This window comes from Phyllostomus discolor, chromosome 6, assembly GCF_004126475.2.
Source record: "Phyllostomus discolor isolate MPI-MPIP mPhyDis1 chromosome 6, mPhyDis1.pri.v3, whole genome shotgun sequence".
In the NCBI taxonomy this organism is placed as follows: Eukaryota; Metazoa; Chordata; class Mammalia; order Chiroptera; family Phyllostomidae; genus Phyllostomus; species Phyllostomus discolor.
The window spans coordinates 46,147,154-46,214,709 of record NC_040908.2 but is presented as its reverse complement, the minus strand read 5'-3'; the positions used below and the strand labels follow the sequence as shown (position 1 = coordinate 46,214,709).

Here is a 67,556-nt window from a genome sequence, read left to right as displayed (position 1 = left end):
CACCACAGTCTTCAGAGTCTTTGCCTGTCTTTCCTGCCTGTTACGTTATCTTGATCTAGGCCAAGTTCTACAATGTCAGCATAATTGAATTGATTCAGTTTGAGGCAAACATTTAAACAGAGAAAAGACAAACATATGTACTCAATGTTCAATTATACTGTTCATTCATTGATTGATTTACATTAAGGGCTTAAAGTAAATACCACCTACTCAGAAAGCTTGCTTTATCTTAAACAGTGTGGCCGCAGCTGCAGTTGCCTCTCCCAAGTTTATTTTTGAGACCTCTGAAACTATAATAGCCGTGAGCCCTGTAAATAAACCAATGGTACATTTTTTTATTGAAATAGCTTCCTTTTTTGGAGTAAAAATTTCTGAAGGCAGATTTCTTTTCCACTTATTGATTTTTATGTATTTATTTTCACTCATTAATTTATTTTTTCACCCATTGATTTTAAATGGATACTTTATTTATTCTAAAATTTTCTAATGAAAGAGCCAAAACTATATCTGCCTTGTGTTTTTTCTCTGTATTTCTTAAGTTCAACATAGTATAAAATTTTCACAGACTGGGGAATAGAATAAAAAGTTCATTCAAATGTCATTACCTTATAGAACTACATATTTTTTTCTGAAGCTCTATACACTTGACATTTAGATGTACTCATTGAACAGAACATATTCTTTTTCTTCGTGATATAGATGCACCTTGTCCTGCTAACAACCCTATTAGTATAACATTTCCACTATATTTTTGTTCATGGTGAGAAAAATGATGCCAGATTTTTTTTGTTTTTGTTCTTTTACTAGCCAGTTTATACTTCTTAGTCTTTTCTTTGTATAATAGGCTGAAAGGATGAATTTAATGATCAACTAACCAATCAACAACTAGATGGGATTATAGTAATGCATCAGGTTCTGCTAAAGAAATTAGAGAGCAAGAAAGAGGTCACTGTCCTTAAGAACCTGAAATCTAGTTGAAGAGTTTTCAAAAGAAGTGCCAGACCTGAAGGCAGATTGAATTCCCTACTGCATTTATCTGTGCATTACACTTTTATGCCACCTCTGAATTGCTATTAGATTATGGCAGGGATGGCCAGAGACACCTCGGAAAGTGAGAGTGAAAAGGAAGCACTGGAGGAGGCAGCCTGGGGAGGGGCCCCCGGGGCCACTGGTGTGTGGGCTGCCACAGCAGAGTCAGTGCCACTTGACCTTGGCAAGATTTTTGCTCCTGAAATGAATAGACATTTGACGGAATGCAGTAAAAATAATACTGATCAAGTAGTAAGAGATCATTTATTACTTGATATGAAAGGAGCAAATACACTGTTGACATACGGCATAAAAACAGATACTTTGCTCCCATTTAGAATTAAAGAAACACGAAATGGTTGCTAATGAAAATGAGAGCTTTCCACTGCTCACCCTGTAAACAAAGTAAAACAGGCGGATGGAACCACACAACACCCTGCCCTTCGTTCAGATTTAATACTTTGTTTCTGAAGATGGAAAATCATCTTGTTAATAAGATTAAGCCAGTATGGGTAATTAGAATTTTCAAACCCATTATGTCTGGTATCCAGATGCAATTATTTTACTTTATGGACAGGGATTTTAAAGATTTTATTTATTTGTTTTTAGAGAGGGGGGAAAGGAGGGAGAGAGAGAGGGAGAGAAACATTGATGTGAGAGAGAAACATCAATTGGTTGCCTCTGGTATGCAGCCTGGCCTGATCTTGGATGGGGAATTGAACCAGAAACCTTTCCTTCACTTTGCAGAACGACACCCAACCAACTGAGCCACACCAGTCAGGACTGTGGGCAAGGATTTTATAGAAGATCTATCAAAGAATGAGCCATCTTCATGGACAGCTATTTATTTTCCAATTATCAGAAGTCATGACTTAGGGCAAGTCCAAAATAGTACAAATTACTACAAGTGCCTCTAATTAGACATTTCCAGTCTTTTTGTTATCAGGATAATCATTTCCACATTTTAATTTGTTTTAGCATAAACAGGTTTAATGTTTATCTGGATACTTTTTTCAACTTCAAAGTTCCTTTGCTTGTAAGGTCCCAGCCCTTCTTTGGGAAAGGGCGTGACTCAGCACCTCTTCAAACATTCATTGTAATTTATGATCCTAGAAATGAATTTGTTTGATAAGCGCTATTGGGGATTGGCTTTCCAGCATGGGCACCCCAAATTCCCAGTAACTGAAGACACTTGTGTGGATCTGCAGTTTTCACCTGGTTATTCTCCAAGCCCAAGTATTGGGGGGTGTGAGATTTGCCTCTCTAGAGGTTTTATGTTGAATTTATCCTTTTTGTGGAAGATGTCAGGTAACCCAGCCTGCTCTTCTTTATGAGCCCAATTACTGAACTATAGTCATAATTAGCAGCATACCCACTTTTCCACTTACTTTGGGAACCAGAAGTACTTTGTAATGATGAATTACTAAGTCAGACCAGGTCCTGATCTTGTTGTTGTATTGCTGTTGCTAGAAGTAGCTATACTAAGTCAACTAAGGAGAGTGCTTTATGTATATTGGCCTCTTATATGAGGTATTGTTTGCAGATATCTTCTCCCAAACATTTACATGTAAAGATATACGTACCCCTATGTTTGTTATGGTATGTCCAGAAAGTATACAGCCATGTACTATGAAAAAGAGACACTTATTGAAGAAGACACAAGATGCAAGAAACGTTGTACATAGGACAATAATGCTTCAGTCCCCTTCAAAGTAGTCACCTCAGGACCTCACACAATTCTCCCAATTGCCATCAGCTGCCCTGTTGTAGTTTCCTGAATCTCATCAAAACTCTGAAATCTCTTCCCTTTCAAAGGTGATTTTAGTTTTGAGAAAAGCCAGAAGTTGCAGGGTGCCAAATCTGGGTTGTAGGGGGACTAAGTTACATGGATGATTTGATGTTTCACCAAAAAACACTACATGAGATGAGATGCATGATCAGGTATGTTGTCGTGATGAAGCTGCCAGTCACCAGTTGCCCACAGCTGTGGCCTTCTGAATCATCTGAATAGTTTCCACAGAGGAATGTTCAAGCTTAATGCAAAATTTGATGCAGATTCGTTGCTCTACTTGCTCAGTCATTTTGAATGCAACGGGCCACACAGGGCACATGCTCACTCAATGACGTCTACCACCCCCACTGACTAGTATAGTAAAGTTGTCATTGTTCATGCATGCACATTTCTGTCCACTCAACTTGGCTGCCAGGCTACATCGATGTCACACAAACCACTCTTATTATATTAACAATGGTTGGACTTTTTTTCTGGACAGGGTCTCGTATATATATCCTACGTAACCAGAAAAAGATGAAATACTGCCATTTGCAACACATGGATGGATCTTGAGGGTATCATGCTAAGTTAAATAAGTCCGATAGAAAAGGACAACCATACGCTTTTACTCATATGTGGGATATAAAAAAAACAGAACAAGCACATAGATACAAACAACAGAATGGGAGTTACCAGAGGGGAAGAGAAGTGGGGGTAAGATGAAGAGGGTAAAGGGGATCAAGTACATGGTGATGGAAGGAGACCAGACTTTGGGTGGTGAGCACACAGTGGAGTGTACTGATGTCATATTATGAAGTCGTACACCTGAAATGTATATAATGTTATTAACCAAAGTGACCTGAAATAAGTTCTTAAAAAATGGTCCTGTTTCTTTGTGGTACTGGAATCAAGGCCACAGGCTGCAGTGAAACTTTTTCAAGACACCCCTCCCCCTACCGGAGAGATGAGTCAACAGAGTATGTTTGGAAATAGAGCTGTGGAATTTCTTCAGCCTCAGAGGGCCTACTCTGGCACAAAATCCCCAAACAAAACTATTACCTAACACCCACTCCTGGAACAAGAAGAAACTGTACTTTAAGGAATGTTTAATTGAGCCGTTAACACATAGCAAGGAGCAGAGGAACTGCATTTCAACCTCTGGGCTCACTCACAGGGCGTACTCAGCACGGCAAGTCATAACAGGCCCTGTCAAACACACCCAGTGGTCTTTATTCCTTAATTAACGTCTTGAAAATTGACAATGTGATTGTGATTGAATCAAACCAGAAACGACTTGGCACTTTTATCAGCCAACACCATAGCTTCTTCATGGGAACTAAAGAAACAGTGTGGATAGGAAAAGAGCTGCTGAGTACAGTACATAAGGAAAAAGCAAAAATAGTGTTACCAGGAGCTCTTTTAAACCTTTAAGGAAGAAAATAACAAAGTAAATGTGAGTGAATGCTGCCCAGTGGGGAGGGACCTTAGTTAGCCCTGCGATTCTTTCATCAACTTCGCCCCCTAGAATAGACTGGCTGGGTATGGAGCAGTAAGGAGGAGTGGGTAGCACCAAAGGCACAATTTTTCCTTCTTTTCTTGGTTGTCACTTTTAACCCTGCCAATAACCTATGAGGAAGATGCCATTTCCATCCCCCTTTACAGAGGAGGAAACCAAAACACAGAGAGGGAAAGTAACTTGCGGAGAAAAGTCACATAGCTATTAAGTTCTGCGCTGGGTTACAAGCCAGGAATTCTGGTTTTATATTTTGCCTTTTCCTTTGCTATACTCTTAAAGCAACGTTTCTCAGCTGGGCGTCCAAAGACAAACTTTCAGGGATCCTAGAATTCTATGGGAATTAACATTTTTTTAAATGATTTTACCTTTTGGGATAATCTGAAAAGTACAAACACAAGCCCATTTGGGGCATCGCATTATAACTGGGTATGGGTCTATGTTGCATTTCTTTTGTTTTCATTTTTCAAAAAATTTATTGATTGATTTTTTTAAAGAAAGAGGAATTGGGGGTGGAAGAGAGAGAGAGAGAGAGAGAGGTGTCGATTTGTTGTTCCATGTACCCATGCATTCACTGGTTGGTTCCCATCCGTGCTCTTACCAGGGTTCTGACCACACCCTTAGCATATGGGGAAGACACACCAATCAAAGGCCTGGGTCTTGAATTTCTATTTGTCTATGTGAACCTTCCTTCTATGGAGCCATTCTTCCTTCTATGGCCTCGGGAAGACAGGGATTTGGTTATTGTCATTAGCTTCTGAGAATCTTATGCTCTTCATAGACTAAAGGCAATCTCTGAATATAGTTGGTGCCCCTTGCTTAGGTCTCTTCTGGGCTTTTCCCCTTTTTTTTCATTGGCTGCCAATTCTTATGGGCTGCTTTATTTCCTCAGTGTTAATGAATTTAAAGTGTAGGAAAATTGGAGGCACAGGGTTTCCTGTCTTCCCAACATCATCTGTGTTCCTATAGTCACGAGGTTGTATAGGTCATTTGATAAAAAAACTGGTCACATATAAAATCAAATATCTCTCACTTCATTTTTAAAAAAATTCTCATCAAGGACATGCTTATTGATTTTTAGAGAGAGGAGAAGGAGAGGCCAGAGAAACATTAATTGGTTGCCTCAACCAACAATCTACACCCTAGGCATGTGCCCTGACCGGAAATTGAACCCGTGACTCCACTACCTTTCGGTTTACTGGGTGATGCCCCAACCAACTGAGCCACCCCAGCCAGGGCATCCTTTCCTTCTTAACTCTCAAGTCCATCACCTTTCTTCCCAACATCCGGGGGAAAAACATAGCTTGACTGCAAAGTGCAATAACAATTGTTACAAAAGATGCTGTATTTTATTTAGTTGAGCAAAGTGACGGGGAAACTGAAAAGTCATGGATGAATGGGGATATAGCAGAGGTAAATGAGTTACTATTAAAGAGAAGGAAGTCCACATGGATTAGGATAAGACAGTGCTTCAAAAGAGAGATTTGTTGTCTCTAGGGACTAAGAGAGGCTCCTGGGAAAATTGGTACAGCTTTCACATATTTCTGCAAAATAAATCTCTTTGTGGTTGTCTTATTAAAGTAAATGAAGACTGTCACCTAATAATTTTGAAATAAACTTTTATTTTTTAAATTATATTTTACTGATTTTGCCATTATAGTTGTTCTGGTTTTTCCTCCTTTGGCCCCCTCCACCAAGCACCCCCCACTCGCTCACACAATCCCCGCACCATTGTTCATGTCCGTGGGTCATGGGTATAAGTTCTTTGGCTACTCTATTTCCTATACTGTACTTATCATCCCCGTGGCTGTTCTTTAAGCACTAATTTGTACATCTTAATCCTCCACTTCTTCACCCATTCCCCCATATCCCCCTCCCATCTGGCAACCATCAAAACGCTTGCTGTATCCATGACTCTCTCTTTTCTTCTTGTTTACTTAGTTTGTTTTTAGATTCAATTGTTGATAGATATGTATTTTTGCTGTTTTATAGTTCATAGTTTTGATCTTCTTCTTTTCTTAAAAAAGTCCCTTTAACATTTTATATAATATTGGTTTGGTGATGAGGAACTTGAGTTTTTTCTTGTCTGGGAAACTCTTTATCTGCCCTTCCATTCTAAATGATAGCTTTGCTGGGTAGAGCAATCTTATATGTAGGTCTCTGCTTTCATGACTTTGAATATGTCTTGCCAATCCCTTCTAGCCTGCAAAATTTCTTTTTAGAAATCAGCTGACTTCTAATAAGATTTGTGAGAACTCTTTTATAGGTGATTATCTGCTTTGTTTGTGCTGCTTTTAAGATTCTCTCTTTATCTTTAACCTTTGGCACTTTAATTATGATGTGTCTTGGAGTGGACCTCTTTGCATCTATCTTGTTTGGGACTCTCTGTGCTTCCTGGACTTGCATGTCTACTTCCTTCACCAAATTAGGGAAGTTTTTTTTTTCATTACTTTTTCAAATAGATTTCCAATTTCTTGCTGTTTCTTTTCTCCTTCTGGCACCCCTATGATACAAATGTTGGACTTCTTGAAGTTGTCCCAGAGTCTGCTTATACTATCCTCTTTTTTTTGGATTTTTTTTTCTTCTTGTTGTTCTGATTGGTTGTTTTTTGCTTCCTGATGTTCCAAATCATTGATTTCATTTTCAGTTTCATCCACTGTATTGTTGTTTCCCTGTAAATTGTTCTTTATTTCAATTAGTGTATCCTTCATTTCTGACTGGATCTTTTTATGCTGTTGAGGTCCTCACTAAGTTCCTTAAAAATCCTTATAACTGGTGTTTTGAACTCTGCATCTGATAGACTGCTCATCTTTATTTAGTTTAGTTCTTTTTCTGTAGTTTTGACCTGTTCTTTCATTTGGGCCATGTTTTTTAATCTCCTCATTCTGTCAGCCTTCCTGTGTTTGTTTCTATGTGTTAGGTAGAGCTGCTTTGACTCTGTGTCTTGGTAGTGTGGCCTAATGTAGTAGGTGTTCTGTAGGGTCCGGTGGCACAGCCTCACCTATCACCCAAGCTGGGCACTCAAGATATGCCCTTCCTGTGGGCTGAGTACACCCTCCTCTTGCTTGGTTACTGTAGGTGAGGGTTGGTTACTGTTGGCTGATCAATGGGAGCAATTTACCCAGGCCATTCAGCTGCAAGGACTGTTTTGACCACTTGTCCCAACCTCCACTTTTTGTGGAGGATCAGTTGTGTAGGGGCAGGTTGGTGGTACTCCAATGTGGTCTGTTGCTGTCTACTGGGTGCAGTGGCCCTGGGATTTCCTAGGTGGTACAGGCCAACATCAGCCCCCACCTGTGTTTTACCTAGGGCCACTTTGCCTGAGCTATAAAACAATCTGATATGGCTGCTATTTGTGCTGAGCTTGGAGGTTCCCAGGAGAAGCCAAGCTATGAATCTGGGCTGGCTGCTGCTAGTGCTGGGCCCGGGGCTCTCTGAGGCCAGCCATTGCTTGTTTGAGAAGATTTAGGAAGATATGCAGCATGAACCAAGACCAGCCATTCATATGGAAAAGCAGGTCCAAAGTTGGTAGGTAGAGCCTCATGGGATCTCCAAGATGGGGCAAACAGTGTTAGCCAGGCTAACGGAGCCTCAGATATGGTGCCAGCTTGCCATCTCTGTGGCTTTGTGTGCAGGGGACCCAGAAACAGGACAATGGCCTCTGCTTGCCTTGATGTCAGACTCCTTAGTCTCTCCCAGTATGCCACTGGTGCCTTACAAGCTGCTACCCCCACACCGGAGCTTAGAGAGTCTGAGTAGGTGAGTCGATGTGTGGGTTCTTTAAGAGGAACTGTTTGGGGTTCCAGAAGTTTCTTCCATGGACTCAATTCCCTGGTTGGTTTTTGCAGCCAGAAGTTGTGGGGACTTATCTTCCTGGCACAGGAACCCTGGGCTGGGGTGTCTTGTGTGGGGCTGGGACTCCTCACTTCTGAGATATCTATCCCAAATTTTATTCACCACATGTAGATATGGGACCAGCCTGTTCCAGGTCTGTGCACCCCCTTACCTGTCTAAATGGGTATGGTTTCTTTGATTCCATAGTTGTCAAACTTCCATTCGACTCAATTTCTGATGGTTCTGAATAATGGTTATTCTATACTTTAGCTGTAATTTTCATGTGGTTGTGCAAAGAGGTGAGCCCTGTCTGCCTATGCTGCCATCTTGACCAGAAGTCAGTACTTCATTTCCAAAGTAAACTTTTAATTTTGGAATAATGTTAGCTTTATAGAAATGTCCCAAGTATAGTACAGAGAATTCTTGTCTACTCCTCACCAGTTTTCCTAATGTCAGTATCTTAAATTAACATGGAACATTTGTCAAAAATAAGAAATTTACATTTGTTTATTGCTATTAACTAAACTCCAAATTTTATCCAGATTTCATCATTTTTTTCCTGCTAATGTACTTTTTATGTCCTGGATCCTGTTTAGGATACCACACTGCACTTAAAAAACATCTAATGATTTTGTCAGGAAAAATTTTTAACAAAAATCCCAACCAAAATTTGATTCTGTCCAGATTCATTCTAAGAATTAGTATATTGCAGTTATTATCAGAATTTTGTTAACATAGAATAAAATAAAATTTTAATAATATTATATCCTTTCAATTTTCAAATTGGAGGACCAATCAAACAATTTCTTACAGAATTTACTATCAAATTTCCTTCTGCCCTGATGTTGTAGTTCAGCTGGGCATCATCCAGCAAAGCAAAGGTCTCCAGTTTGATTCCTGATCAGGGCACATGCCTGGGTTTCTGGTGCGGTCCCCAGTTGGGGTGTGTGTTTCTCTTGCACATCAATTTTTCTCTTTCTCTCTTTCTTCCTCCCTTGTCCTCCCTCTAAAAGTAAATAAATAAAATCTTTTAAAAATTTACATCCCATTTGTAGAAATTTAACTTTAACCAGTCTTTTTTATGTTTCTAACTGTGCTTAGATATCTACAATAGATGGTTAGCAAGGCTTCCTTAAAATATGCAAACAAACAGGTTTTTAGGATCTGTGGATAAGAAATAAGTCAGTCTGATGTCTGTATAATCAGTGGAACTGTGTGTAATATGCATGTAGATTCTTTGAGCTACAAATTAAATGTGTTAATAAAGGAAGAAGAGTTTTGATACAACCTAGAACCCTCAAACGAATACCCTGACAGTGATGCACTGTCAGGTGCTAATTATTCTCTGTCTGCCTCTTGTTGCACAAATATATACTTTTAAACGGATATGCAGCACTGTAATAAAAAGTTTTTCATTTGTTTTAGGAGTATTATACTTCACCAATATCACTTTTATAATGCTGTGAAATGAGCCCCAACTGATATGTAGATGGCTTACATGTTGGGGGTAAGTAACCTTTACATTTTTTGTTCAATAAATAACTCTTTTAACATCTAGTAGAATTAACATATTCCAAGAAGCCAAACTCACTACTCTCCTTCTTCATACATTTTTACTAAATGGTGGCAGTTAGCAAGTGCCACCAAATTGCTGTGTGGCACAGGACACTATACATTTACTTTTCAAGTGCCCGAGGCCTCTGCTAGGTTGGCCTGGCTCTGATCTTGACCGGGCTCACTCCTGTGTCTGGGGGGAGGGCTTTGAGTCAGCTGGTTTGGGCTGGGCTCCGCTGGGTGACTGGGATCTGCTCTGTGTAACCCTTTTCCTCTTTGTGGGCCAGTGGACAAGCTGGGCCTATCCTCACTGTGATGGCAGAACCACAGCAGAGCAAGCTTATGTGTTCAAGCCTCCTCTTGCACTGCATCTGTTATTATCCCGTTTGCTAAAACAAATCAAATGGCCGCAATCAGAATCAAGGGGTTAGAAAATGGACTCTGACTCCTGATGGGAAGAACGACAAAGTTACGTGGCAAAAGGCACAGACACAGAGAGGGCTGAAAACTCATGGATCTGTTTATTGAAACTGTTAAGCCTTCTCATAACGGGCCTATCTTATAATGCTGGAAATTCAGTAGAGCCTGGCCTTTGATGGAATACATAAGAAAACAGGCTCAAAGCCTTAAATTGCAAGCTAGAGCATCTACTTTTTGTTATAAAATTTAGAAAAACAATTAATAGTTTGGGAATCATAATTTTACTGATTCTACAGGTTAGGTTCAGAGCACTTAACTGAATCACATGTACACACCTTTGATGAGCACAAATCTGAGTCTTACACTGAGGTCCCTTCCCTCTACACCTTGAGCTGGTATCAGTCCAGAACACTCAGGTTATTCTTGGGAATGGCAGGAGGCAGTTTTAAAATCGGAGCACAGAGCTACATGCAATTCATAGAAAGGATTCATTTTGAGTAATAAATAAGTGTATTTATTTTCATTGTACCTATAGCATTGATTTTGGGGCAAGGACATGATTATGTGGCAAGGTTGCAGGGTATTTGAAAGGATATGACAGGAATCAATTCCTTAAATAAGCATTGCTTCATCACAATTATTTTTTCAAATGCCCAATCTTAGGAAGGTTTTCAAATTCTGTCTTTATTCCATTTTTTGATGTAAATCATCTGGGACAATAAAGCACAGTGAAGTGGAGTGCTATGGTCTGAATGCTTGTGACCCCCCAACCCTCCCCCAAATTTTTATGTTGGAATCCTACTGCCCATGGTGATGGAATTAGGAGCTAGAGCTTTGGGAAGGGATTAGGTCACAGGGGGTGGAGTCCTCATGATGATATCAGTGTCTTTAGAAACGAAGCCTGACAGCTCCCTTCTTCCTTCCCCAAGGCAGAACACAAGAAGTCAGCAGTCTGCAAAGAAAAGAGGACCCCCACCAACCACAATGGCACCACGAAGACATGACCATTTTTACCTTTGTATTTCTAAAATAATCTGTGATGAGATGATTTAAGGTCGTGAGAATGTCTATTTTCATTTAGCATCTATTGGTGAATCTCGCTGAGTCAATAGTTATGATGACTGTAAAGTGGTGATTTTTCTCATGCTGTCATTCAGAAGCTAGAAAAAAATTCTAAGGGGATGGGGAATGGAGCTCAGTGGTAGAGCCCATGCTTTGCTTGTATGAGGTCTTCGGTTTGATCCCTAGAATAAAAAAAAAAAGAAACAAATTCACCCTGGCTGGTGTGGCTCAGTGGATTGAGTGCTGGCTTGTGAACCAAAAGGGCTCTGGTTCAATTCCCAGTCAGGGCACATGCTTGGGTTGCAGGCCAGGTGCCCACTTGTGGGTATGCAAGAGACGACCAATCCATGTATCTCTCACACATCAATGTTTCTCTCCTTCTCTTCCCCCCTTCCTTCCCTTCTCTCTGAAAATAAATAAAGAAAATCTTTAAAAGAGAAAAAATCTAAGGCTTTACTCTGATATTAATTGGGAGCCTGATTTTCTTAAACATACTTTGAACACTAAGATTTAAAACACTCCCTAAATTCAACATCATAATTTTCTTTTTTTCATTAATATCACAATGGCCTTATTTCCTCATGTTTTTGTGACATTATATAGTAATACTTATTGTTGCTAACAATGTTTATTAAATGCTTACTCTGTGCCAGGCACTGTGGTAAGCACTTACAGTGTCTCATTTGGTCCTCACAGTACCCACGAAATAGGTACTACTATTGTCTCTATTTCCCAGGTGAGAAAACTGAGGATCAGGGAGGTTAAATAACTTGCCTAGGGTCACAGAGCTTGCTTGCCCTGTGAGCTTCTATAGTGTCTCCCACCATCATGTGTAACTTAACATAATCAAGGGGAAGGAAATAATCTGCACTGGGAATGTGATCAGTGCTTTTATCTTCCACTTCCAATGTCAGCTCTATTGTTACATATTCACTCTCTTTCATTGCAGCCAAGGCTTGGAGTATTCACTGGTATTTTGGGGTGAATTCAGCTTCCTAATGTGGAATGGAGTAACAGAAACTTGAAGTAGCATAATGCAGTGGTTTTGAAATGCTCTTGGGAGGTATTTTCTCTCCCTGTGACCTGAGGTTTTTAGATAACTTCTTTTCTCCTAGTTTTATTGAGATATAATTGACATACAACATTATATTAACTTAAGGTGTACAACATAATGATTTGATATAATGCAAGGGGGACCCTCAAAAACCAAAATTATCTTCTGGAGTGTGGGCCCTTTGTAGTACAGGCTTCCCCCGCTGGGTGAGTGTTCTAGGAACCCATTTGTATCAGTGTGCCAGCTGGCATTGTGGTGAGAGGCTGCATTCAGCTTCAGTGAATTTTTTTGAAGGCTTTTTCAAAATCACCCATTTTATGATGGGTGATTTACCAGTACACCTGCCCACACCACCCTCAGTGTTCAGCAGTTTTTGATAAAAAATGGCATCACCAAAACCCTATCCTACCCCACCATGCCCCACCCTCCCTATTCACCTGATCTCAGCCCAAATGATTTTTTTTGTCTCCCCAGATGAAAAAAGTCCTCAAAGGAAAATATTTTGCTGCTGTGGGAGATGTGAAAACAAAACAAAACAAAACAAAACTGCAGAATCACTAAAAAGTACCAAAATCAAGGAGTTCAGAAACTGTTCTGAGCAGCGGGAAAAAGTCTTGCTTCAAATAGAGAGTATTTTGAAGGTGACTGAAGTTTAAATATGTAAGAATAAATACATAATTTTTAATAAATAAATTCCATTGTTGGGCCTCCCCCCTCATATATTACAAAATTATTAGCACTATAAATTTAATCAATGTCCATCAGTTGGCATAGTTACAATTTTTTTTCTTGTGATGACAACTTTTAAGATCTGCTCTCTTAGCAACTCTTAAATATGCAGTACAGTTTTTTAAAACTAGAGTCACCATGCTGTGCATTACATCCCCATGACTGGAAGTTTTGTAACTGGAAGTTTGTACCTTTTGACCCCCTCACCAGTTTTGCCCCCCTCCCCCACCCTTCCCTACTCCCCCCCCCACACACATTTGGCAACCACCAATCTTTTCTCTGTATCTATGAATTTGGTTTCTCTAGATTCCACTGGCTGACTTTTCTCTCCCTATTGCTTGTTAGGGGATCTAAGCAATACTCAAGCATGAACCAGGAAGGTTTAAATGTTGAAATCAGGTGCTATAAGAGAGAAAAGTGCAGTGAAGATAGAGAATGGGAGAGTAAAGTGGAGGGGGCGGGGAAGAGAGGGCGGTATTCCCAGTGGGAAATTTGAATGTAAGTTCCATTAAGGGAGGTACTTTTTTCACTCCTGTACATGTAACATGTAGAATAGAGTCTGGCACATAATGGGAACTCAGTAAATATTTGTTAACAAATCATGGGATTGCGGTGCTACCGTAGTGCAGATGGCCAGTGTACAGCAGCTGAGGAGGTGTGCCCATCAGATCTCCTTTAAGAAAGAGTTTACCATTCGGTTGTAGAAGTGCTGTTGGCTGGCAGCCTCCAGCTGGTAGCACCTTTAGCCTCTGCCTCTGTTTTTAAGCTGAGCCATGACCTTGCCAATGACTGAACGTAGAGGGCGGTACCATTGCCTCACTGTTTCTGCCCAGTGTAGTCTCCTCTATGGGGCACTCTGCTTTAGAGCTTACCTGCGGATTGGCTAAGACCTGTGAGATGTTCACCCTGGTCTGAGGCTGTTTGTCCAGTCCTGCTTCCTCCCTTTTTATCTTTTAATGACCATCCCCATAAACCTCTTATATTCCTAACTCTATTTCCACATTTGTTTCCTGAAGGACCCAAGTGATGAAAAGATGTGACATTTTGCCTTAAAGCCTCAGTATCATCTTGGTGTAGGGCAATCTCTCAGGCTCTGATTTATTCTAGGTGATATTTCAGTCTTTAATACCATGAAGAGTGTTAAGAGTCTTTGACATTCTTAGTGGTAAGGTTAGTTACCCAACTTTCAAGGACAGTGCACCTTCTGTGGTCTGTGGAGTGGTGTCAGTCCATGAACTACTCATGATCTGTCTGTTCTTTATCTGAGATGAGTGCAGACGTTGAGAATAATCATTTATATACTTTTATGGCAACTTGGCCTTGCTGCAATAGCTGTGATTTTTAAACTGAGTTTCTTGAATAGGGTATGGATTAGTTTGGATGTTGTTGAACTCACATGTTGAGTCCCAGGAGGTCTCCCACGAGGTGTGAATTGTGTGCTAGTCAGGTGCAATAGGATCACATTGCACCTTGTGATATTTTAAAATTGGCTTGGTGACTGTGAGCCTAGCAATGTATAAAATATTTTTTAAAGATTTTATTTATTTATTTTTAGAGAGGGAAGGGAGGGAGAAAGAGAGAGAGAGAGAGAGAGAGAGAGAGAAACATCAATGTGCGGTTGCTGGGGGCCATGGCATGCAACCCAAGCATGTACCCTGACTGGGAATTGAACCTGCGATACTTTGGTTCGCAGCCCGCGCTCAATCCACTGAGCTACGCCAGCCAGCTATTGTATAAAATCTTGAATTCATTGTTTTCATCAGAAGATAATTTAATTTTGCCCTGGCTGGCTAGCTCAGGGGTAGAGTGTCATCCTAATATGCCAAGGTTTCGGGACTCCTGTCGGGGCACATACAAGAAGCAACCAACGGATGCATACATACGTGAGTAGGCAGAACGACAAATTAATGTTTTTCTCTCTCTCCCTCCTCACTCCCTCTGAAAGTCAGTAAATAAAAATTAAAAACAAAACAAAACAGAGGAACAGTTTAGATACATTGCCTTCTATTAGAAGCTACTGTAATCTGGCTAGGTTAGAATAATGAACCAGAAGATAACTCATTTGCTACTTAAAAAACTTTAGGTATTGACATACAGGGTGTTTGTTCAAAGCTTTTTGTTAAGTAAATTACGATTGCGGAATAAAGGGTTAGGAATGTAAAAATGGTGCTTAACTGCTTACTACACTTTAAATGAATATGTGCAATTTCTGCTTTTTTTTCATGTTCTGTTTACTGAAATATTTTGCTTCTTTCAAGTAGTCCATTTTTACTGCATTTTACAAAAGCATCTCTTAGCTATGGATTGGAAAAATAAAGAACTTGTCGTTCACTACAGATAATTTGGGAAGCTGCTTTTCCGAGACTCACTTTGAAGGAGACGATGGGAATGTAGTAGGAACCATGGTCCTGGGATGAGCTTTGGTGAAAGTAAAAACCTGAACAAAGCTGAAATAAAGAACATTTTTTTTCTAGTTAAAACAGCTCAACCTGTATTAGGGGCTTTAGCCAAATACAAATCTAGAGAAAGTAGCCCAGCGTCTCATCTCAAGCTCCTTCCACTACGTTAGCCAGAGGCCCTTTAGAACAGTAGTCTTGGAAAGCGGAGGGAAGAGGAACGGAGGGGCGGTGCTGGCAGCAGCGGGGCGGGGCAGACAGCGTGAGGTCATCACAGAGCGGCGCTGACAAGGCAAGCAGAGCGGGCGCCTCGTTGACGTCACCGCCGCCGGACTGCTTTCCGGGAGACGCGAGTGGAAGGCCAGTGAGGTATTATTAGAAGCTGGGTTTTACGTTTTTCTGGTTCTCTGCATAAGTCGTCTTCTCCTGTGCTGGGGTACCCCTTTCATCCTCCGGCTGGCTGTGAGGAGCGAGGGCGGGCCTCACAGCGTTCTGCAAATGCGAGCTCGCTCAGCTGAGCGTTGGAGCGAGCACTGTTGTGGGACCCTCATTTTACTTGTCCTGGGGCGACTTCTAGGTCTGGGGTTACTTGGCCCTCTCACGTCTCTCTGGGCCCAGCCTTTCGCTTTTTACACTCTTCTTAGCTCCACCCCTCAAATATTGGAAGGCGGAGAATTTGAAAACACTTGACTTCACAATTAATTTTCAGCTGCCTTTAATCTTTAAGTGAAAAAGGCAAAAGGAAGAGCTGCAGGGGAGTCAGTTGCCTGTGCCTCTCACTTTTATCATTCACATTGATGATCAGGAACTGCCCATGCTCTGTTAGCTCACCCAAGAGGGTGGGCTAATTTCGACCTTCAGCCGAAATCTAGTGCAGTGGTGTCAAACTCATTTTCACGGGGGGCCACATCAGCCTCGCAGTTGCCTTCAAAGGGCCAAATGTAGAGCTCCTTGTCCGCAGTGAAGGAGTACTTACATAAACACAGTCCTAAAATTACATTCGGCCCTTTGAAGGCAACGTGGAGGCCGATGTGGCCCCCAGGGAAAATGAGTTTGACACCTCTGCTGTAGTGGATAATCACAAGATAATGGTTTTACCTTATGGCTCAGTGTGATTCAAATTTCTGTTTGGTGTTTGAAAAGATCTTTAACATCTTCCTATTTGTTGACTGATGTTTGGGTTTGGCTTGATGAAGACGTAGCTATCCCAATGAGCTGTTTGCTACCCACGTGTTAACCTAATTTGGACTGTCTGGTAGTAGATAGAACCTGAGACTTCACCGTATGTTGATGTTGGATCTGAAAATAACTAGACAACTGGTGGTGAAACTCAAAGAACTGCTTGTGATTGTTTGAAATGATAAATCTCGTTTGTTGAAAGAATAATGATGATGCGAAAAATGATTTTTTAATAATAAAACAATTTTCAGTCAAAATATGTTATTGCTGACTTCAAATAGCTGTATTGTGTGTATTACAGTTCAGAGGTGATGGTTTTTCATGACTTTTTACATGGCTCTTTATGTGTGTTATCTCAGCTGCTCTTTCCAAACAGTTGACTATTCTAGTGTGGCTCTAAATAGTTCACATTGGATTAAGGTATTTGATTATTTTCACTTCACTAAAATAATAACTAATATTACTAATGTATTGGTGCTTATTGGGCCATCACTGTTCTAATAGCTTTTACCTATATTCATTTAATTTGCACAATAGTCCTGTATACTGATATGATTATTTTAGAGATGAAAAAATGTGATAAGCAAATTTCATGGTTTTAGAAGGTAATTTTGCTGCTGTATAATTTTGAAAATACATCAAATTAATCATTAGAATTAAAAAATAGAAGTAAATTCATTGTTATCTGATGTAATCTCAATCTTTAGCAACCTCTTTGTAATTTATATCATTCTATTATCAGACTTTGTGATAAATTTGGTTTTAGAGGTTAATATCTTTAAAAGGATGAAGTCTGTCTTTTCTCAGAGGTTTACTGTAAGTTTAAAGGAGATTTACAAGTAACACTAACTGGCCTGTCTGCCAAAGACAGCAGTATTTATTGAGATTGTATGTTATTATTTTCTAAGATGATTCAGTGCAACAAAATCATTACACTAACAGAATTCTGGTGCAACATGTGCAGATGTCTCTTTAGTTCCAAAAAAATTATATGTTGGCTTTGTTCTTGCTTAGTTCATACTGGTAATTATGTGTGACTCTACTTGGAGTAGGGATGGAAAGAGGCCCAGAATGTAGATTACATATTTTTTTCTTTTTGATCCATGTGGTGACTTCCTAATATTTATAAGTCTAAGCTCTAATGTGATACTAAGATTCTCCAAAATTTGGTTCCAATTTAGTTTCATTTTCGTCAGTTAACAAATAGTTACTAAGTACCTACTATGTGGCAAGACATTGTTAGTCATGTAGAGATACAAATATAGTACATGAATCCTGCCTGTGGTTGAATAACCAGTGGAAATTTCTGAGCAGAGGAAGGGATATGATCTAATTCAGATTTTTAACAGAATCACTCTCGCTGCCTTAAGAGCAACATTGTTAGAGAGTGTGGAAGGTGAAATCCAGGAGACTAATTAGGAAGGTATTGTAATAATTCAGATGAAATGGTAGTGGCTTCACAGGATGAAAGAAGTGAATGTGGTAACTAGCAGTTCCATTTTGGATGTATTTCATAGGTAAAGCTAATAGATTTGTTTACGGATTGACTGTGGGTTGTAAGTGTAAGATGATTGTCAAGGGTTTGGGCTTGAGCAACTAGATGGATGGAATTGCCATTAACTGAGAAGTGGAAAACTATGAGAGGATCAGGTGTGTGGGGGAAGATTAGTTCAGTTATGATGTGTTAGGTTTGAGATGTCTCTTAGCCATCCAAGGGGAAAGGTTGAGTAGGAGTTTTAAGTCTGGAGTCCAGTAGGGAGGTCATTGCTGGAAAAAAACATCTGGGAGTTATCAGAGAACATTTGGTATATAAAGTTGTGAAACTGGAGACGATCACTCCAAAGGAGTGAATGTAAACAGAAAAGAGAAGCAGTAGAGGACCTGAATCCTTAGGCAATTTTAGATGCCATAAATTTGAGGCAATGAACTAGCAAAGAAACATAATGAACAGCTAGTGAGGGACAAGGATGATTTTGAGAGTCTGGTGTTGTGGAATTCAGGGTGAAGTGTTGTGTTCTAGTTTGTCCATACAGCTGATGTAGCAAGTAAAATAATGATTGATAGCTCTGGATTTATCAAGAGACACAAGGAGTATTACTGATGGATATGTGGTATCTACTAAGTCTGGAGAACCTTGGGAGCAAAGAGGAAGATATGGAAACCTTTTTAGAGGAGGATGCATTTGATTGGGTTTTAAAGGATTAAGAGGTTTCTCTAGGCCCAGAAGATAGGGGAAAGGGTATTCCAAGCAGAGGAAAAAGCCTCACTCTCTCTCTTCAAGGCCATTCCTCCTAGTCAGCTGTTTAAAAGATTCTTTTTCCCTTCCTTCTCTTTGTGCCCACTAGCCAGTTCCTCCTTCGGGCAACCATTTTTCTCCTAGGCCTATTGAACTTTGCTAAAGAAATTCACAAAAGTCACAAATTAATGTTACCCAACTTCAACTGAATCATCTCTCAGTGGCCTGACCTCACCTGGGTCCTCTTTCAGCTTCCTGACAATTCCTTTAGTTACACCCATTCTCTTCTATCAATGAAGAAGGCTGATAGTATCAGGAAAATTGATTCACTTGAAATATGTTGGAGGAGAGTTCTGTGGATACATTGGACCACTGGAAAGACAAACAAGTGGGTCCTAGAGCAAATTAAGCCTGAAACATCTCTGGAGGTGAAAGTGACAAAACTGAAGCTGTCCTACTTTGGGCACACCCTTTGGAAAAGATAATAATGTTGGGAAAAATAGGCAGTAGGAAAAAGGAGAAGACCAAACCTGAGATGAGTGGGCTCCATAAAAGAAGCCATAGGCACGAGTCTGTAGGAGTTGAAAAAGGGCAGTTGAGGACAGGACTTTGTGGACATCACTCATTCATAGGGTCCCCAGGAGCTGGAGCCCTGAGGAAGACTTACATGAGTATACAAGTGTGCTTCCGCACTCAAATACATATCCAGTTCTTCAACTTTTGTTCACATCAACATATCCTAGGACTCTATACTCTACTTCATACTTTTAAGTGCTGCAGTTTCTTACTGATTGAATATATCATAATTTATTCAACCAGTTCTTGTCAGTGGGCACATAGGTTGTTCCCCGCTTTAAAGTTTCAGTGTTTAAAGAGTGTTGCAGTGGATGTCCTTGAAGATTATCTTGTGTGAAAGTATATATTTTGATAAGTAAAATTGCAAGGTCAAAGAATTTCTCCATATGTAATTTTGAAGCATAGTACCAAATTGCCCCACAAAAATGCTCAGTTTACACTCCAATTAATAGTGGATGAGAGGCTGTTTCTCCTCACCTTTGCTCATACTGGGTACTATCAATCTTTTTAATTTTTGCATGTCTGACATGAAAAATTGCATCTTGTTTTGTTGATTTATGTTTCTTTAACTACAAGTAAGATTGAGTAACTTTATGCTTGTTGGTCATCTGGATTTCTTTATTTGTGAGCTGCAGGTTTCCTTTGTTCATTTTTCTTTTGGGTTGTAGGGTTTTTTTTAATCGATTTGTAGGAGCTCCTTTTATCTGCATTTATATTGCAAATATTTCCCCCTAGTTTTTCATTTGACTTCAAACTTTGCTGGTTTTTAAATTTATTTTCTCATGCATATGTTTTTACAAGAGCCAGGTAAATATGCAAGACTTTAGGATTTTGTTTTAGAAAGAAATTTGTGATATTTGTGGAATAATTATAGACACCCTGAAATGTCAGCCTTTGTTGGAAACGTTAGAAACACAAACCTCATTTGAAGCCACAGGACCTGTTGTGTTTTCATGAGTTTTGTTTAGCAGCTGTCACAGATCTCGTAGCACTGGGTCACTTGCCTTTCCCTCACCTTCAGTTACATCGGGATTGAGATGAGAAGTGATAGAGCTGCTGAAGTATCCTAGACTATACTTCAGGTTTAGGTGCCCCCAGTTAATGAATGAAATTGTATTCTAAAAGTTAATTTGTGAATTAGCTATCTAATCTACCTTATTTCACTATAGAAGTAAAGTATATAAGCTTGTTATCCTTGTTCTCAAAGTGTAATTAATCCATGAAGACTAGCTTTTTTTTTTTAAAGCAAATTCAAGACATTATGTAATTTTACACAGGGACACTTTTCTGATATAATTATAATGCTATTTTCATAGATGACAAAATTATCAGTAATTTCTTGGTGTTTTCTAATACTCTATCCATGTTCATCTTTCTCTCAAAACTATCTTTGTACACTTACTTTATTTGAATCAAGATCCAGACAAGATCTATATATTCCATTTACTTGTTATATCTCCTAAGTCTCCTTTATCTCTTCTTTCTCTACTGCCTTTTTCTTTTCTTTATTTTTTCTTCATGCCATTTACTTGTTACAGAAACCACGTCAATTGTCCTACAGAGTGTTTCTCATTCTAGATTGGTCTCTTTGCTTTCTGGTGATTTTAACTTGTTTCCCTATTCTCCATGTTTCCTGTAAAATGGAAGTCAGCTTGAAAGGCTCAATTAAGTTCAGATTCAACTCTTTTGGGAAGTTGGAAATGCTACACAGATGATGCTGTGTACATCATATTGTTTCCCATCAGGAGGTTCTTAGTATGTGTGTGTCCAACTCCTGGTGACGTAAAGATAGATCCGTGTGTTCAGGTAGCGTTGTCCTCACTGCTCTGCTGTGACTTCCCCATCTTCCTTTTATCTGTTGTGAGCATTGCCTGCATTTACCATTTCATTAGGAGTTGCAAAATGGTATTTTGAAAAAAAAGTTGTGATTTCTTTCACATTTGTTAGCTGGAATTTGAAATCTAGTTTTATTACTTGGGAACCTGACATTCAAGAATACAAAGTTGCTATGGGAAAATGCTGTCAGAAAGCAATTTGAGATGCCAGGAGTAAACCTTTCTTGTTGTAGTTCTGGTGTCTTGAAGGGTGTGATGGTCTTCCTGATGGGGGACACTCCAGCGGGGCTAGAGTGCTGTCCCCAGATACTCAGTGAAACATCAGTCCAGGTGTTGCTGTACAGGTATTTGTAGGTGTGGTTAAAATCCACAATCAGTTAACTTTAAATTAGGCAGATTATTCTAGCTAATTCAACGGACCCAATCAGTGGAAAGGCTTTAGAAGCAGAGCTGAGACTTCCCTGACAGAAGGGAGACTCCTCGTGTGGATAGCAGCTTCAGCTTGTAACCTGGAGTTCAGCTGGCCCTTCCTTGAAGGCCTGACCTGCAGGTTTTGGAGTTCCTTAGCCAGCCCCCACAATTGCATAAAACAGTTTCTTGTAATAAATCTCTTCATATGTATCTCCTACTGATTCTGCTGTCTAGTTGATCTCTGGCTGGCACCAGCAGCTCCCCTGACTCCTGTTCTCTGACAGAATGGCGTGGGCTCTGGCTCTAAGAGTCAGAGGACCTACTTAGAGTTAGCACATAATAAATTTCTCAGACCGGGGCTCCTGATAGATGGGGAGCTGAGCAAGATGGCAGGCTAAAACGACAGTTGTAAATTGGGCTGTCCTGGGTACACAGGCACAGAATCGTTCTGTGTGTAGCCACTGGTGATAAAACATCACTGTGACACTGCCCCTCAAGTTGCTTACAGTCAAAGGGAAGTCAAGTAAATCAACAGATACTACCAGATGCTGTTTTAAGTGACATTGTTTTTCTAGACAGAATGGGAGGGTGGCACGCAGAGGGTGAAAGATTAGAGGCATATTGAGTAGTGAGCATGGCATATTTGGACAACTGCCATCATGGCTATGACCTTAGGATTGGAAGAGGGGAGCCATGAAAGATGGGGTTAGTCAGACAAGCAACGGTCATAATCAAAATGGACTTGGCATCCATTCCTGTGGGGTTTGGAATTTATCTTTCTGATGGTGGGGGGCAGTTGCAGAATTTTAAGCAGGGGCATACAATGGCCAGAGTAGCTTTATAGAAAAATCATATTTTGTAACATTCTAAAATTGACAGTGGGAAAAAATTGATAGTAGGAAGACTATCAAAAGCTCTCAAAAATATTTAGTGAGAAGGAGGGAAGCTTGTGGTGGTAGGAGATTAAGGCAGCCTTATTGATGAGACTGATTGGACCTGGGGCCTGAGAAAGGAGTGAGGGGTGACTCCCAGGTTCCTGGCTGGACTGGCCTCCCTGAAGTAGAGAATCCAGGGGGAGGAAGGGGATGACTTCAGTTCTGTGCATGATGCCGTGCATCCTTCCTTTTCTCCTGTGGGTGTTGTGGCTTCATAACCAGGGAGAGGAGGGAAGGAGTGACAGCATCCTGTAGGGATTACTGGGCAGGGTTTCCCCTTCTCTGCCCCTTAGCCTCAAGCAGACCTTATTGAGGGGTGAAGAGAAGCACATGCCCTCATGCCCTCTCCTGGTTTTCACCTCTGCAGTCAGGCTTAGTAGGTGGAGGGGTGCGGATTACTCAGAACCCCATAGAGGAGTGAGGAGCAGAGGTGAGTTTTTTCCCTCTCTCTTCTTTGTATGTTTTACCATGTGCAACCTTGGGTGAGTTATTGAATGAAACTCAGTTTCCTGTCTGTGAGGAGTGGATGAGTTAATGTGTGTGGTGTCCTTAGAACAGTGCCTGGCTTGTAGGCAGTGTTCAAATGTCTGTGGTTGCTGCTAAGACCATACGCTGCTTCATCATGGGCTCCCAGCAGCAAAGGGAACAGAGGGAAATTTCTGTAGTTCCCTCCTGCAGCTTTTCGTGTGGTATTCAGGAACTGTCCATATAAGATGTTAGAAAAAAAATCATTTGATTTGGGGGGAATCTCTGGTCATAGAAGAACTTTTATTTTTTAGTCTGCCTTGCCATTTTTTTTTTTTTTTAGTTAGGTAAAGGGCAAGTGGTTCAGTTCAGATTTAATGAGAGTAATTATTCTTAATTACTGCCTTGCTTTCAGTGTTCACCCTAACCCATTAAACAATGTATAACTACTTGTTTATTGGGGCTTAGGGACAGGGAATAATTGCAGGAAAAAAAATCCCCATTTTGATTCTAGAGAGGAAAATATTTTCTAATAGAAGAATTGGATGAAAAAAATTATGTTTAAATAAAGGCCTTTTTTGATGTTTTCATACTTGCAGTGTTTGTTAAAAGCCAAAATATTTATTAGAATGTCCCTTTATTTAAATTTAATGATTATTTTTTATTACAAATTTAACATGCCTTATGAAGTAACAAACTTAAGCAATGAAAAATGAAGAGTTTAAAAAAATGGTCTGCTTTGATCCTACTCCCTAATCCCTGCCTCTTCTCAGAGCAAATGTCTGTATTTTATGTTTCCTTCAAATCTTTCTACATATCTACAGGTACAGGTTTTTAAAAACAAATGACGTGTATTAGATACATTACATGTTACATACAATGTTCTATGACATTTTTCACCACTTCGCATTATGTGTTACTACATAAACATTTACTTCTTTCTTTTCTTTTCTTTTTTTTTACTGTGAACAATATTTTATTTAGTCATTTTTATTTACAACTAAAACTCTGGGAATTCAAAACCAACATTCATCCTTGCCTGTGAGCTTCTTACAGACATCAGGCAAAGTTTCAACCTTGTGCTCCATGCTGTTCTGCTGGGATTTGTCCAAATGAACCTTTATGAGCTGGCTTATTTTTAATATTGTTTTGGTGGATGTGCTACAATTCATTTAGCTGTTTTCCTATTGATGAATAGGTTTTTTCCAGTATTTTGTTATTGGTTATTTATTCAACAAATGTTTATTGACTGCCAGGTAGTGCTTTGCTAGCACAAAATGAAGCACAAAAAATTCTGTTCTCATGTAGTTACCGTCTTTTGAGGTGGGCTGGCAATAAATGAATAAAATAAATATGTCAAGTGTTATTGAGGACTGTAAGGTAGAGAAGGACATAGGGAGTGCAGGGGCATGCATTTTAAAAGAGGGTGGTCAGGGAAGGTTTACCAGTAGGTGACACTGGAGTAAAGCTCTGGCAGGTGCTCTGAAGCTCTTGCTGGGTGGGGGGCAGAAAGGAGAAGCAGGAGATTCTGTGAAGGTGAGAAGTACAAAGGCCCTGAGGTAGGGGCCTACCTGCTGTGATGGGGAGGAGCAATGGTGCCATCCTTGCTGGTGGGGCACAAGCAAGGGTTAGAGTGGGCGGAGCTGAGGTCCCAGAAGGACGCAGGGAGGGCAAATTGTGTTGGGCTTTGTCTTACACTCTAAGTGAGGTGGTAGGCCTTTGGAAGTTTCCAAGCAGAGGTTTGACATAGATTTGGAGTGACCACTCTGCTTTTTCTTGATTTTAAACTACTGGACTGGAAACAAGGAGGTCATTTAAGAGGCTATGGCAATAATCTAGGGAAAGACCAGCAATGGCTTGGACTGGATTGGATCAGGGTGGTAGCAGTAGAGGTGGTAGGATGAGGTTAGATTCTGAAGATATTTAAAGATAGGGTGAGAGAGAAAAGAATTCAGGACCTCTCTGAAATTTTTAGGGCTGAACAATTGGAAAGACGAAGTTACCATGAAATGAGGTGGGGAAGGCTAGGGTAGGCAAGATTAGGAATTTGGCTTTGAGCACATTATGCTTGAGAATCTATTCCTATTTAACCAGAGGTATTGAGTAAGCAGTTGGGAATGCAGATTTGGAATTCAGTGGGGAGGTCAGGGCTGGGGATACAAACCTGGGAGTCATCAGTTTATTGACACAATTTAAAGCACAGAACTAATTTAGGGAGTAAATTAGAAAAGAAAAGAGAATCAAGGACAGCCCTTAGAACACTTCAAGGTTAAGAGGCTGAGGATATGAGAAGGATCCTGCAAAAGACACCAAGAAAGCAGCCAGTGAGGTAGGAGGGAAACCAAAAAATATGTGATGCCCTGGAAACCAAAAGAAGGGTCCGTGAAGTCAAATGACGAGAACTGACCATTAAACTTAATGATGGGGCTGAGAGTGGGTGACCTTGACAAAAGCTCGTTTGAATGAGAAGTTGGGGCCTGTTTGAATTAGCGTCAAGAAAGAATGGAAGGAGAGGAATTGGATTGTTAGTGTAAGCAACTCCTTTGAGAAGTTCTAAAAGGGAGATAGAAAATGGAGCTTTAGCTGAAGGGGGATATGAAATCAAGATGTTTCTTTTGTTTCTTGTCTAAGATGGAGAAAGAAAATACTTTAAGATTTATGGGTAATGGTGATTCAGCAGAGGGGAAAATTGATGCAAGAAAAGTAGGGGAAATTCAGAGAAGAGTTTGAAGAGTCCATTCAGATAAATTTGTATGCATGCATACAAGGATTTCTGTAGGCTAGATTCTTAAGAGAATTTCCTGAGTCAAAGGGAATGTGCACTTAAAAAATCTGTACCAATGTATATCCTACCTTCAGTATATGCCCTTGCTAACATTGAACTTGGATGATCTTTAAAATTATTACCAATCTGATTGGTGATATCTTCATTATTTCAATTTGTTTAATGCTTTTTAGGAACTCAATATAATCTAACTAATCCTTTGTTATATTCTGGCAAATATATTCTCCCAGGTTGTTTCTTTAAACTTTTAACATATAGTTTTTTAGTTTTTATGTAGTTAAGTCTGTCAGCCATTTCATTTTATAGCATTTGGGTTTTATTTGGATTATATAAATATTTTATATAATCTTTTAATGTGTTTATTCATTTACCTTTTGCATTCATCTGGAGTTTATTTTTGTGTATGTTATGAAATAGGTGTCTGAGTTTTCCATCTTTTTCTGTTTTCTTAACCAGTTAAATGCCATAAGAATTAACTGTTTCTTGAAGGTTTGGAAGAAATTACCTCTAATATCTTTTAGATTTGGATCCCTTTTGGAGGGTGGATCTTTGACTTCCTTTAAATTTTTTCCTTGTGGTTAATTATCTATTTGTTTATATACTTCTTTTAGACTATTTTTGGTAATTGATTCTTTTTTTTCCCAGCACTTCATTCTTTTTATTCATATTTTCAAATTTATTAGTTTATGGTTTTACATAAAGAGAAGAAATACTGAGTCTTCTATATTTGCAGTATATAAGTATATCCCTTGCTGATTGGTTTGCGCCCTTTTTGGTTTTCAGTGCTACTATGGACTTATTTTTATATTTCTTCTATCATTTTGGGGAGGTTTTGGGGAGGGATGAGAGGCAAATACATGTTTTCAGTTAGCCTTTTGAAATAGAAGTCACAATTCTTTCCTGTGTGCTTTCCTTTTATCACAGTTCTTTGCCCGATTGCTGGTTGCACAGCAGTTGGATGGTAACTTTACAGTGCAAGTAGTGATAGTCAGATGCTGTTCGCTTTCTTTGTAAGTGAACCCAGATGTCTCAGTGGAATATATACTTGTGGAATAGAAGTGTTGATATATTGCGGCTAAAATTCAAATAGTACTTTTAAAACTTAAATTACATAGTCATAACACTTAGAACTATAAGGGTCCTTTACAGGTCATTAGACCATTTTATGGATGAGGTATTTGAGGCCCAGAAAGATTCAGTGATCTGTCAAAGGCGACAAAGTCAGTGACCAAGCAGGATGGAAAGCCTGAGTCTTTTTACTTTAATTTTGCTGTGCACTGTGCTGCTTTACCACATTCTTGCTGTTCTCTTTAGCTGTGTCATATGAAAGAGGTATTTTCAGCTAATGAAAAAAAATTTTTAAATCTAAACATGGTATGTATGGCTTAGAATTGTTTCTGAAATTTGGCCTTAGATACCATATGAAGTACATTGATGTTGATTTTGCTTTTTCTCACATAGATATTAAATATTATGATTAAATGTGAATTTTAAAAGAATGGGCTGTCAAGGTATGCTCTAGCCTAAATGAAAACCATATAGTTTATTTCTCCCCAGTTTCCTCTTTTCTGCTTTATGTGACTTATGGACTCTTTGAATTTCTTAATATTTTAGAGAAGCTTAAGGAATATATATATAGAGAGAGAGGCTTAAAATGATTTTAGTGATAAATAGTCATAAGATTACTTCAGACCTAGGATTTCTCATTTTTTAATTTAATATACCACGGTGCTAGATCAACACCTAAATTTAGAAGGGCTAAAATATATATATTCTTCAAGAAAAAAAAGAGCTTTGATTATTATTTTTTCAGCAAGCATTAGGGGATATACTTCAACTTCAACAGAAAGTTTTACAAAAATTTTATGTATTTATTTTAGAGAGAGAGGTGGGGGAGAAGGGAGAGAAAGACAGAGAGAGAGAGAGAGAGACAGAGAGAAACATTAATTTGTTGTTCCACTTATTTATGCATTCATCGGTTGATTCTTATATGTGCTCTGACTGGGGATTGAACCTGCAGTCTTGGTGTATTGGGATGATGCTCTAACCAACTGAGCTACCTGGCTAGAGACAAGAGGAAGTTTTTTAAATGTAGGATTTTGACTATCTACATTCCATGTTTGGTAGTCATGTGTTCAGTTTTTGAAAAGCGTTTTGAGTTCGATATATGTAGCATTAGTAAAGTTGGGTGGGTCTGTTTCCTGTTCTCCACCTGCCCCACCTTCCCAAACAGATTAAGAAGGGAATTTTAGATGTAGTTGCTCAAGGATTATATTCTAAGATTTGTTTAATTATCTTCAGGTTTTAACATTTTTAGTACTTTTGAAGTACATGGTATTGATTTTTTTTTGGTAACCTTTAAAGAGCAATCTCTGTCTCCAATGTGTTTTTTTGTTTTTGGTAACCTAAAGAGCAATATCTATCTCCAGTATGGATTCTAAGAATTTACTTTTTTCCAGTTGGTCATAATGGCAGAAGAGGAAATTAATGAAGACTATCCAGCAGAAATTCATGAGTATTTATCAACATTTGAGAATTCCATTGGTGCTGTAGATGACATGCTGAAGACCATGATGTCTGTTTCTAGAAATGAGTTGTTGCAGAAGGTACTTTACAAATGTAATTTCTAAAGATGTAATTCCTAAAACAGAGTGCTGTGTTAAGAGATAGATTAATGATATATGCATGGTCCTTCCCCCTTTATTTTAATTTTATAAGTGTTTGAGTATTTTTAGGGGATAAAATAAAACTCCAATCTTAGGAAATACCTCTTAACTATATTTTATTTTGACTTGGTTTGGGGAAGAAAAAGAAAGGACCACTCACAGCATTCTTTTCCACAGACTCTATATTTGACCTTTAAGTATTACAATGATGTTATCAGAGTTCTGGAAATCCTATAGGACAAAAAGAGTAAATTGACTTTGACAGTCTAAAACAAATCTCATTATGTTTCTTCTGTCTTTGGTATCGCCTAAGCATTTTAGCCTGCTTCTTATACATAAATGCATCATGTACAATGTTTATATTGATAAATTACTTTTGACATACAAAGCCCAGATCATAACTTCTGAAATTAAAATAATTCAAAAGAATTTTTCTTGGATTATACACATTCCTTGTCTAACTAAAGATGGTACCCTGAATTGAAAGTTTGTGGACAAAAATCACTGGCTAACAAAACTTTCTTTTTGCAAATTATTTCCAGATCATTTGGTTATTGGATTATAACAAGTAAAAAAAATGTTTCTTTGATACATTGTGTTTGATGAAAGTTTAAAATATGTGACGGTTCTCAGAGTTTGAATTTCTTTTCTCTCTCTTTTTAATAGTTGGACCCACTTGAACAAGCAAAAGTGGATTTAGTTTCTGCTTACACATTAAATTCAATGTTTTGGGGTATGTATATTACTTTGTAGTTAATTAGAAAGCAAATTATTTATTGAATCAAGGGTGATTTATTTTTTAAATGCTAGCAGTTTATATACAATTATACTTTATGACAATTTTAATAGTCAGATATTTATTTCTTTTGAGTCAGAATACCAAATGCCCGGGAGCCATGCACATATTTATTATTACATAGAGGTTGAATAATTTAGGATTTAATCATTTGTGTGACATTTCTTTTTTGTGAGTCACTAAAGTTTTTTTGATTAATGCTCTTAATTAATATATACACCATTTTATTTCATGAAACAATCTTTCTCTTGTAGTTTATTTGGCAACTCAGGGAGTTAATCCTAAGGAACATCCAGTAAAGCAGGAATTGGTAAGATTCAGTGGATTTTTTTTTTACTTTACATGTCTGTTGTAGTATTCTTGAAGTTAAAGTCGTGGTACCTTTATCATACTAAACTGTGGAGAATTAAATTATTTAGAGTTGAAGTTGTGAAAGTGAGTCAGATTTCATCATGTCTTTAATTTTTCTTTTTCTTATCTCTGTCAGAGAATTGGTTTTCCATATATTATATAAATCTCTGATGGAAAAAATATGTCATGATTCTAGTAATTATTTATAACTTCCATATTATTTTTCTTATAAATTCTTGAAATCCTGTTCATCTCTACAACTGCCCCCCTTTTTTAAAACTCTTACACAATTCTTAAAAGTATATTCTAGCTGATTTACTAGCAAAGACGGGAAAGTTTCTCCCCCACCTTTTCAATTCTTCCATTAATTCATTTTCTCAGCAGTAAAGAATCCAGTTCAGCAACAAAGCTAAAAGCTTTTTTGGCACCAGTTGTATGTATACTGTCCAGTAATTCTGCATTAGTGACATATTTACAGCCTATAATAAATCTTCTAGGTTTGTCTTTGTATTCCATTTGGATGTATAAGTACTGTATATAAGGTCTGGTAACTTAGTTTTTGCTGACTTCAAAAATTAAATCAAGTAATCCAATTTAAAAGAGAAAAATTAGAAATCAAACTGATGGTTACCTTCTTGACTGGGCTTTATGAATAAGAATAATAATTTATTCTTTGTGTTTATAAAATATAAGGTTAAATATATGTGTGAATACGCTTGACACTGTATTATTGTCCTTAAGTCTTATAGTACTTGATGTGTATGTCATATACAACTTAGTAAAGTGTGTATAACAGTAAAGTACTTGGTCATTTATGTTTAAAAAAATAAACCAGATCTGTTGTCTTCATTTTGTTAATGTGTGGACTAAGATATTTTCTTCTTTTAAAGTTCTTGGGAAAAATTTATTTTAAAGTGTAGACATTGTGAAACAACACTTAAAGCAAAATATAAAGCAATATGGTACACAGATCTTGTTCTGAGCAGTGATACTGACTTGAAATCCTAGGAAGTTCGCAGTGTGTCATCTGTTTTCAACTTTCTAATATAGACTTTACATTTGTAAAATTTCTCTTTTCTTTAACATAAAGGTATTGGGACTTTACATTTGTGAAATTTCTCTCTTCTTTAACAAAGTTATATAACAAAGTTAATAACAAAGTTATTGGGAGTATTTTAATACTTGGTCTTGTCATTGGAAAAAGATAAAAATCATCTGTCTTTCTCCCTCAGAACCCACTTTATGGAGGGGTACATTCATATTCTGGACAAGGGTTGACAAATAAAAAGAATATATAAACCTTTTCTGCTTTTCTGGCCTTGTGGCAGACATCACTAATTGATCACAGAGTTAGTGTGTGAGAGATATCATGAATAGGGGAAGGCATTGAAAATAGTGAATTTATTCATTCAACAAATATTTACGTGCCTGGTAGGAGCCAGGCATTATTTTCAAGTGAGGCAATTACTCAGTGAATAAAGCCTTTAAATAACCCTGCCCAGTCAATAAAACAAACAAACAAACAAACATAATAAATACAGATGAATATGTGATATGTTAGGGGATATTAGAGTATATGTTACAGGAAAAAATAAGAAGCAGTACGCTGTAGGGGGGTTGGCGTGTCTGGGTAGGAATGCCATTGTAAATGGTGTGGGTAGGCCTGTTACCGAGGTTAACGTTTGACTGAACTGGAAGGAAGGGAGGGAAGGAGTGGCTCTGTGGATGTTCTGCTTTGGGTCCTTTGCGGGCCGGAGAGGGTGCGTGTTATGAGGACTTTGGCTTTTACTCTGAGAGAAGTAGGGGGCCATGGAAGATTTTGGGCAGAGTTGTCAGTCTTTTACAATTAAAAGATTCTGAGGTTCTTCATTTTTGTGTGTATGGTAATGTCACTATTTTGATTATTTTAATGAAACTTGCTTTTAAGCAGTGATCAATCATTTACTCTGTTATTTTATGGCTCTCATTACCTTTATTTCTCCAATTGAAATATAGAATAGCCCTTCATTCTGATTAATGAGCTCAGGAGATTTTAATGGTACGGCAGCCTGTTCGATTAGAACTGTATATGTCATTAGAAAATTTGTGCTTATCAATCAAAACTGTGGTATCAAATAAAAGATTTTATATTTTCATTCTGCTTATTTTAATTGTGACACTCCAAGGTAATATATATATATAAAATCAATCCTGCCTCACCCAGTTTCTGTTTAGAAAATTTTTGGGGGAGTTTAGTTTGTATGTTGCAAGTATATGAGAGCTCTATTTTAGATTATAGACTTCAGGTAAATGAGAGCTAATATGCGGATTTAGGTTAATGCTAAATTAAAGAACATGTAAACAATTCAATGTTTATCTCTCTAGAGATGTCTTAGTATAGTTTTCCCTCCTTTGAAACACTCAGAACACTTTTGAAATGACTTTTAATGTCTGTATTTCCCTAGGCTGTGAACCCCAGGAGTGCAGGGAGCACGTTTATGCTACTCGCTTGCACGCCCAGCCCCACTCAGTAGGCGGCGGACGCGTGTCTGCTGGGTCTGACTGAAGGGCAGTACGGTGAAACTCACTGCCGGTGGACAGCTTAGTAAACCTGTTGCTTTTCTTCTTCCTTTTTATCTTTTAGGAAAGAATCAGAGTGTACATGAACAGAGTCAAGGAAATCACCGACAAGAAAAAGGCTGCCAAGCTGGACAGAGGCGCAGCTTCAAGATTTGTAAAAAATGCTCTCTGGGAACCAAAACCTAAAAATGCATCCAAAGTTGCCAATAAAGGAAAAAGTAAAAAATAGCCTTTTGGTTTTGATATACACATGTTCAAAAAGTGCATCATTTTTATTGTTTTACACAAAATAGATGATGATTATGTGGCAATGTGTAGTTTAAATGTATTCCTTATTGAATTCATATATAAAATTTACATTTAAATTTGTAATGCTAAATACATTTTCCCCCAGAAGGATTAAGTTATCTTTATTGATTTTTCTATAGAGCACTGTGAGATTTTAACATTGTGGTATATTTTATATTTATAGTTTACCATCTCTCTTGACTAGACTCTTGTTTCCTTATATAGGTCACTTTTCAAGTACCATTTTATAAGCAACTATGAAATTTAAGTTAAATGTTCTTTGTAAACATTTGTCTATTTTAAATGAATGACTTTATGAAGTATGCTTTCTGAAAGCTGAAGTTAAAATACATCTGTTTTCACTATGTACAAAAAAAGAGTGAAATGACTTAACTGTCCGTTTTTTTTCTGTGTAGTTACTTCATCATGTTTTCATGATATTGGAAATTGCTTCTTTTGATATTTGAAGTGTGAATTTAAGACTTTAAGGTTATACTTTGATATTTGTCACTTTGTCTCTGTGTCTCATTTAAAGTAAAATATTTCTCATTAATTATAGATGGGAAATGAGATTGTATACTGATAGCTGAATTTTGGCATAATGGCTGTATCCTATCAATAAAGGCTGTAAATGTCGTGTGTAGCTGACCTGTTTATTCTTTTCTTTTGAGTAAACTTGGCCTCAAAGGTAGGAACATAGGTTTTAGAAATCACTAGGACTAGAAAAATTCACAAGTTGTATTTCTGAAGCATAGTGCCCACCGTTCTGTTGGTCTCACTTTTCTAGACTGTTTGATTACATTTCTGAGGATTCCAGGTACTGTATATGCAAGTGTTTGGAGCAACATAATGCTACTTTTAAGCAGAGGAGAAATTCAAATGATACTATGTTGTGTTTATATTCTGATTTATTTTTTCTGAAATATTTGTTACAGATAATTCTAATATTAAAATTACTTTTTAGGGGTTAGCCTATGAATTTTCATTGTATTCCCTTAATGCTTTCAGTCTTTGAATCCACATCATGTATAGGAATGCCAAGTACAGTAAAGCACTTTAATTTTTGAAAAAGAAGTTGTTAAAATTTTCTGTGTGATTAATTTTCCATAAGTAACCTTGAATAAATGGATTCCTTGATTTATGGTAGCTGATATTGGAAATGGTCTTAAAATGTAATGGATTTTGTAAAGCATGTTGAACTCTTTCTATGACAGATGAAGAGGAAGTCACTGGTGATGCAGAAAGTCTTCTGGCTCAGATGTCAGACAGCTTTCGAAGTAGAAGAGCATTTGTAGTTATTTCATTCTTTTTTTCTCCATTGAGATTTTTGGCTTTTTAAAAAAGCAGCTTCTTTATGAGAGATAGAAATGTTATTAAAATTAAGTGGAGTGTACCTGTGGCCTTATTTATTGCAGAGAAACTTTTAACTAGCATTTCTGTATGTTTCTAATTTCATAAAGAAATATTTGCAATTACAGAAAATCATTAGCCAAATTATAGGTTTGTAAAAGTCCAACTCTATAGCCTGTTAAATTGGAAATTCTTAGGTGAATAGTTCTTTCAGTGTTTATTAGTAGAAATAAAAAACAGTTTGAGTGTATTCCATTTTATTATATGTAATTTTAAATACTTAGCACATAATAAGGAGCTAAATAGTAGTAGTGCATTGGGTTGCTTATTTATTGTTTATTCATTTCACATATACTTAATGACATTTCCATTGCCAAACACTGTGCTGGGTTCTAAATAAAACAACTCCAGCCTTTATTCTGTTTTTATAGTGTTAGGAAAAAAGTAGTCACTTTGTTCAATTCAGATTTTCAGAGTTACTGGAAAATTTATGACAAATTGTGCTCATTAACCTTAGTCAGAACCATAAAGGGTGAGGGGTTGGTCTGTTTGACTCTAGTAGAGTTATTGTTAACACAGTTTGTTCCAAATGACAGTCTGCTCTAAGTTTAGATGTTAATTATACCTTTTATTAATCTCTTTGGGAATTAATAAGTTGGAGAGGTTATAGCTATAGATATTTTTAAGGCTAGAATTATAGACTATTAATCTAATACTAAATAATGAGATTTTGTCTTTTAATATTATTTTAAGTATAATTTTCTTCGTGTTCATAGTTGCAGTATGAGAATTCATTTTAGTAAAGTAGAATATGTTAAGAGGAAAATTGATGCTTGAATTATGGTTTATATTCCTGGAATTAGGAGGTTATGGCAAGTTGATTGGTTTTTATAACACCCTGTAGATTAAAAGTTGGTTCTGTTTAGCTCTTAGGAGTGGATTGGCATTATTTGTAAATACAGTTTTGAAAATTAGGTACAAATGTAGCCAAGAATGGCTTCAGATCCGGACAATGTATTGAATACAGATACTTGTTTCTTAAGCAGGCCATTGGAGTAGAAAGTGTGTTAGAATCAGTCAGTTGTGGTACAGGGAAACAATGAATTTATGGAAACAGTTGTCAGAAATTCTTGTTTTACAAAGTGACATTAGCTGAGAAAGATGTGAACAGTGACTCTGACCCTGTGTGGTAGCTAAGTTTGATCTATAAAGGAAAGAAAAAGAAACACTGGCGTCTCATTTTCTCCCTTCGTAGCATACTTACCAAACTTGCTCAGGTCAAGTCAGTGGCTCTTTTACCCAGTGACCCTGATAGCAACCTGTATTATGTGAATGTGATGTACTTTACTAATCAAAACAGTTCCTTTCCCCTCTATCCTGGTCTAAAACTCTTCAGTTTTAGAAATACAAACTGTATTTTGTTTATTTTATATATTAGTACTTTAGTGTTGCCATCAACAGTTATTCTAGGGGGAAAAGGTGGCAGGGCTTTATAATGGAACTCTGTAGATTTGTTCTACTTGATTAATTGGCTATATATGACTTGTGAGCAATGTTTCAGGAAAATGCTTTGAGTGTTTTTGGTTTGCAGATTCGTTTTCTTACCAGAGTGAGCTGTCACAGACTGACCACTCTGCAGCAGCCACCCTCTGACTCGATGTGCCTTCATAAAGTGTTCATGTGAGTGCATAACTTTTAATATAGCCAGGAAGATCAGTAAAGCTATCCAGGAAAGGAGATAGTTACGGTGATATCTGTCAGTAACTGCAGTTTAATTATAATTCTGTGCCCTCTTCCCCCAGAGGCCAAAACCATAACCATCTGGCTCTGTATGACTCACCTGTTCAAAAGGGCTGAGAAAAGATACTGGCTCCCACCGCCCACTCCCCACCCTTGAAGTTTAGTAAATGTATCAGGGCAGAACAATTGCATGCACGATGTCAATTTTGTAAAGTGATGTATTTCAGACAGTACACAAAATTTGATGGTAGGAAAATAAGCTTTTATAAATGAAACATTTAAGAGACTGTTTTTATTACTTGCTTTCAGTTTAGTGTTGCCTATAAGGCGCACCATTTCAGTTTGGCAGCTACAATAAATGACTGAGGGAAATTGAAGATGATAATTCAACATTTCAAGATGCTTCTGTTCAAATGAATGTAGACCTACCCAGGCTTGAATTTAAAGTTGGTAGTAATACAGCATTTTAAAGCCAAGTACCCAGGAAATTCATGGTGATAAGATCTGAATGAGATGATTAGGAGAAATAGAGAAGAATACCTTCAATTCCTTGTTATGTAGGTATTATCTATGGAGAGGCTATGTTGAAAAATGTTGTGGTAAAAAGAACAGAGCCTTGTTATACACAATTTGCTGTAGTATACAATTCATCTTGGGTTTTGTCCAGAGAGGTTTAGTTATTAAAATAAAGAGAATTACAACACGGAGTTGCCTGTGATTTAGCGCCATAGCAGTGGATTGCTTATAGACTGTGTTGTAATGTATCTGGCGAATACTGTTTCATTTAGTGATCTTCACTCTCTTGCGATGCATTCCTTGACTTATTTAAACTGAAATCATTTGCTACCCTATTTCTGATACTTTATTTTTCCCTTAAACAAGTTACTACTAAAAATATATACATTGTATAGTAGTTCCTGGGTTTTGACATTTGTGAGTTATCGCATTGGCGATTCTGACTATTTGTTAGTGACCTTAGAGACTCATGGGGTATATATAGCATTTTGCAGTTTTGCTGAGGCCTATATTAATTCCTGATAAATTCATGGCAGGAACGCATTACTCAGCGAATTAGTTAGCTGAGCTCAACTCTGAGCACCCACAGTTTTTTTCTCACTTGTAGTCTCATTCATTTATTCACTCATTCATTCAACAAATATTCATTGAGCTCCTCTTGCATTTCAGGTTCTGTTGCAGGCATAGGAAATTCAGCAGTTAAACCGTATGTAGTGATTGGAAAATGTCAAACAGTCATGTGATAAGTGGCTGCTGTGGATTGTATTGTGTCCTTCCAAAACGCAGGTGTCGAAGTGCTCTCAGTGCCTTGTGATGTAACCCTATTTAGAAACAGAGTTTTTGCAGAGGTACTTTGTGAAGGTGAGGTCATCAGCGTGGGCCCTAATCCAAAATGACAGGTGTCCTCATAAAAAGAGGAAACTTGAACATAGATAAGTACACAGGGGGAACATTGTATGAAGATGAAGGTAGAGATTGGTGATGCTTCTTTAAGCCAAGGAAGGCCAAAGATTGCCAGTGAACCACCAGGAGCTAGGAGAAGATGAAGCAGATTCTCGCTCACAGCCCTCAAGAACTGCCAACCCTGCCAACACTGACGTCAGACCTCCGACCCTCGGAACTGGAACTGTGAGGCAGTACGTTTCCATTGGGTAAGCCACTCTGTGTGCTTGGTGATGGCCAACACCATGGCCATTAGATACGAGGAGTTAAAAAGATTAATAACTAGGGTGAGAAAGTGTGTGTAAGAAACTTTATGACACGAGAGGAAAATATAATTCCAAAGAAAATCAGGAACTTGTGTAAACTTAATCCAGGAATAGTTTTGAATTTGGGCAAAGATCTCAAGACTTAGACCTAGAAATGTCAAGGGTCTGTTATTTCTAAGCCAGAGCGTTCAGACCTTTTGAGCAGACGGTCAGTGGTGATGGAACGTGCCATCCCTTAACCTTTGTCACCTGGGGCTGAGGAAATGCCTTCCTGGAAGGAAAGAAGACCCTGTCAAGTTTCTACGAAGCAGAGATTTTCCCCAAGCCTATTATGTGCCATGAGGTCTTGTCCTAATAAAATGCAGCAGCCAAGTTCAAATAATGGAAATAAATACGTAAAACATTTTACATAAGTTGTATGTAATTTATGCTCTTGGATGAGTACACACCACTTAAAGCCTCTTATTGAATTCATCTGGTTGGAGAGATTTCTTAGTTTTTAAAAAAAATTCTTTATAGTGGGCTATTCCATTTTCTTCTTTTAAAGTTACATATCAGAGAACTCAGAAGTGTTTCTTTTTTTAACTCTTAATGATTTAGGCCCAGTTTAATTTTCTCTTTACTGTTCTAAATGTTGCCTATTGGTTTTCAGCTGTTAGAATCAACCAATGGCTTAAAGATTGATGGAAGAGTGTACACGGAATCAACCTTGACAATGTAGAGGGAAAGGCACAGGAGACAGAAGTGAGTTAGAAATAAGCAGGGAGCAGAGGGCATCCTCAGACAGCGAGAAATCCAGGTGCTGAATTACGTCCATGGATGAATATGGTTATAGGTTTAAGTTGATAATAGCTATGTTACTCTTTTTGATTCTTCCATCAAAGCTGGAAGGGGGATTAGTGGGCATTAAATCCTCATGTTTAATCACAGATGCAGTCCAGTGAAATAACAAGGTCAGGATGCATGAGGAAAGTCGCCAACGGAATTAACATGATGTAAAAGCGACAACCTCTCAGGTGAGCAGTGGCGAAGAGGGAGCACGGGTTTTTCGGCTTTGTTTTGTCATGTACATGATGCCTCTGGTGTAAAAACAAAGTTGTGCTGATCAGCAACAAAACACAGTCGAAACCCACTGAGCACTAGTGACTGAGTTTTTGAAATGCTGGGAACGAAAATACTTCAGTGGTGGGGAAGTAACATAAGAATGGGAACTGTGGTAGCAAATATTTCATTGTCTAAAATATGAATATATATAAAAACATATAATGTGAGTATTTATATATATATAAATATCTGTAGGCACTTAATCAGTTATCTTCTGAAATTTGGGCCCAGTTTACTTTTCAATGTTAATTTTAGATAAGTTACATTCCAGAGATAGCCAGAAAATAAGAACTCTTATTTGGAAGTGGCTCTTTCTTTTAAAACTGCCCGGTGCTACTTAAGATAAGGTTAGACACTGCGATAGAGTTACATGTAAGTGACAGTGTGATCTTTGCTCGAATGTCTTAATACTGAACTGCAGGAGGGACTTTTTCGTACCTAACTTTCAGAAAGAGGCTAGTTCATAGGAAACATGCTTTTATTTTTTCAAGGTCAGTTTTTCACTGCTATCTAACTAGATTATAATGGAAATTGATTGTTGAGTATCAGAAGTTACCTCAGAAATGTAGCAAAACAAAATTGTTTTAAGTTTGTCCTAAGAACAATTAAGATGAGGGTTTTAGGAATTGGAATTACTCGATTTTACCTACCAGTTTTTAAATTTGTAGAGTGCCCTAGTAAAGACTAACCTAATAGTGTTTTCTTAATTACGGACACTAAAATTTTTATTTTAGTGCAAGTTGTTATTTGAAGTTACCCATCTATGTTATGTTGCCTAAATACATAACATTGGAAATACCTGCAATTAAATTTCACTCTCTCACTTAGCTAGACATTTAAAGTAATTAAAATAATTTAAACATGTAATATTGAAGAGTGATGTTAAAACAGCTTTGGAAATAGTGTTAATGTGTGCTTTAATCCTTTCAAGGGATGCACTATGTACATGCAGCTTAATAATACCTTCTTAGACTCTGTCTCGCTTAGCTTACTCCTACGTGCTGCCTTGAAATTGACAGAAACATTTGTGCAAGATGTGTTTGTGGCTGGCACTTCCTTTCCCCCTTATATGTAATTTTAAGTAAATTAATACACTTAATTTTGGGGGAGCAGTTTTAGATTCATAGTACAAAGTGCAGAGTTCCCATACAGCACCTTGGCCACCCAGCCCCACACGCATAGCCTTGGCCACTGTCAACAGCCCTCTCCAGAGGGGCACATCTGTCACAACTGATGAACCTGCACTGACACCTCCTTATCACCCAGAGTCCATAGTTTACATTAGGTTTCACTCTTTTCTTTTTTAAATTGAGGTATAATTGACCTAGGGTTCACCCTTGGTGTCATACATTCTGTGCATTGGGACAAATGTATCCATCAATATAGCATCATGCAGAGTGGTTTCACTGCTCCCCAATCCTCCTTGTTGTGCCTGTTCATCCCTCCTCCCTTCAACCCCTGGCATCCACTGTCTCCGTAGTTTTGCCTTTTCCAGAATCTCATTTAGTGAAATCGTATAGTATACAACATTTTCAAATTGACTTTTTTTTCCACTTAGCAATATGTATTTAAGGTTCATGGCTTCTCACAGCTTAATAGCTTATTTCTTTTTATTGTTGAATAATATTCCACTGTCTGGATTTACCACAGTTTGTTTATCCACTCATCTATAGAAGGACATTGTGGTTGTATCCGAGTTTGGGCAGGCATGAATACAGGTGCTATAAACATCTGTTTGCAGGTTTTTGTGTGGGTGTAAGTTCTCAACTCATTTAGATAAATACCAAGGAGTGTGATGGCTGAATCATGTATGATCCAAGAGTATATTTAGTTTTGTAAGAAGCCACTGAGCTGGTTCCAAAGGGGCCCGCACCATTCCGCATCTTCACCAACAATGAGCGAGAGTCCTTGCTGGCCCACACCCGCGCCAGCTCTGGGTGCTGTTATCATTTATTTTTAGAGCTTTTATTTGCAGAGTCCACCATATTTTTTTCCTTTGGTAAAAGTTCAAAGCAAAAAAATATATTTAAGTAATCAAAGGAGATGTAGAAAATCTAGTTTCTTAGAGATAGAATTGGAGTAGAACTAGGAACTGCATTCTGAGATCCTAGAAACCAGAACATTTTATTCAGAATAAGAGATGGGCTTTAATTTAAAATGCACCTTCAAATTCCTTAAATTTGAAGGAATTTCACTGACACACTGGAAGTTTTCAATATATTCAAATTCCTACAAGACAAAGTATTGGAATCCTCTTTCACAAATATATATTTTTGTCAGAGACAAGTAAGAAATGTTTGTTCATATGTGAGTTGGTAAGTACAATCAAATTTAGGACTTTGTTTTAAATCTTTCCTTACCATTTGTTTTAAATGTCTTTGCCTTTTATCAAGATAAAGTGAATACAGTGGAATAAGTGCTATCTTAATATTTCCACAGGATTGTCATTTTCGTAGCGGGAGCCCGGACTTAATGTCACTCTTTTTAGTACTAGAATCTTAAAACTTAGATTATTTAATTTAAAAAATTGTTTACTGCTGAATAAACAGATTCTTCAATCATCCCGTCCTCTCTGCATGGTAATGGTGTTTTGTGAGCTAACTCACAAATACTTAAAATGTTCAGCCTATGATCCATTTATATTCAACTGTACGTACAATTTTTGTATTGTGTTTCTCTTGGCGATAATAAACACATTGATGAAAGAAACAGTTTAAACATGTAGTTGGTTGAGATAAGTGTTCATTGAGAGCCTACTATGTGCTGGTGCTCAGAGAACTTCTGAGACTGAAGGGTGATGCTCCCCTTCTTGCTTGAATTTACAACCTGAGTGTGTGTGGGCAAGCACGTTTGTTCATTATTTATGCGAAATAAAGTAAACCTTAAGTAAACCTTTATAATGTAGCTACTCCCTTTCAAATTTATTATTTTTAGTCATTTGAATTTTCATTCTGAGAGTTTTCTTGAAGGTGTGCTCCTGTCTCCCATGTTAGATTAGTCATTACTGAATTTACTGATTTGAACCACTGGGTGGCAGCAAAAGAACATAGAAGCTTTTCTATTTTTGCTTTTGTGTATACAAAGATAAAGTGAAAACTATTCTGGATTCCATGGGTGATGGGGAGAAAAAAAACTGGTGATTAAAATTTGACATTTAACTAAAGCAAATGAAACCCCCCACCACAACTCATCACTAAATGTATGTTACCCTAAATGTAAAAAATAAAATGTATGCTTTATTATTAAAAAAGCCATATTATAAAGTTCTCTTTCAGTTTCTTTTAGTCACAGAAATATCTTTCAAGATTCCTATGCAATTACTTTTCTATTTATAAAGGTTAAAAAAAGAAGACCCAAGCCAGATACTAAGAAAAATTTTAGTAAGAAACTTGTAAACAGATTTTAAATGTCAGAGAACAAAGGATAGAAATCATCTTCTTGATAATCTGTTTTAAAGATTTTAAATAATGTGAGTCTCTTCCAAGGTTTCATCCCATTACTATAAAGTTACAGTGGCTTAGTTCCTAGCCGACCACCTTAACCTGATATATAGCTCCAACTACAAGTTGAAATAATCACGAGGTAGTGACAAGGAAACAAACATTTGTTATTTTATTATTTTGTACAGAGATTTGAAATCTGTGTAGGTGAAAATACAGCTTCCCCTTTCTCCCAAATATCTTTCAACATAATACTTAAAAATATTTTCTTTTGACTTTTAGAGAAAAAATATATTTAGCCTATCTGGAAACTTCTAAATGAGTTACAAAAAACAGTAAGTTCAGAATAGAAAGGTTGCTTTTGCCCAGAGCTCCAAGCATCAGGCAAAGCCGGGATCTCATTCGGGGTTTATTCTGAGGGAAGAACCGCATTCGTGTTTCTTCCCTTGTTGAGCTCGGGACCTGCCAGTTGTGCTCCGGGCCTCTGCCCTTCTTGATTTTATTTCTTCTTGGCAGCTTTATCATTGCCTTTGGATGTATGTGTGATGTGGATCAGTGATCCTTATGTTACTTGGCTCTTAGTGGAAATGAAGTTTTGGAAACCAGGGAAGTTTTTCCCTCCACAGTGAGGTGTATGGCCACCTCTCTTTATCAGCACTCAAACAAGACGCTCCAGCAGTATCGACAGGTCCTGAGACCTGGAATATAACTGATAACCTTCCTGGGCTTGGTCTGGGCCATTGGTGTCTGCTGTAAACAAAAGAAAAAGTAGAAAGGCCCTGGCTGGCATAGCTCAGTGGATTGAGCGCAGACTGTGAACCAAAGCATCGCAGGTTTGATTCCCAGTCAGGGCACATGCCTGGGCTGCAGGACACGACCCCTAGCAACCACACATTGATGTTTCTCTCTCTCTCTCTTTCTCCCTCCCTTCCCTCTCTAAAAGTAAATAAATAAATAAATATTTTAAAAAATTATTTAAAAAAGAAAAAGGAGAAAGGATTTCCCCATTCCCTCTCTTTGGAACAATTTTTGCGGGGGACAGGGAGCGGGAGGGGAAGCATTTGCGTTATTCCAAGGCAAGATAGATTTGTGTGAGATGTATTTAGTTTCTCATTTGGAAATTATGTAGAACAATCATGCTGAGAGAGTCTGATTTGCTATTTCTAGTGGTACATACGGAGTTTTGGGGGGCCAGAGGTTTGCATTTTCTTGGAAAATTTCTAAGTTCTACCCACTTCCTCAATAATGATAAAATTCATCACTATGAAGCACAGTTTTGTTAAGATTTTGAAATAAATGGAAGTTATAGTCTGATATAGGTATTTGTTTAAATTAATACTTTAAAAAGACATTATTTTGATCACCTATAAATTTCCTCTTATGCCTATTATTTGGCCACATGATTTTCATTTTATTTATATTGGCTGTTAAGGGAAATTATAAAATAATGAAACAAAGTATGTTATTAAAATAAGTGATGGTTAAACTAAAAACTGAAACAAAATATAATCTGTAGCTATCTTTGTAGACTATAGAGAGCTGTCTTTCAAGTTTGAGGGTTGATTTTGTCACAGACATCTTCATGGTTATTTTAAATTTCATGGACTTTGATCACCCAGCTGCACATCACTCATTCTTAAAGTACATATTGAGGTAAATATCTTGATAGAATATCTTTACTAAGAATTGTACGAGATCAGAAAGAACATTACAACCCAGCTTTGGCTTCTTTATTCGATCAGTGACCCTTGACTTGGAATAAACGACAGGAATTGTGTGCACTCTTTTCCTTCTGTAAATTGGGCGGGACCATTCTGTTTCTCCGCATCGACTATACAGTGAAAGGAGTCAGGTGTTTGAAGGAAAATGCTATTTAAAATGTTTTCTTATTAGTGCTGAAATCAAGATGATGTTTTACATCAAAAACTGAAGGCATCTGATGAAAAGTTTCTCTTCTAGTGTGTTTTCTATTTTCTTTGCCCCACATAAGATTTCCCAGTTACTAGCTGAAGAGATCATATTAGGCAGTTAGAGTTCTCAGACCTTGCACTTGGAAGGCTCTCAGTCTGAGACCTTAACCTGGTGTCTGTGTAGCCTGGGGAGCTAAGGTTTTCTTTGAACGCTTGGGCCAACCCCTGAAGGAGCTGGGCAGTGAATGATTCCAAACAAAGAAAAGGACACTGTATGAGAAGGTGTCAACCCTTCTCTAATTCATGTGGAGAAAGAAGGTCACACTGCAAGGATTCCTCTGTACTTGTTACAGATGGAAATTTTCCCTCTCAACTCCAGAGCAGCGTCTAGAGCAGGGCCCCTCGGCTCTGGGTCCCTCTTGGAGCTTAAAGAAAAACTCCCCATGCCCAGGCCCTACCCAGACCGACAAATCAGAACTTCTAGACGTCGCGCCCTGGATTCAGTGTTGCCGGAGGCTCCTCCGCTGTGTAAGGTGACCCCAGGTGGAGAAGCACTGATCCTGAGACCGCAGTACACAATAGCAGCTTTGCAAAAGACTTAAAAGAGGGAACAGTTTTCAACATCCATTACTTTGTTCTTGTTTTTATTATTTTACTTTTCTGAAGTGAACCTGTAATTTGAAGACAAACCAAAAGAAAAAAAAAAAGAAAAAAGATGTCCTCAAAGTCAGATGTCATCCTGTCAGTGAACCAGGGCCTTCCTGTGACACTCTGATGCGGCTGCACTACTGAAAGGTGCGCTGGTCCTGTCCGGCCAGCACCCGCTCACCGGGCCATTGAAAGGAACTTGAAATTCATCTGAGCCCTCTCAGATGCTTCTGAAGTTCTTAGATATTGACACAAAATGATGAAGAAAAAAAGTAAAAATATCAATCTCACTATTCAAAACATTCGAATAATGATGTTAAATCATCTGTATATGAAGACAAACCGAAACACACCGAGGAGTGAGTGAGTGGTCACAGAACCCAAGCTCGCGGTTTCACTGCGTGGTGAAGGAGACGGCCCTGGGAGAGAGGCAGGATCCTGGACCTGCGCTGCCCAGGTGAGCTGGGACCTGTGACGTTTCTTCTGTTCTCACTCAACTTTAGTTTCCTCACTTATAAAAAGGGGTTGCATCTGTGACTCTGGCAAGCCAGAGACTTTACTACTATGGTCTTTATCCACTATTATTTCTGCTGTAGAGATTCGAAATTCCAATTAGTTCCAGACTTGCTTTAGAAAAATTCCAGCCGGTTTTACTTCCGGCAAGATGGAGGAATAGGTGGTCGCACCATACCTCCTCGTACAACCAAGATTAGAAAACCAATAATTTACAACAATAATTTACTATCAGAATAACACCCAGATCCGGCAGAGGATTTATCTGAATGGAAGTCGGGCAGCCAAGAAGTTGAAGTAGACCCGTTCATCCGGACTGGTAGGAGAAGATGAGCCGGCGGGCGCGGGGCTGGCTTGGGTCGGCGGCGCGCGGAGGTCGGGGGAAGGTTTGGCACGAAATCGGCGCAAAAGCCATCGGGCGAGTAAGAAGGCAGCGGTGATCCCTGAGTACGCAAGCTGCGGCTGGCAGACCCAGAGGGGCAGCGATTGTGGACCAGGGCAGAACTCGTGCCCAGAAGCCCAGACAAGGGTCTGAGTCCAGGGGAATGGAACTACCGCCATTGTTTGCTCCCACCCAGCTCTGGCTCACGCCCCACCCCCACATATAACGTCACAATCTAGCTACCGGGGTGCCCAGCCCTGGTGAGCACCTAAGGCTCCGCCCCCCACCGTAACAAGAGCAACCAGACCAAAAAAAAAAAAAAAAAGGAGAGACGGGGGGGGAAAAAAAAAACAAAACCATGTTTTCAGCAGAGCAAATCAGTCCCCCAGGACTCATCCTTTTGAGCGACCAAGAATTAGCCAGTCTATCAGATGCGCAGTTCAAAACACTGGTGATCAGAAAGCTCACGGAACTGGTTGATTTTGGACGAAATTTAGATGAAAGAATGCAGATTACCATAAAACAGATGCAGGAAGACACGCGGAGGAGAGCCAATAGTGAAAGGAAGGAATATGAGTCTCAAAACAATACAGTGGACCAGAAGGAAGATAGAATCAACCAAGCAGGAAAGCATGATGAAATAAGAATTCAAAAAATTGAGGAAAAGATTAAGAGCATCCAAGACACCTTTAAACGTTCCAATATCCGAATTATAGGGGTACCAGAATCAGAAGGGGAAAAGCAACAGGTTGAGCACGTATTTGAACAAATAATAAAGGAGAACTTCCCCAATCTGGCAAAGGGAACAGTCTTCCAAGAAATCCAAGAAGCTCAGAGAGCCCCAAAGAAGTTGGACCCAAGAAGAAACACACCAAGGCACATCATAATTACATTAGCCAAGGTAAAAACGGAGGAGAGAATCCTAGAAGCAGCAAGAGGTAAGGGGACAGTAACCTACAAAGGAGTTCCCATCAGACTGTCAGCTGATTTCTCCAAAGAGACCTTACAGGCAAGAAAGGGCTGGAAAGAAATATTCCAAGTCATGAAAGACAAGGACCTACATCCCAGATTGCTCTATCCAGCAAAGCTTTCATTTAGAATGGAAGGGCAGATAAAGTGCTTCTCAGATAAGGTCAAGTTAAAGGAGTTCATCATCACCAAGCCCTTATTTTATGAAATGCTAAAGGGACTTATCTAAGAAAAGAAGATAAAGAAAAGACATATATAGTAAAAGGACAGCAAACTCACAAATATCAACAACCACACCTAAAGCAAAACCAAAAGAAACTAAGTAAACAATTAGAACAGGAATAGAACCACAGAAATGGAGGGCACATGGAGGGTTAGCAGCAGGGGGGTGGGAGGAGGAGAGAGAGGGAAAAGGTATAGAGAATAAGTAGCATAGAATGTAGGTTGAAAATAGATAGGGGGAGGGCAAGAATAGTATGGGAAATGTAGAAACTAAAGAACTCATAAATATGACACATGGACATGAACTAAAGGGGGAAATGTGGGTGGGAGGGGGGGTACAGGGTGGAGGGGAGAGAAGGGGGGAAATGGGACAACTGTAATAGCATAATCAATAAAATATATTAAAAAAATAATAAAAAAAAGAAAAAAGAAAAATTCCAGCCATAGGTGGTAATTTTTGCTGGGTGAGTAGAAAAGAATGTTGATGTCATTTACTATCAATTGCATTTGTCCCTTTTTTATGAAGATGATAATGCAGACATTAGATGAAATTTCAAGGCTGTCTTAGAAAGACACATTACATGAGAACTGGGAAATATTGTTTTCACTGATTATTTTACAGACACTAATGTTTAATATGACACATAAATCAGCAAAGTACGCGAGTAAGAGTCTGATATATTCTAAAAGGAACCTAGCAATATACTTACATGTTGATATAGTTGGTGCTCAACAAATGTTTGTTAAATGGTGAGTGAATTTAAAATGTTGAATAGCAGTTTCTCAGTCTAAATTCTAATTTAAAGAGGTTCTAAAAATCAGTACTTTTTGGTTAAAATACATTTTTTCATTAAAATTGGATTTCCTTAAGTGTTTAAAATTTGAGTTCAGTAAAAGTGGAAAAAACCATCATGGAGTAGAAATGACAATTTTGAATTAAATAGTGATGGAGCTAATATACTTATGTAATCATTTTGAAAAGTTTACAAAGGTTGCAGCAAGTTGAAATATTTTAACCTGAGGAGACCTCTGGTCAAGATGGCCGTGTAGGCAGACATGGCTCACCTCTTTGCACAACCACATCAAAATTACAACTAAACTACAGAACTAAACTCAGAACCATCAGAAATCGAGTTGAATGGAAGCCTGACAACTATGGAATTAAAGAAACCACACCCATCTGGACTGGTAGGAGGGGTGTTGATATGGAATGGGCTGGTCCCACACCCACATGTGGTGAAATATTTTAACTCATCTTAGAGTTCTTTAACCCATTTTTTAAAAACTATAATCTCAATGAAAAAACTTCCTAGGTGCACATCTATAGTTATATCAATATGGTTAACTCTGTGGCTATGAAGCAGTGTTAAGATTTTGAAGAAAATGAAAGTTATAGTCTGATATAACCATTTGTCTAATTCAATATTTTTAAAAGACATTATTTTTGTCTAATAGTATTTTGTTACTTTAGGTATTTACAAATTGATAAAATACTTGGAAATTGGAGGAATTACAAAATGTTTTATTTTCCCAGTTTCTGTTATTCAAGACTGAAAAGAAAGAAGAAGGGAGGGAATTATGTTTGTCTTCTGCTTTTAATAATGGTAAACAGACTAACTTGGACTGTCCCTACTGCTGAGTCCAATTTGAAAAGCTGAACCCAAACCAGCAAACAGATGAAACTGCTTAACGATCCTAGAACGCGAAGAAAATAGTAGGGAATTCCAAGGCTGGGGTTTAGAGATGGGGCAAGACTCACAGAGGTGATCCTGGAACTGAGGTAGCTTTTCCCCTTGGGAGGTCAAACAATCATGCAGTAGTTTTGATGTTCCATGAAGCTAATGATGCAGGAACTGTTGTCCAGGGCCCGCAAAGGTTGAGAAGAGTTCCAGTACCTCTCTTCTCCACTTTGAGTGTGGACTCCCAAGGGAAGCACTCCAGGAGCACAGAAGGGTAGATGCGAAGTTGATCTAGAGGGCTGGTGTTTCCAGGTTCCAGTGAAGAAAACACAAACCCTCTCTGGAGAAACAATATCATTATGTAAGGCCTCAAATTACTTCTACAAGGAATTTTACAAAGATAATATTTAGGGCACAATAAAAACTATCCAGACAGGAGGCATGAGTGAAAGCCAACAGAAACAATGTACTGGAAATAGACTCACAGGGTTCCAGATGTTAGAGTTATCAAATGTGGAATTCAAAACAAACATATTTGCTTTGGTAAAGGTGGTGAAGGACAAGATGGAGAAATTGGGCCAATGTGGAAACTAGAACAAAAGACCCAAAAGAAATTCTGGAACAGGACATTTAATGATGGAACTGGAAGATCTCAGTAGTTGGGTTTATTGGCAGAATGACAGCTGTTGTGAGAGCTAGTCAACCACCTTATGAGTCAAAGAAACTATCCAGAATGAAACTTGGAGAAACAGAAGGGGTGGAGAATCAGAACAGAGGGTAAGAGGCGTGAGGTGAAGTGAACAGCTCTAACCTAAGAGCCATTGTAGTTCAGGAGCCATCAAGCCACCAGGAGAGGAGAGAGAATGAAATTCATCAAGTCACAGAGAATGCCTACAAATCTGAAACAAAATAAACAAAAACAAAATTATATTTAGGCACATCATGGTAATATTACTGGAACTAAAGTGTCAGATAAAAAAAAGATAGATTGCCTCCCAAGATGTAACAAACAGACAACGGACAGAAATGATATAAACTAGAATGCAATGGCACTGTATTTTAAAGTGCTGAGAAAAGATCATTACCAACCTAGAATCCTAAGCTTGTTGAAAATATCCTTCAAGAATGAAGATAAAGACATTTTGGGCAAACACTGAATTTTAGAAAATTTGTCATTAGCAGACTCTCACAGAAGGAAATTCTTGAGGGTTTTCTTTAGACAGAAGGAAAGTGAATCCAGATGTAAGTTTGGAGATGAAGGAAAGAACCGATACCCTCTTCCCCACCCTGGAGAGACTGTGGGTAAATGTAGGTGAATAGTCATTGTATAAAATAATAATAATGATAATAATGATGATGATGATGATGATGTCCTGTGAGGTTTTAGGTGAATGAATGAATGAATGAATGAGATATGTAAAATACATGACAAAATGTCATGTGAGTTGTTAAGGGCAGATGCATGGAGTTAAAGTATTCTGAGGTCTTTTGTCCATCAGAGAATAATTTTGATACGTGTTGCTATCTAAAGTCACTGCTAAAAGAGTGACTTTACATACTTGTAGTGGGAAAGAAGTGAAATAATAAAAAATGTTTTTTCAATCAAATCAGAAAGGTAGGAAAGAGGAGAAAAGAGCCATAGAACAGGTAGGACAGGTAAAGAGGACCAAGTAAGATAGTAGACAGTCTAAAAGAATCAGTCATTCTATCCAGTGTAAATGGACTAAAATTGTCAATTGTATAAACATTTCAAGAGATGCATCTAAAAAATAAGGGCGTAGAAAAGCTGAAAGTAAAAGGATGATAGTGCTTGATATAAAGGAAGATGTGACAATTCTACTTGTGTGTGTAATAACATAATCTTAAACATGTAAAGTAAAACTGACAGAAACTAAAAGTAATAGAGAAATGGACACTCTTAGTTGATGGTAATACATCTCTCTCAGTAATTGATAGAACAGGCAAAAAACAATCGTAAAGATGTGGTAATTTTGAGTAACATAATTAATGAACTTGACCTAATTGACATACAGAATTCTGCACTGAATGCCTTGGAGTTCTTTTCAACCACACATGGAAAGTATTTTTAAAATTGAATGTGGGCCATAAAAGCAAATTTCAGATACTTGAAATTAAACAGAGTACATTCTCTGATCACAATACAAACTTGAGACTAGGTAATTAACTATAAAGATTACCAGGAAATTCCCGTATATTTGAAAATTAAGAAATACACTTCTGTAATCCATGAGACAAAGAAGAAATCATAATAATCACCAGAAAATATTTTCAACTGAATGAAGATGTGATATTAAAACTTATGCAATGCAGCTCATATAATATGTAGAAGGAAATTTATAGCCTTACATGCTTATATTAAAAAAAAATCTAAGCCAATAATCTAAGCTTGCACTTCAAGAAGTGAGAAAAATATAGTAAATTATGCATAGAGAAAGGAGGAAAAAAGAGAAATAATAGAAAGTAGAAATATGTGAAATAGGAAACCAGTACAATAGAGCACATCAATGAAGCCAAAAATTAATAAAATTAATAAACTCTTTAGCAGTATAGACTAAGAAAAATAGTTATGGTATAGATAACCAATGCCAGGAATGAAAAAGGGGAGATTACCATAGATTCTCTCAATATATACAGAATAAACATTTGATGAAATTCAGCACCCATTCATGAAAAAATCCCTGGGTTAATTAGGAAGAGATGGGAACTTCCTTGGTCTGATAAAGGGTAACCACAAAAAGCCTGCAGGAAACATCATATTTCACCTTTGAGTTTGGGAACACTGTAAGAGAAAGGTAAAAGGTATAAAGACTAGCATATAAGAAATAAAACTGCCTTTATCTGAAAATACTAGGATTATGCACATAGAAGTTTAAAAGAGTCTACAAATAAATTGTTATAATTCATAAATCAGTTAAAATACTAATCACCTAGGAATAAATGCAAAAAAACTTGGTGAATGGTCTTTGTTAATCATCTGACTGTGTACCCCCCAGATTCATATATTAAAGCCCCAACCTCCTGTGTGATCATATATGGAGGTGGGGTCTCTAAGGAAGTGATTACGGTTAAATGAGGTCACAGGGTGGGGCCCTGATCCGATTGAATTAGTGTCCTTATAAGAAGAGACACCAGAGAACTTTCTCTTCTCACTCTCTTTTTTCTCCTCCTCTCCTGCCCAGCCCCTCTCCTCTTTCTGTGCTCATCCTCAGAGGAAAGGCTGTATTAGGACAAAGTGGCAGTTGGTAATCCAGGAAGAGCCCCTTACTAGGAACTGAGTAGGTTGACATGCTCACCTTGTCCTTCTAACCTCCAGAACTGTGACAGACTAAATTTTTGTTGTTAAGCCACCCAACCTGTGGTATTTTGTTATGGCAGCCCGTGCTAATACAGCTTCTCTTTGGAAGAACTGTAAAAAATTATTGAGCCCTGGCTAATGTGGCTCAGTGGATTGAGGGTGGCCTGTGGACCAAAGGGTTGCTGGTTCCATTCCCAGTCAGGGCACATGCCTGGGTTGTGGGGCAGGTCCCCAGTAGGGGGCATGTGAGAGGTAACCACACATTGATGTTTCTCTCCCTCTCTTTCTTTCTCCCTTCCCCTCTCTCTAAAAATAAATAAAATCTTTTAAAAAAATTATTGAGAGCCTTTAGGGTACACCCAAGTAAATGGAGTAGTACAGCAATTCATGGATTGGAGGACAATAATTTCCTTCAAAGTGACCTATAAAACTACTTCTTAAGCTTTACTTTGTACACACAAATTACCAAGGGGTCTTGTTTAATGCAGTTTCTGACTGAGGAGGTTCAGTGTGTGGCCTGAGATTCCACACTTCTCACATGCAGGCAGGCGATGCTGCTGCTGCTGGTCCGTGAACTACACTGACAACCAATGATGAAATGAAATCCCGCTCGTGCCCGAGCAGTCTCCTTCCTCCCCTTCCCTGTGATATCAACTGTGATATTAACTAGTGACGTCACTTCCACAATTCTTAGCGTGTGGTCTGTCTTCTTACCCCTCCTCCCCATCAGTGGATTATTTTGAAGTAAAATTAGATGTTGCATCATTTCATTGTAAGTACTTTAGTAGGAATCATTTTCAAGCATAAGTACAATACAGTTATAACACCCCTTCAAAACTGACACTGCTCAAAACCATCAAATACATAGAGAGTTTTGGAAACTTCCTTCTTGTTTGCTTACAATTTGTTTATCAAGAAAACCAATGTAGTTTCTTTTTGCATCCATGATGTAGTTTAGTATGTTCCTTCACCTCCTTCATTACCTGTAAAATGGTAATAGATTGGAAGAGGTTTGATGAGATTCAGGTTTGACTTTTATTTTGCAAGAACACTGTAGGTGGGAATTTTCCCCTTCAGCTATTGCTATCCTGAGGTATAGTTTGTACAGGAAAGGCAGAATAAGTACTTGACTCTTTCCTTTTTTTTTTTTTTTTTGCCAGCCTTCAGAATAATGAGTTGATTCTTTAGCATTCTCAAAAGGTAACTAAATTTTTAAGTATTATCTTTTAATATTTTAAAATTATTTTTATTTAATAATTTAAAAATACTCTGAAAAGTATCAGTATTAACTTTGTGTTTCAATTTTTGTAGATAGTATTCTTTTTGATGTCCCAGTTGATGCATCTTTGGCTAGTGGGAGCCTTTTCGGGTTGCCTGTGGCACACTTTTGACACAATGCCAGGGAGTCTGCAGCTTCAGTCCAGTTCACTGCTTAGCGTTTATATTCTTTTTGGTCCACAGAGATTTTTATCTGGTTTTTGAGCTCAAGATTTTATGTTTTGTTTTCCATCTTTATGCCTATCATTGCTTCCTTTATTGGAAAGGGTGTTGAATTGAAGCATCGCCTCACTGTACCACCCGAAATGAAAAGGCTGAAAGAATTTTTGAAGTAAACATCCACTTGTAAGATGCTGTAAACAATAGACTGACATTTCAGTGCATGATGACGTAAGACAAGAGTTTCATGGTCATGAGACACATGTAAGGAGACAATGTGCCCAGGCAGGGTCAGGCCAAAGACTTATGGTCTTGACCACAGTGGAAGGAGGAGGACGGGGATGTCAGGACGCTCTGTCTGCTGTGTGCATTTCTCCCCGGGTCGGCCACAGCAAAACGTCTATCATTCTCATTTTAGAATGTGAGTTAGCTCCTCTCAACAGTTATTTTGCTGTCTTTAAGTTTTGGCTTAAGGAGTCTTCCAGGTAATTTCCATGGATTCTTGGATGGGGTGACATTATTATATGATATTGGGAATAAGCAAAAGCAGGTAGAGTGCTTTAAGAACTGTCCCATTAGACTTGATCTTGTTGAAGTCTGCTTTACTGTATAATGACATACCCAATATTTTAGGCTCTCAAGTTGATGTAGAAATAATTTACTTCCACTCTATTTTTTTAGAACACATTTTATTATTTAGTTTCCATTAATTATTGAGTATTAATATTTCAAGAGGATGTGCATTTCTAGTTAAAACAATACATATTTTATGCTGATAAGTGTCTGAAATGTATTTATTAATTTAAAAAGATATATGGGTCTGTGTTTAAAGTAATGTTTTTTTTTAAAAGATTTTATCTATTCATTCTTTAGAGAGAGGAGAAGGGAGGGAAAAAGAGAGGGAGAGAAACATTGAAGTGTGAGAGATACATCAATTGGTTGCCTTTTGTACACTCCCAATTGGGGACCTGGCCTGCAACCTAGGCATGTGCCCTGACTGGGAATAGAACCAGAGACCTTTCAGTTCACAGGCCTGTGCTCAATCCACTCAGCCACCCCAGCTAAGGCTAAAGTATAGTTTTGAATTTTAGGACTTTCATCCTTATCTGAAATCACAAAAATCTCCACTCTTTCTCCTTCCTAGATATTCATGATTAATCTACTAAATTGAAGCTAAGTAGCAAATAAACAAATACATACATCAATAAATATTTTCTGAGGTACTTTTGAAATATGAAAAGTTTCTTTAAATTTATTTTATTTTTAGGTTTAGAATAACTGAAAACTTTTTTTAGTAAGAAAGATGCTAAAATGAATCCTAGACTAATATTGAATTTTTCTGAATAGTGTTGCAATTTAAATCAATTCAATCAATTCAACTTGTGTTAGTTAATGAAATTGAAACAAGTTGTTAGTTTTTTTAAAATGTCACTTAGAATTCATACCTCTGTTTATATTTCTAAAAGGACTAAATATATCTGGCTTTATTAAAAATAAAGCAAAAAAATAGAAACGTGAAAGAACCCCAACAAGCTAAGTCAGCATTTCTCAACATGCAATCTGGCCGCTTCGGGCCCTTAGGTTTTGGGCATTGTGCTGGGCCCCCTGAGCCAGAATCTGGGGCTTTCCATGATAAAATTAGAGTAGGGCCAAGAACCTGCTTTAAAACAGACTTCTCAGGGAATTCTTGTGCGTGGTAAAGTTTGAGACCCGCTAACCAAGATGGAGGACGACATTGATACGACCTGGTATCAGAGATAAATAATTGATCACAACAGTACGGCCATGGGCTTGGGTTAACATTTCCTGGAAGTTAAGAAAAAAGGAAATACCCCACAGCCACAAAGAAATGATTTTGGCTTATGTGGTTTTTCTCTTCTGCCCACAGAATTATATAGGTTCATCAACAGATTTGTTATCTGGGATCTAAACTGAAAGTCTTTGTACAGGAAAAATGGGAGGACATTGTAGACAGTAATTTTGACTTTGTATGAGTAACGCTATGGTCCTTTAAATGCATCATCCACTGACCATCTAGAAAGACAGAGGGTCCAAAATTGAGCTTTAAGTTAGGGAAAGCAGTTCTGCAGATGAAGATGATGCTACTTGGTTACTTGGCTTTCAGGCAACTGAACTCAGGGAGGGACGGAACTTGGGCAGTTTGGAAGAACAGAGAGTTGGCATAATCATAAGATTATTTAAAAATATTAATCAGATATTTTGAGGGGGCAATTGGCAGAATTGAAGCATGGTCTGTTCATTACTAAATTCCCTACTAAGTATCTGCTTTTGGTGAAAATGAGAGCCTTAGGCCTCCTATGCACATGTGTGTGGGTAGGATCAGTATAGGACTGTGAAAGAGGATCTAAAGACCGGAATGCCGGCCTGGGGGCATGGAGCCTAGAAGTAGCTTCTGTAGAGCCAACATTCAGGTTTCTGAAGAGTTTAGAATCCCGTATAAGTATGCTGGAATCAAACAGTATTTAGCAAAGGAGAAATTACTTCCTCTGGAAAAGTTTTTAAGGCATATGCCAGCTACTCTACAATTACCATAACATTTCTGGGAATGAACCTCAGGGTGATTCCTGAACTGTATCTTCCTAATATAATACCAAAGAGCCAAATAAGTTGATCTGGCAAGTGGACTGTTTTATGACCGCCCACCGAAAAACACGCCTAGGTGTAACTGATGCCTAGCAGCCCCGCTAGACAGTAACCAACCACCAAGTCCAATTGCTGTTTATGACCTCCTGCAGCCAGAGTAACATCAGTGGAGCAGCGCTGCCTGTGGGGTATTTTGGCTGCAGATAATAGAATCTAAGTAGATTAACCTCAACCACATCCCATTAACAAGTGGGAATTTATATAATGATTCGGAGAAGGTAAAGACCACAGAAGGTAGAGAAGATCCTCTGTGCTGTTTGCAGTGGAAAGACTGGTCCCTCTTTGGGACTCTCGAAAATTGCTTAGAGGCTACGAGTGCATGTCTGTCCTGAGAATTTTCTTTTATGTGTATTATGTGAGTGGGGTTCAGACTATTGGGCATTAAAATACAATATGAAAAGAAGATAACAAATAAAGTATGTAATGATTGATAAGCTGTAGATTTCCTCATTATAGTGTATGTGAATCCCCCAGCCCCAGACTTGGAAAGGGAGGTCTCACTAGATGCACTGGGCAGCTCTGATGATCCAGTGCACCTGAAGTCAGTGCATTTTCCTGTAACATCCCTGTGTCTGCTTGAGTTACTTTGCTGAAAGGTTTTTCCTCCTTAAGTTAAAATTGGGTTAATACTTTCTATAAGTCTTTGAATTTTTAAATTTTGCAGATAGGTGACCCAAAGCCAGGCATCCAGGTTAGGAAACCAGGAGCTCCACCTTGGTGTCCTCATCGGGTCATGCTCAGGAGCCTGCCACAGTCCCCAGGAGCGTGACTGAGAAGACCCTGCTGTTCAGAGCTTTGTGGCACCTGAGATGAGGGACCTACCTGGACTGTGCCACCAACACCACAAGGCGGGTAACCTCCATCTCATGTGGGGAAAAGTCTGATTCTGAATCACTTGTTTTTAGTTGTGAATTAGATGGCTTAACTGATATCAAGAGCTATATTTTATCCCATCCTCTAATTTTGTGGGGATTTTTTAGTTGTAAATGTTTTGTTTATGCAACAAATGTAGTAAGTGCTCATTGTAAACATTCAAACAGGAGAGAAATACAATGTGGGAAATGAACGCTCCTGACAACACCCTTGTGCAGGTGCCGTGGGGCCCCATCCATAGCCGCTCACACTTACCAATTCCACTCGCACCAGCCTGACCCTTTCACCCGCCAGCATCTGACACTCTGACTGAGGACTTTGCCTGAGGGCCCACTCCACCTGTGTCTGGGCTGCTGAAAGTACTGGGCATTACTATCCCTTGGGATGTGAGTAAATATCTCAGCTTCCTTGCCTCTCGGTTGGGCAACTGAAGAGAATGTCCTACAGTCTCTTCCTGCATTCCCTCCCTGGTGGGATTGGGCTCCAATTACCCACAGTGTTAACTTGCTGGAAAACACCCCCTCTAATGGCTTCCTTCCCTTCCTGGGCTCACTGCTTCTCTACTCCCCTGCTGATGCTTTCAGCGATCCCCTTTCAAATGAACCATTTGTAACTTGTTTCTTCTGGGAAAACCTAAACGAAAATACTCATTATTCAAGGGTGATATTCTGGCTTAAAATTGTCATTCTTTCCATGTAGGTGTGAAGAAACAACCCTGTTCTAGGGGCTTTCTTGAGCTCTCTGAGGGTGGAAATTTGACCAGGGATCCTGTTCATTATTTAGGAACTGAGTTCTCAGGAGGAGGGCTGCCTGTTCCCTCCGGACAGTTAGGATTTCCCCAGCTTAACACTATTGACATTTAGAGAGGATAATGAATACTTTGCTTCGGGGGCTGTCTTGTGCATTGTACAATGATTACCAGACCCTGGTTTCTATCCACTAGGTGTTAGGAGCATCGTCATCCCAGTCCTGACAATCAAAGATGTTTTCAGACATTGCCACCTGTCTTTGGGGTCCAGGGTTGCCCACAGTTGAGAACCACTGAATTAGATCAAGGATGTGTGGGTCTAATGTGGCAAGTTTGTTTAGGATACTGGAGGCTTTCTGATCACACAACAGGAAAAAAAAAGACAGAAAGTAATTTGAAAAAATCATTGAGATTACGCTCTTGCATTGGAGCTACCTCCTCCCAACAAGATAAGAATGAAAGGTATATAAGAGGAGAATTCTTGTATGGCAATGAGGGGTTACTGGTCATCATACTTAGTCCGAGAGAAACTAACATCTGTAGAGAAGGTGGCAGCTGGCTGGTGTCCAGAACTTGGGAAGTTGCCACTGAATTTCTTATGGTGCAGAGTGGATGGAATCTTCAATAAGATGAACTTCATGAAGACCTGGGTCCTGATTGAACAGTCCAAGCTGTGACTGAGCAAAGGGCCTTGTGCTATAATTACAACTTTGTGTTCAGGCTTCAAACCTCTCTGGGAAGAGAAGAGAGCAAACCACCATCAGGCATGGCGGTGACGACAGCGTAATCTCCCACGAAGAGCAAGTACAGAGTCAAGGCTCGGAGGGTGTCTGGGAAAGAGCTGAGCACCGCCTGGTGTGCTTTGGAGAAGTGACATGGACTAGGATGGGCCAAATAAGCCTGCGCCCAGGGCTAACTCTTGGGGACAGATATCTGGGGATCCAACGAGCAGCTGGAATTCCCTGGGCGTTGCCTCCAGTGTGCAGGTGGATAAGGGGCATTTGATGTTTCCACCTGCTGCGCTTCTGGCTCGGTGCAGTGGGAAACAGTCCCGCATACAGGCAGGAAGTCAAGAATTCTTTGCATAAATAAAAATCAGTCAGATTATTTCCTAGAGCAACACAGGGTGGGAATTGGACAGGCATTTGACATACTTTGTACACTAGTTTTCAGAGATAAAATAAGACTGTCTAAGCCCAGGGAATGATGTGGGAGAGGGATCTATTATCATTTGGTTGATAGTTTAGAATTCCATTCCTTCCCTCAGTTGTAGTTCTCAAGGGCTTAACAATCCCTCCCATATACCCTGGGAACATATTCCAAACTTGTTTGAGCTGTATTTTTACTCACCTAAAATACAGGGTCTAGTGGAAGTAAGGCTGGCTTGAGTGTGGTTGGTAGGGTACCTGAATGTCTCACATGAGATGGACAGCAATTTGAACATTTCAGTTAAAATGCCATACAGTGTGACTGAGTGTGATACTGTTATGTTACAGAACGACATGCCGAGTTTGTAATAAAAGATTTTGTAATTAAAAAGAGGTGTTATTTGTGCCGGACCCTGTATAAAGAGATACCACCTCTGCTTCTTAAAGAGACTCCATCTTTTAGATGGGGTCTAAACTGCAGTGGCTGGTTCTACCCTCAGTTTGGAATCTTGGGGGAAGACTTGGGTGTTACTGGAATATCGGTCTTTTATGAAATTATTGGACTGTCATGGGAAATAAGCTACTGTAGCTTCCGCTTCACAGTCTACACCAGTGGTTCTCAAAGTGTAGCTCCCAAACTGGCAGCAATGGCAGAACCTAGAAACCAGTTAGACATGCAGATTCTCAGGCCCATCCCAGATCCGCTGAATCACAAATGCTGGAGGTGGGGCCCAGCAATATGAGTTTTAACGAGCTCTCCAGGTGATTCTGGCTTATACTCAGGTTTGAGAACAGCTATAGAATAGACCAGAGGTGGCAAACACAAGGCCTGTAGGCCGAATCCGGCCCTCCACCTTGTTATATCTGTCTCAGCACCTTGTTTCTACCCTGTGGCAGTACTGAGCTCCTCACCCCTAGTTAAGGAGCAGTTACATTTATACAGTCCTAACATTTCATTCGGCCCTTTGAAGGCAACCACAAGGCTGATGTGGCCCCCAGTGAAAATGAGTTTGACACCCCTGGAATAGACAAATGAGGAGGTGACATTGAGTCACCTGCTCTTGCCTGGATTCTTGCATCAAGGAGGGCCCTTCTCATTCCCTGGTTGCCAGGGAGGCCCTGATACCAGGCTGTGAGGGATAATACCCCTCCCAGCACCTCAGACCTAGGACAGGGGTTTCTGAGGCCAGGGAGCAAGGCCCGGCCACCTCCCAGTGAAAGGTAACAAACTCCCTTATTGGAATGTCATTGCAACTGCCTGTCAAACACAGCTGTGGGTGATCTGTGGTGCTGACCTATGGAAATGCTTTCTCTGCCCACTCCCTGAAATGGGTAAGAATGCCACCACCACTAATGAGCTCCAATATTATGTGCCTAGTGCCCTGCTCAATACGCCCTGTATGAATAAACTTCAGGTAATAATATCACAAGCCTCCATGGTAAGTACTTGTTACAGTCTGAATGTTTGTGCCCCTCCTCAAACATTGTACATTGTTTGTGCCACCCCTCAAATTCATACAGTGTACACTGAAGCCCTAAGCCCCAGTGGGATGGCATCTAGAGGTGGGGACTTTGGGAGGTGATTAGGTTTAAATGAGGCTGGTCCCGAGGGTAGAGCCCCCTTGATGGGATTATTGTTCATGAAAAGGAATAGACTGGTGCTTTCTCTCTCTAAGATGTGAGGACGAAGCCAAGAGGCTACAAGCCAGGAGGAAGTTCTTTACCAGAACCTGACCGTGCTGGCAACCTGATCTCAGACTTCCAGCCGCTAAAACTGGGAGGAATCAATCTCTGTTGTTTAAGGCCCTAGTCAATGATATTTTGTGTTAGCCACCAGAGCTGATATAGTACAATTATTATCCCATTTTATAAATGAGCACACAGGTTCAAAAAGGCCAGGGAACCTGTCCTGGTTACCCCACCAGTGAGCAGCAGAGTTGGTTTACATATGGCCTGTGTGACTCTATCCTTGCCTACCTGCGGGGCCCAGGTTTCCTGGGCAGCTGGGGTTTTAAATCTTAGTGACATGACCCTATGTATCATCCATCACATATGCCCAGCCTTTGGTACTTTCTCAGTGACCTAGGCCTCAGTTTTCCTGGTCGCTGCCTCCAGAATGTTGCCCAGTTTAGGGAGGAGCTATATTGCTCTGCTCAGCTCAGAAGCATTGAGTACATATTCTTACAAGTCCCTTGCACGAGTCTCAATTCCTTCCTTCTTTCTTGCCCCAGTCCCATGAGCTCATTCTCTCCTCATGACTTGTTCAGGTACCACATCATAGACTCTGACCTAAGAAGGTGTTGGGAACCATGCTGCCTGGTTTCAGAAGCTGTAACTCCTCTTGGCAAAGGCTGAGTAAAAAGATCTTGGGACCATAAGCCACTAAGGAGACAAAGCTTATCTCCCTGGCAGGGCGACACCTCTGTCCCCTTTTACTTCACCCTGCTTGGCCCTGGGTGGATGGCTGGTTAGTCAATGATGGGTAAGATTCCTCAAGGGAGGGATGACCTAAGACAGGCATGGTCATGAAGGGCCCCTCAGGAAGGACTTGGGGGGCTATAGAAAAAGGGGTGATGAACCCTTGCCTCTTAGCTTTGACAAAGCCTGAGTCCTCATTCTGTCTATGAGAAGTCTCCTAATCTCTTGGCTGCCTTACTTCCCCTGCCTAACTTAAACTTGAAACAACACTGGAGGTGGGTGCGGCCCTGTGCTGGAAAGGGCGGGTTCCCTGAGGTGATCAGGCCTCAGAAAGAATGCAGAAAACCCTGTGAAACCTACTTTGCTAATACCCTCAATTTAAATGATAAGGGTCCGAGCTTAGAATGAGTTTGTTTCCCCAAAGTTTTATAGCCCTTTAGCTAACTGACCCTGACTCAGAATAAGCCCTCATAGTTCTTTGAATGTCATCTATAGTTTGATCCTTACTGCTTGACAATGATTGATGAGCTTTACTTGTACTCCTATGCAAATTAAACCCAATAAAAGCTCATTGAGGAACAGGCTCCTGACCCTTCTCCTTTGAGAGATCAGTCACCTTTCCCCCCCTCCCGCCGAAACAGATCATGTCTTGGTAGACTTATTCTCTTCTGTGGCGGACAGTGGGGGCTCTGTGGGCAGAGCCCCCTGACCAGAAAGCAGTCCTTTTATTCTTTAAATCCTCACCCGAGGATATATTTATTGATTTGAGAGAGAGAGAGAGAGAGAGAGAGAGATCAATCTGTTGCCTCCCATATGTGCCCCAACCGGGGATTGAACTCATAACCTAGGTATGTACCCTGACTAGGGATTGAACCTACAACCTTTTGGTGCATGGGACCATGCTCCAACCAAATGAGCTACCTGGCCAGGCCAAGAAGGCTGTTATTCCTCCCTTTCAAGACTGCTCTCTCAGCTTGAGGCTGCTTTTTACCCACTGCAAGCAGACTGAGGCTGCCCATCAGTCCCTTTTGGACTGCCATTTCTTTGCATGGGTGTAGTCTGCATCTGGTTCGTGTTTCCAGTGAGCCTGTCCCTTTTAAGAGGAAGGACAATACTGGAACCCCTGTGCATTGCTGTTCAGTGAGGCCGAAGCTGAGCCTTCTTCCTTTTTCTGAGGAAAAGGACAGCGTGTGTGACTGAGGACAGGCTGAGGACAGTGTGTGTCAGGGGAGGAGGGTGATGCTTGCTCGTGGCAGAGAGGGAATGCTGCTTTTCAGGGTGTGTCGGTGTCTGTGTTGACATTTCATGTTTGCCAAACTCACAGCTTGGTGTGCTGATTCAATAAAATCATCAAGGCGATGAAATAAAAATACTCAGAAGATGGGTGGACAGGAGAGCCGACCATATGAAAGGCATCGGAAAGCTCTGCTTGCCACACAAAGCATTGCTGGAAGAGGAAAAAAAAGTCAAGGAAAAAAAGGTCCAGCAGGCAATAGGGTGGTGGCAGCTGCTGAGTTTGCCTTGGGTCTGTAACGATGGGCTTTTATCCTATTAAAGCTGATTGACACGGAGCTTATTAACAAATTAAGACGTGTTTATTTCTTGAAATATTTTAGACATTATACCAACTTTTTCTAGTGGTTGTTGAAAGGAGTCAATTATGTTGGGCTGGCTTGGGACCCAGGAAATGAGCTGGTACTCTTCGAAGTTAATAAAACATCGCTTGTCATAGGATTTGCAGGTGTGACGCAGTTCCTGCACTAAAATTTACAATAAAAGCCTAGGGCTGAGGAGCCAGCCCTTTGCCAAGCCTGCCGAGCCCTCTGTAACTGACATGGCCCGAGCAGGCTGGCATCTTCAGCGTGCTAGCTGGGTCTGAATGTTTTGTTTCCTTAGTGTAAGGATCAGACCCTTACCCTCACATCCTCATAAGTTACTATTCCCACTGGGCTGAGGGCAGGGGAACCCCCTGTTGTTTTCTTGGGGCTGGTTGGAGGTTATTCTACAGATGTGTTTTGGCATCGTGTGACTTTTATCTTTGTGAAGAGGGGAATTTTATTGATTTCATTCATCTGTCCATTTGGATGGGCTCATGACCGTGGCCGTGGCCAAAGCTGAGTCCTTTTTTGGATGAAGTGGGTTCCAGAGGTGACTGGGGACCTTCAGAGGCAGTGCTGTTGTGCTTGCCTTCCCACACCATCCGCTGGGGATGGGATCTGGTCCACAGGGAGCCAGGGCAGGCTCATGGCACCCGAATAAGGGGTTCCCACTCCAACATATCTCCCCCAGCCTTTCTCTGGTGTGACATGCCTTTTGAAGATGATGAAGTGTTCATACTTCAGGTAGAACAGTGTTTTTAAGACTTTTTGGTTGCAGGACCTCTTTTCGGTTATAAATTAGTGAGGGCTCAAAAGAGCTTTTGTTTAAGTGGGTTATGTCAATATTTATCATAGAAGGTAGAGGTCAGCAAACAATGGCCCATGGGGCCAAATGTAGCCCACCATTGTTTTTTCTAAATAAAGTTTTCTTGGAGCACAGCGGAGCCCGCTTGTTTGTGTATCGTCTGTGGCTGCGTTAGCACTGCACTGGCAGAGTCCATTAGCTGCAGGAGAGGCTGGATGGCCTGTGAAGCTTAAAATATTTATCAGCAGTGCTCTTGTAAAAGAGTTTACCAATCCCAGATATAAAAATTAAAATGAGAAATATTTAAAATATTTATTAAAAATATCAATAACAAATCTGACACGAGAAAATATATTATATTCTGTAATTGAAAAAAGTCTATACTTTCCAAAAAATATGCCAAAAAGTTAGTGAGACTCAGAGTGGCATTGTTTTATACTTTTGTAAATTTCTTTGATATCTGGCTTTAGGACCCGCTGGATGTTCATTTTCTTCTGCATTGAATCTGTTGTGGTTTGTTGCTTTGTTTGAAGTAGGTGAAGGAAAATGCAGCCCCACAGAGGTATGTAATTAGAAAAGGAAGGAATAGTCGAAAAGGATTTTAATAGTCATCTCAGATATTTATGGGTATTCTTTGACACTGAAGCAGATCTTGACAAGTGGTAATTTCTAGGAGGTTGTTAGTAGACTCTGAAACCATAGCAATGAAAATTTCATACTCTGTTACACTAAAATCCACTGGTCTAAATTGTACTTTGAATGGATCTTGTACCCATGTAAGATTTTGTAACATCATGCATTGATTATTTTGAAAATATTAGTTCACTGAGTATTCAGCTGTCCTAAGTGTTGACATATTTCATTTTGTATCATATCAAAATAACATGTTTGTTAATGTCTCCATTGAACTCATTAAGAGTCTTTAAGCTGTCAAATTCATGGTGGTGCATATGAGTTTTCCAAAATTTTAATTTTTGCTTGAAAGCTCAAATTTTATAATTGACATCAAACGCTGTCAGTTGTTTTCCTTGTCAAGATCTGCTCATTTCATTCATTTTCAAGAAAATGTCTGCCAAATACCCAAATCTGTAAAACAGTTTGTCAGTCAAGTAGGATGGTGCCCCATTAAAAGGTCCAGTCTAGCTTGCAACTCCAACCGCTGCACAAGAGCATTTCCCAGAGACAAACACTGCCCTTCAGTATGCAGTAGAAGTGCTTTTCATATATTTCTCATTTATTTATACAACATATTTAAAATATGTCTGTTGCAGAACCCTGTCAGTGCTGTTCTGGAACAGCTGTGGTGTTCGATTGCCTGCTGCCAAGAAGCATAACTCATGATGCAGGAGTTTGGTAAAAAAGGAAAAGGGTTGTTTCTTTTAAAGGCTATTCAGATTTAGAATAATGGCAGGTTTCTGCTGTTAAGTTCAGTGCCCTTTAAAAACACCCCAAAACACATAATCCTGTCTCCCTTTGCAAAACCAGGCAAGTTTCAGTCAGAATGCACCACTCAGAGGTGCTGTTTTTCAGAAAGCAGAAGTCTGCAGCTCAGCGTTCCCGGACATAGTACAGGTGCAAGCATCTCTCACAAATATGGTGACTAGGCAGGTCCCGTGCAGCAACATCAGCTCTACCGCTGTCTTCTCCCGGCAGACTCGAATCTGGGTGGCTGGGCAGGTTCCCATCTACCACACTATCTGCTCTGGTGACTTGCTGGACCTCCTCTCTTTCAGACCTCCTCTCTCTTACTCCCGACCATGTGGCTGTTCCATTCTCTCGTTCTGTAGACTGCTCTGCTCACTTAAATGTTCCGCAGGACCTTCCTGCGTGATCTCATATCCAGCCCTTTTTATGGTGTGTTAGTGTGTGCCATTTTTGCCAGTTCCCAGCATCTTTTACCTTCTTTTGGCTGCCATCTTTAGTCAGGGCAAAGGTTCTCAGCCATGCATGGACATTGGGGTGGGCATCTGCCTCCTGCCTCTCTTGTGGGTGCTGTCTGAGCTGCCTGCACCCCACCCCCTGGCCCCCCAGCCCCTGCCTATGTCATGAGCCAGTGAGCATTCTCAGAGTCACACACACAAATTGCCCTGAGTGGCAGCCCTCTTCCCTTCAGGAAGGCACATTATTAACTTTCCATTAATATGCAATGTATCTTAAATGCCGTTTTCATCCACTCCCCCATTTCCCCGATCAAAGACTGTGGGAGTTCTCCTGTTTTTTCAGAGGACCCTCACTCTGCACCCTGCTACGTGTCTACTCAAAAGTTGTGGCTTAATCACATTAATACTTTTCCAGATTCATCAAGGACATTAATTAAAACTTTTTTTCTTGTGAGTATATGGTGGTAAAGAGTACAATGACCACTAGCCTTGACATAGGCTAAGGCGCCAGGAGATTCCCCTTCCCCTTCCACCGTTATTGTATCATCAGTGTGAATGTCAACACAGGGGAGAAGGCAAATAACATCTTACCATTATTATGAACACAGGTTTGACCTGGTAGACCCTTAAAAGTGGGTCCATGGACCAGACTTTGAGAAAGCCCTGAGGCGGAGAGGGGCCAGACTGTATTAAATTCCCCTGGTTCTAGGACATGCCACTGGGGCAAAGCGTTTCATGACTAAGTCATTTGGGTACAATATACTGTGACACATTGTTGGAATTCCCCAGGGTTCATTAGATTCAAAAGGTTTCTTGAGGAAAATGGCTTTTAACATTGGATTTCCCAAATCCATTTGGGCAAAGCATCCTTCTCCTTTTCAGTATATCTTTTGGGGAACTGTGGCCCTTAGGATGTAAACATGGTTCTTGGGATCCTTCCTGAAAGCAGGCTTTGATGGGTTGGGGCCCCGCAGAGACCGACCCCTGGCCTGAGGCCACTTCTTGTGGCCTCATTGCCCTCCTGCAACCTTTCTGGGCCGACAGCAAAGCCAGTGACTGAGCCATAGGGAGAGAATGAGACAGTCTTAATCCTCCTGACTAGCTTGGGGGCCCCTGCTGCCGTTCCTTGTAGAGAATGCTAACAAATCTGCAAAGCTGGATTTTTCACGTTGCTGGGTGGAGTTTGAAGAGCTGAGCTAGGTGGAAAAGGCACGGACATCTGCCCTGAAGCCGGGAGAATGTGGGGAGGGGCGAGACTGCAGGGGGCACTTGGCAGCAAGGGGTTTAGTTCTGGCTTCCAGGTCTTGTTTGTGGTTGTGGGTCTAGAACCTCACCGGCCTGGCCCTGGGGTACCTGTGATAATCGCATGCAGCCCTCTACCAGCTATGACAGACTAGTCCTGGGAACCTCTGAGACAGGTAGGCCAGGCCCTTCCAGGGACCATTCTTCCAGGGTTTGCTCTGACCTGCTCAGCCTCAGATAAGAAATTTTCCCTTCGGGAGAAAAAATACTGAATGAGATGATTTTGTTCTCAGTGAAGTTGAACTTCTGAAGCTTTTTCCTCAGTTCCCCTGAACCCCGTCCTAATAAATGTTTCCTGTCAACTTATATACATATCCTGTGGATGTGGTGGTTTCTCCGAAGTGTCCCAAGGCTCTATGCGTAAACGAATTCATTACCTGGTTTCTCCTGCAGATAATGACAAATGTCAGAAAGGGAGTGTGTGGACTGTTTATGAAGTCTTTCTGTATGCTCCCCACCCAGACCCAGGTATTGCATCCCTCTGGTTGATGCCACCAAGGTCAGGTGTGATACACGAAGTCACTGCCAGAGCCTTTTGATGATTATCTGCTGGGGGCAGGTGCTGCCCTATGGGTGTGAGTGTGGGTGAAGCAAAGCCAATCAAACCCCTCAGTGGGGGCAGGGGAGGTGCTGCCAGATATCCCCAGGGCAGGAGAGAGAAGCAGGGGTCCGGGGAGCCTTGACAGAGGCTACCAGGAACACTTTGACCCCCAAATCCCAGGGGGCTGCTGGGAGAAGGTGGTGTTTCCCTTGGACCTTGGACCTTGGAGGTAGGGCAGAAGGCTGAAGGGACTGGATGGGCTTGGTGCAAACATGGGAGGTGCAGAGTGAGAAGGACCCTGCAGATAGAACCTGGTGCGTGTCAGGGTCCGGGGAGGAAACGGAGGTGTGGAGGGTGGGGGAGTGGAAGGAGACCAGTTGTGGTGCGGAAAGGCTGTCATCAGAGACTAGATGAGAGCAAATAAGTCCTTCTGCGAGGGAGCTGGTCCAGACTGCAAAGGAAGGGGAAGCTGACCCTTAGTTCTCTGCCCTGTAAGTAAATGGGGTGTCAGACTGGATCAGTGGGGGTGAAGGGGGAGGAGATGGGGCCACGGGGCTCCTGGCTTCCACTCCCCTTCAGCTTGAGCACCCCTGCTTTTGCCTTTTCTATAGTCTGAATTTTGGTGTATGACTTCATTTGAATGAAAGATTCTACTGCCTAAAACGTACACTGAAAATTGCCAGGTGACATGTCTGCTA

The 67,556-nt window shown here is 39.6% G+C and overlaps 1 protein-coding gene across 1 annotated transcript; it reads left to right on the top strand.

Moving 5' to 3' along the window:
- The first annotated feature begins 15,643 nt into the window (after positions 1-15,643).
- Positions 15,644-33,095, top strand: C1D (C1D nuclear receptor corepressor). Its single transcript, XM_028517245.2, has 5 exons — positions 15,644-15,734; positions 28,247-28,393; positions 29,120-29,186; positions 29,504-29,559; positions 32,224-33,095. The coding sequence occupies exons 2-5, from the start codon at positions 28,256-28,258 to the stop codon at positions 32,386-32,388; spliced, it is 426 nt and encodes a 141-aa protein (XP_028373046.1). The 5' UTR covers positions 15,644-15,734; positions 28,247-28,255; the 3' UTR covers positions 32,389-33,095.
- Positions 33,096-67,556: the final 34,461 nt, after the last annotated feature.

What these genes read in the sequence shown, in the direction of transcription:
- C1D (XM_028517245.2), top strand. Translation starts at nt 28,256, where the DNA reads ATGGCAGAAGAGGAAATTAATGAAGACTATCCAGCAGAAATTCATGAG. An exon ending in GAAATGAGTTGTTGCAGAAG is followed by an intron (nt 28,394 to 29,119) that starts GTACTTTACAAA and finishes TCTTTTTAATAG; the next exon opens with TTGGACCCACTTGAACAAGC. An exon ending in ATCCAGTAAAGCAGGAATTG is followed by an intron (nt 29,560 to 32,223) that starts GTAAGATTCAGT and finishes TTTATCTTTTAG; the next exon opens with GAAAGAATCAGAGTGTACAT.